Raw genomic sequence first — 72,089 nt, forward strand, 5'->3', positions numbered from 1 at the left:
TCTTATCGGGTCTGTTTTCGGCTTAACCTTAGAGCACTTTAACCCTCCGAAATCCACCATATGTGCGCAATCCCGGAGAGGTCTTATCAACCACTCGAAACATAACCCCTGAAGTGGACCCACCAACTTGCACGCAAAATCCTGGCCGTAGATTATCCTTGCTTGATCCAATGGTTACCGATCATATCGCGCAGGCTAAGAGTACCGATAGTTAGCCCGCGATGAAGGTAGTAATTCCACCCCACCCCTACCCATGTGTCGTCCATGGAGCAAGAAAAACCGCTTCCTGCTTGATGAGCTTGTGAAATACCAGAAACCACGACAAGGGTAGTAATGCTGTTCACCAGAATAAAAGTTGGGGTTCTACGGTGATCGAGAAAATCTAGGTTACGGCTCATGGGCCACAGGGAGATGAAGATCCCTGAGACGTCTCAATTGCCATTACCTGCGTTAATGGGGCTTCCATAGACCTACCACCTAAAAGGGATCACACTTATGTCAAAATATTTCATGATGAAACCAGAATAACTGTACCCCTTTACTATGGCTCTATGTCAGCAAAAACGGTCTCTTGATTTTCCTAATGCTGCTGTCGGTCACTCAGGGCTCTAGATGAACATCCCTCCTTCAACCTGTCATCTGTTATCTCCTCCCACTAGCAACAAAGATCAATATGCTTGTTTCTTACCCCCTCATTGGCAAGCCAGTCTGCCACTTTGTTGGCTTCCCTACGAACATGCACCAACCTGAGGGTTCTCAGCATTCTTAGGTGCACTTGGATTCTTTGGTAGACTTGTAGAAGCCGCAAATGTTCTAAGATTTTCTCAGGAGCAGCTCCAGCATTTATCCTTTTTACTGAGTTAATGACGAGTTCTGAATCAGCCTCAATGATGACATTTTGAATGTTGTACTTGAGCAGTATTTCTAGGCATGATTCCAACACCATGAGCTCAACCATATTGTTAGTAGCTTTGCTAAGATAACTATGGAAGATGACCTATATGTTTCCTTCCTCATCCCTCAGGACCCCTCCATAACCTGCTTCTCTCGGATTCCCTTTTGGAGCTCCGTCTATGTTGAATTTTAAAAAACCACGAGAAGGGGGTTGCCAAGAAGACTTTTCTGTTGAGGTTTTCTTGATAGTCTGCATAGAACCCTGAGGGGGATTAAACTTGAGCTCTAATTTCTCTAATATTCTTGCCTCTCTTTGTTCAATAGGTTTACCTCTAGCTTCTCCTCCCAGGATATGTACAATTTCTTTGAGTTGTTTAAGGACAAGTTTAAGGATGTTACTCACCCGACTCACTTTCTCCTTGAAAATCCTATTGTTACGCTCCTTCCAGAAATTCCAGATTAAGAATCCTGGGGTCAACATCCAGGCAGAGTTTATGATCCCATTATCCGAGAAATTTTTCCTCCATTTCTTCAAAGTGGTGATGATATCATTAGCATCTCTGTCTGTTTGCTCAAAGACTTCTCCAACCCAATTCCAAAGAGTTGTAGTGAAAGTGCATCTATTCAGGAGATGATTTGTAGTTTCTTATGTTGGCATTATGATGCATGTGTTGTACTTGATGGCAAAAAACTCATAGAAGATCAACTCACTTATATATATCTAGATGAATCTACGGAAGAGATATCAGATGAAAATTCTCAGTATGACAAGTCCAAAGGTGGAGATTGTTGGCATTATGAGACAAGTGTTGTCCTTGATGGAAAATCACACAAATGATAAATTATAGTGCAGCAAATTTATTTGATAAATTATAGTGCAACAAAGTTTCCTTCATGTAGAGAAAAGTTCACGCACTTTTATGCAGATAAAAGTTTATTCCATGTAGAGAAAAGTTCACGCACTTTTATGCAGAGAAAAGTTTATTCCATGTAGAGAAAAGTTCACGCACTTTTATGCAGAGAAAAGTTTAGTCCATGTAGAGAAAAGTTCACGCACTTTTATGCAGAGAAAAGTTTATTCTATGTAGAGAAAAGTTCACGCACTTTTATGCAGAGAAGAGTTTATTTCATGTAGAGAAATGTTCACGCACTTTTATGCAGAGAAGAGTTTATTTCATGTAGAGAAAAGTTTACGCACTTTCATGCAGAGAAAATTTCCCTTCATGCAAGAGAAAAGTTCACACACTTTCATGGTTGGTTCATGGTATTAGTCCGACAGTTTTTGATCCTATGGTTTTGGTCCGTGGTATTGCATCCAAAAGTGTTGATCTCACGCACTTTCATGGTTGGTTCATGGTATTAGTCCGACAGTTTTTGATCCTATGGTTTTGGTCCGTGGTATTGCATCCAAAGTGTTGATCTCACGCACTTTCATGGTTGGTTCATGGTATTAGTCCAACAGTTTTTTGATCCTATGGTTTTTGACCGTGGTATTGAGAAAGTACTAAGGCTATAAAAGAGGAAGGAGATCATTTGGCAAAGCATCTTCTGAATGATTGAATATCTGATAAAGTGCTAGATCTGGAATATGGTGATTGGGTTATGGTACAAATCTGGATCTGAATGAAGAAGGAACCTGAGCGTAAGGAGAAGGATAAGTTCTATTGATGGGTCAAAATCTTAAGGCTGGAATAGTGGTATCTCTATATGATTTTGATCTGTGATATGTGGCAAACGCTTGATCTCTAAATCTAATAATCTAGGTTAACTAATATCTAAATATTTGAAAGAATGAATTTATAGATCTGAATTATTGATGCATGTTTTATTGTACACATGTTATGATCTGGGTATGTCTGATGTATGGAACAACTGCAAAGTTATAAGGAAATATTTGCAGATCTATATGCGGGTTGGCTTTGGTTCAGTATTGGATAAATCAGAGATTGATGATGAAAGTGTAGTTGATGGGTTTTTGATGTTCTTGGATCCAGTCTGAAAATTAATGAAAAGTGGTCCTTGAAAGAAAAGAAGTAGGGGGTTGTAGCTCCCTTCCAGGAGAGACTGGAAAACGAGAGAGAGAGAGTTGTAGCTCTCTACAGGTTGTAGCCTGCGTACTGGTAAAGGACTGCACCAGTACAAAATCATTGTAAAAGGAGTTTCTTATTAAAAGAAGATAGAGACATATTGCAGTAGGTGGTTTTCACCCACATTGAGTTTCCACCTTACATCTGGTGTTCTTTTGTGTGACTATTTGCTTTTCTTGTTCCTGCTCATTATTTTATGATACTGACATACAAAGTAATGATCAATATTTGAAGAATTATTCAAAGTATAAATAAGGAAGATATATTGAAAAGAATTTGACAATACTGATTCACCCCCCCTCTCAGTATTATTTCCAACATCTTCCTGTTGTCTGCATAAGTGACATCTTGATGGGCCAACAAAACCTCTTTTTCTTAGGTTATCCCATGTCAGAATCTTGCCATATTGAACCAGCCACTTAAACAATTTTACTTTCATCCAATGAGGATTTTCCCAGATTTCTTTCCATGTCTTATCAGTGTTGGGATGGTTTAGCCCTGCCTCTATTCTTTTGGCTTCCCTAAGGTTGAAGAGACATGTTTTGTTCTTTCCCCATCTTAGTTGATCATTCAAGTTTGAGTTCAAGATTTGTCTCTTGTCTAAAAGACCTTGAAGGACTGTGGCTTGAGTATGCAACATGCCCATTCCACTATACTCTGGAAGTTTCCAAGTTCTCCATTTCTTATCATTCCTTGCTTGGTCCCAATAGTCACTTACCCACTTTAGTCCTTTGATGATGGTATCAATGTGAACGTTTGCTAATTCTTCGCTTCGGATATTGTCCTCCTGCTGCCAATTGTCCTTGTAGAACCAAGTCAGGTTCCAACAATGTAAACTTTGAAACGGGAACTATAAACTCAAAACAGGAACTCTGGCAAAAAAACCCCAAAAAACATCAAAAACAGTGCTCAAAATGAAAAGTGTGTATACTGGAACGATGTTTTTATTTTCTAGGCGTCAATTTTGAACATGTTTTAAAATTGGCAGTGACTACAAAATTTACTATGAAATTTTCGTGCAAAATATAGCTTCAAAATGAAGCTGATGACACTGGAACAATGATTTTTTTTTTAGGGTCGATTTTCAGTGTTTAAAAAAAATGCTAATAAAACCAAATTTCTATGTGTCAAAGAAAGTTGTTTATGCGGGAAAAAACACACTAATGTTTTTGGTAGAATATCATTTTTCTTTCCTAAGTATAAATTTAACATGTTTTCAACCATAACATGCTAGATACAAAAAAAATTGAAATTTTTTCAACTATAAAATAAAAAAAAACCATGACATTATGAACAAATTACATCACTAAATGCATTCAAAAGTCATTATTTGTATATTGAATAAAACATATTTTATATCTCTAATTTAATATTGCATTGTAGATATTTTAAACAATAAAATTTATCATAACTAAGACATATAATCCAACAACATAAAAATGCCTCATAACTTCTCATTTAACACCATATGGAAAACATTAATTTTATTTGAAGATACGATGCATACATCAGTTATATAAACTGTCTTAAACAACTATTCAGAATCACTCATGTTTTCTGGCACACCATCAGAATTCACATCTTCAGATGAGTGACTAGATGCTGACGAAGATGTTCCGTATTCTTCTCTTTCATCAACTAGTGCCCCATCTGAGTCCACATGCATGCCCAACATTTCAGGTTTCAAAATTCTTCTAAATCTACGATTGGTTTCAGGTGACTCCGATGTCAACACTGTTCCTTCTGGTAAAAACCTTTTCAGAATCTCTATCATCTTGAAGCGAATAGTTCCTCTCTTTGTTAAATTGAAGTCATAAACAAGTATGTCTACATCCTCCAATTTTAATATGTCTGTGCGGCGGCGATTTACATTTGTACCCTTTCTTTTTCTTTTTCCGCCATTATTTTTGTCAACTACCATCTCTGGCTTATACACACCATTGAATGGGTGTGTATTTGTGGCATACCAATGTACTTCAACACTTGTAACATCCTCATTTTCTGTAAAGACCTTTATAACTTTAGCAACCCAAAATGGATAGCCATTGGGATCTCCATCTGCTAGCACTGCAATCATGCAACCCTCCTTAATATCCTGTACTGAACCCCTATAAAGGTCTTCCATGGCTTCACGTTGTGCACGAGATCTTCTGGAACCAATATACATCTCTCTTTCCTTTGCCTGTGAAGAATTAATAATACCTTGAGATTGTTGCTGTTCAACAATGCTTACTTCCTCATGTTCATTCGACACATTATGTGGCCAAATAAATGGATTTTTCAAAGGTATATCTTCATTTATTGTTGTCGAAATGATATCACTTTGATTATTGAAAAACGACTCCCACCAAACTGAATCAGCAATGTCAAAGTACTCATATGTATATCTAATACATTTTTTAATTTCTTCCAGGCAATCAGAATAATTTATAGCCCTGTTCTGTCTACGTGCATTCTGAACTTCACCAAATGATTGTAATAACAATATTTTTGATGCAAATATTGGATGATCTGGAATGAACTTCAAAAATTGCAATCCTGATGACGGTGCCCATTCTGTAGTAGCTGAATACTTCTTGCCCCATATTAGTATTTTCCCATCAATTTTTTTGATACGAAATTGATGTTGGAAGCTAATGTCATTAAGTTGTTCAATGCATCTCCCCTCACCATATGATCCCAGAATAAACCTTCGCATGTCAATAGTTTCTTCCAACACATCAAAAGTAGGTTCTGGCATGTATGATTTCTTAATACATTCAATTAGTGATGGCAAGCTACCAACTTCCTTCCTCCTCAATGTGACTGAAAAACGGCTGAACATTTGATCAATATGGTCATGAGTGTGCCCAACAAGAAGGAAACCAACCTTTACCTTCTGAAAAATTCCCAATTCAACAAGCATGTTTAGATATCCAAAAACAACCTGATTTTTGTTTTCACGGCAAGTGTTGTCCAATTGTAGATACAAAACTTCAGGAAGATTACCAGACCAATGAGAAATCACATCATGAATTATAGTTATGGTCAGATTTGCATCATTGTGAATATTTGGAGCTGTGAAGTACACCCTTGGCAACATTTTCCCATTGAAGACCATACAACCGACCAAGTGAAATTGAATAAAGTTTTCCTCCTGTAAATTTTTGGGTGTGCGAACAAAATGTGGTAAAAGTGTTTTCTTCTAGTCCATACCATCAATTATCAAGCCCAAATATTTATTCGGATTATCATAGCACTTTCTTCGATGCTTGTACAACTTCTTCCTTTCATTTGTTTGTTGTTCGCGATGCTCCTGAAGTTGTTTGACAATTAAATCTACACAACATAAAAGAGATTCATTAAGAAATATGTTTTCATAGTTGATGAATATACAATTTTAAAAGTTAAAGTTATAAACGCTTACCTCTTTCTGAGCCTTCACTTTTGTCCCTTTTTTATTTAAGAGAAGCACATGTACTGCAAATCCCCATCCTTGTCTTCTTAGGAATACGGACATTGTTGAATTCTTTCTTCCATACCTTCACAAAATATTGATATGTAATAAACTGGCCATGTCCCTCAGCACCTTCTGCATATGTCTTGAAAAATTATCTGGAATATGTATTGTCTCTCCATTTGGCATACACTCTCCATGCTTTGAAAATAAATCTTTCATCCATGACATTGCAGTATTTGATAATGGACCAAACTGTCTTTTATGACGTACTTCTGAATAAAATGTTGGATCCTTTTCCAAATTTTCTTGAATTCTCGAGAGACGAAAATTCCCAATCGAATGAAACATTTTGAAACCTTTTCTACAGATAAAAAAAGTCCCAATATGATAATCATAACCTGACAATGTAGATTGCATGCACCCAACTAAATATGAATTTTGCATGCTTTTATTCATTGACAAATATCTCTTCCTGCTTTCTAATGCAAATTTGAAATCCATATGTTTCAAGCAATCTTTTTAGCAACATTCACTTGAAATGAGAGCACTGATAGAACTTCTTCTCGTCAGATATTCTGCTCTACCCCTTGTATAACTAGAACAACTTGTATTGATACGAAAAGGTCTACTCCTACTCCTTGATACAATGTTTCTTAGCAACATCTCCATCATTTGATCATCATTTGTATAAGGCTTTTCATCATCATTAAGAGGAATGTTATCCACACTATGATCATCCTTGCTTTTCAAATATTGACTTGGAGGATATTCTTCATCTTCTGCTTCTTCAGTGCTACTGTCGTAGTCCTTAGAATTCAGACTGAATGGAAAATCTGACTCGATGTTTAATGGATATTCTTCCTCATATGCATTGCCAGTGCTACTCTCATAGTCCATAGAATTAGGACTACGTTGAAAATATGACTTACTTATTCAAGATGCTACATCCCGTCCTTTGTCACTGCTACCTTTATACTCATTAGAATTAGGACTAAGTGCATCATCCTGTCCTTCATCACTGCTGCTCTCATAGTCCGCAGAATTAGGACTAAGAGGACACAGTGACACTCTATTATTTTGAAATTCATCATCACACTCTTCATAACTATTGCTCTCATAGTCCGCAGAATTAGGACTAAGTGGACACTGTGGTACTCCAATCTTTTGAATTTCATCATCCCACTCTTCATCACTGCTGCTATCATAGTCCTTAGAATTTGGACTAACTGGACACCGTGACACTCCATGCTTTTGAAAATCAACATCATGCTTTTCATCACTACTGCTCTCATAGTCCTTAGAATTAGGACTAAGTGGAAACTTTGACACTCCATACTTTTGAAAATCAACATCATGCTTTTCATCACTGCTGCTCTCATAGTCTTCAGAATTAGGACTAAGTGGAAACTTTGACACTCCATACTTTTGAAAATCAACATCATGCTTTTCATCACTGCTGCTCTCATAGTCTTCAGAATTAGGACTAAGTGGACACCGTGACACTCCATTCTTTTGAAATTTGCCATCATGCGCTTCAAAACTGTTGCTCTCATAGTCCTCAGAATTAGGACTAAGTGGACACCGTGACACTCCCTTCTTTTGAACTTCACCATTATGCTTTTCAAAACTGCTGCTCTCATAATCCTCAGAATTAGGACTAAGTGGACACCGTGACACTCCCTTCTTTTGAACTTCACCATTATGCTCTTCAAAACTCCTGCTCTCATAGTCCTCGAAATTAGGACTAAGTGGACACCGTGACACTCCCTTCTTTTGAACTTCACCATTATGCTCTTCAAAACTGCTGCTCTCATAGTCCTCGGAATTAGGACTAAGTGGACACCGTGACACTCCATTCTTTTGAACTTCACCATCATGCTCGTCAAAACTGCTGCTCTCATAGTCCTCAGAATTAGGACTAAGTGGACACCGTGACCCTCCATTCTTTTGAACTTCACCATCATGCTCTCAAAACTGCTGCTCTCATAGTCCTCAGAATTAGGACTAAGTGGACATCGTGACACTCTGTTCTTTTGAACTTCACCATCATGCTCTTCATCACTGCGGCTTTCATAGTCCTTAGAAGTAGGACTAAGTGGAATATGTGACTCTTTATTTATTTGAAATTCTCCATCCCCTCTTTCATCAGTGCTGCTCTCATAGTCCTTAGAATCATGACTAAGTGGAAGAAGTGACTTTCTATTCATAGTGGAAGAATTCCCGCTATGTTCATCAATATGAATAGAGTTGTTACGCGATGCAGAAGTTGATGGTGTATAAATCGAAACTTCACTATCAGAACAATACATCCCTTTCAAATAGAAGATGTTGAATGATACAAATGGAGAGTCTCCTAAAGATATTATATAGCTTAAAGAATGGAATTTTCCCTCCAAAAAATTTCGCGAAAATATTTCCCTCCAAAAAGTTTCGCGAAAATATTTCCCTCCAAAAAATCTGTTAAATTTATTTACCTTTATTACTTTGTTCTACAATTTATTGGAAAATGTAAACTAATTTTTTTTGTGAAATCATAATTAAAATTGTACACTACAACTTCTACAATTATTATAATAGTTAAACCATATAATATTTGCTTTCCAATACTACAATATTCACTTTAAAATATTTTAAAACAAATTATCCCACATTCAACCTGTTGTAAAACAAATCAATAATATTCACTTTATAATATTGTAAAACAAATTATCCCATATTAACTGTACAGTAAAACATCCTTGTAACTTCACTTACATATTAAAATTTCATTATCACTACTACTAACATCACATCCAGGTTTTCTGAAAATCGTTGAAAGAGGTCGTGAATTTGTGGAGCAGCTAAATCACTATCAACAACATAATCAACGAAGAATTCCCGCAATTAAAAGGTAAGTTAAATTTTTTTCTTGAAAACTTTCATATTAAATTAGTTTCATGAAAAATCGTGAGCATGGTCGGCCCGGTCAACCTCATTTTCTTAACACCAGTGGGTGCTCCACACCCCCCCTCGCCCGCCCGCCCGCTGGCCCCTCCAGGCGCCTTAATAGTGCCCCCCCTCACCCGCCTTCCCGGCCCCTCTGGGCACCCTGACAGCCCCCCCTCACCTGCCCGGCCCACACACACCGTCCCCCCTCACCCGCCTGCCCGGCTCGGCCCAGGCGCCCTAACCCGCCAGCCCCACCCCTCCGGTCGAACCACCCACGCCCCCCTCACCCGCTCGCCTGGCCCGGGCACCCTCACCTGCCCGCCCAACCCCTCCCGGCACCCTCACCCTGGCACCTCACCCCTTCGGGTGGGCCACCCACCCCCGAGCGCCCTCACCCGCACGCCCTACCCACCCCCGGGTGCCCTGACCCGCCCGCCCGCACGGCACGGGCGCCCTGACCCGCTCTCACGCCCGCCCGCCCTCACCCGCACGGCACGGGCGCCCTGACCCACCCACCCCCGCCCGCCCCGACCCGCCACGACCCGCCCGCCCGTTCGGCCCACCCGCCCGCCCGCCCACCACACCCGCCCGCGGGCGCCCTCACCCACCCGCCCGCCCGCCCCACCCACCCGCGGGCGCCCTCACCCGCCCGCCCGAACCACACCTGGGTGCCCTCAACCGCCCGCCCGACCCACCCCCAGGCGCCCTCACCCGCCCACCCGCCCGCCTCACCCGCCTGACGCCCGCCCGCCTCACTCACCCTCCGCCCTCCGCCTCACCCGCCCTCCGCCCGTCTGCCTCACCGGCCTCCGCCCTCGGCTACACCCGCCCTCCGCCCGCCCGCCTCACCCACCCTCCGCCCTCAACCGCCTGCCTAACCCACCCCTAGGCGCCCTCACCCGCCCGCCCACCCGCCCCACCCACCCGCGGGCACCCTCACCCGCCCGCCCAACCCACACCCGGGTGCCCTCAACCGCCCGCCCGACCCACCACCGGGCGCCCTCACCCACCCACCCGCCCGCCTCCCGCCCGCCTCACCCACCCTCCGCCATCGGCCTCACCCACCCTCTGCCCGCCCGCCTCACCCGCCCTCCGCCCGCCCGCCTCACCCGCCCTCCGCCCTCGGCCTCACCCGCCCGCCTCACCCACCCTCCGCCCTCAACCGCCCGCCCGACCCACGCCCGGGAGCCCTCACCCACCCGCCTCACCCGCCCTCCGCCCGCCTGCCTCACCCACCCTCCGCCCTCGGCCTCACCCACCCTCCCTCAGCCCCATGAGCGGGGCTCGTGCAGGCGCCCTGCCTGCCGGGCGAGGGATGCCCTCGTGCAGGCGCCACCCGGGCCGCCCGTGCCCTCACCCGGCAGGCAGGGCTCCCCTCGTGCAGGCGCCACCCGGGCCGCCCTCGTGCAGGCGCCACCCGGGCCGCCCGCGCCCTCGCCTGGCAGGCAGGGCGATTCCGAGAATCGCCCTACCTGCCGGGCGAGGGCGCGGGCGGCCCGGGTGGCGCCTGCACAAGGTTGGGCGCCCTCTTGCAGGCGCCACCTGGGCCGCCCGCGCCCTCGCCCGACAGGCATGGCGATTCCCGGAATCGCCCTGCCTGCCGGGAGAGGGCGCGGGCGGCCCGGGTGGCGCCTGCACGAGGTTGGGCGCCCTCGTGTAGGCGCCACTCGGGCCGCCCGCGCCCTCGCCCGGCAGGAAGGGCGATTCCCGGAATCGCCCTGCCTGCCGGGCGAGGGCGCGGGCGGCCCGGGTGGCGCCTGCACGAGGGCGCCTGTCACGCCCCTAAGTCTACGGTAGTCTTTAAACCGTTATCTGGCAGGGTGCGACACTACCATGTATTTTCTTTTTCGTAATACTCATACATGTAGACTACGTCTTACACGTTAATATGCTTAATTCATCTTCTTTAATTAAGACAAGTCATAAATCTTCACATATAACCATAACCGATATGCAATGTAAAACCGAACATGTAACAATTGCACACAATGATAATGGGAGGGGCAACTCCCGAACGAGTTCGCCCAAATATATATTATGAACTTCTTTCAATAATACAATTACATAAGCGTGCCGGGCATATCCACGACCAACACTTAAGACAATTACAACAAGGCTAGAACGCCTTTACAATCCGATACCAATTACCGTCGGTAAGTGTGAGCTCACCCGAGCCTCTAACAACTCCACCGAATCAACTCTGCACCGAATTGCCTTATGCCGTGAACCGTCTACCTCTGCTTCAATTCCCGGTTTGAACTGCGCACTTATTCGCCTTATGCGCATGAGAGATGCGCACTTCTGCGTCTTCTTATCTCTAGATCGAAGACCAAGAGGAATGCGAAGTGCTTGATGATCCAAATGAGCTTTCTGTTCGATGTATATATATCCATCTCACTTTGTAACGAAGGGGTGTCAGCTCTTTAAGACAACCCCCAAATACATGTGTTGAAGCCCCTTGTTTTACTCATGGGCAGGTCGGCCCTTGCCTAAGGGCAAGGCCGCCCTACGCCCTTATAAAGCCTTGTGACTCCATCGCATTATTCCAATTTTTATCTAAGTGTTCCAACGTCGCAGTCGGCTCGTGGTAACGTCGCACGCTGCCCTTGTCGCACTGCTGTCTCGCTATCGCACGCCGGTTGTTGTTCGTTGTCGCACGCCCGGTTGCTGCTCGCGTTTCTGCCCGCCCGCTGTATGGAGGGGCGCCCGCCCGGGTCGCCCTCCCTTTGCCCGCATCTCCACGCTCAACCGTGCCACGCCGTGTCCACCAACTCGCGCCCACGCTGCCGTTCGTCATGCCGCTGTCTGCCGACTCGCGCCCACGCTGTTTTCATGTTCGCTGTTTGGTGGTCGGGTGTGGACCGCCCATGGGTCGCCCGCCCGTCGGGCGCGGGTCGCCCTTGGGTCGGCTCGCCGTTTCGGCTCGCCCGAGCCTCAACCATAACTCGTCTTGCCGGTTCGGGTAGCTGTGCCCGCGTCCAAGTCCACTGCAGCTCGTCCGCAGCTCGCCTTCCGTTCGCCGAAACCGCAGCTCGCCCAAACCTGTAACTGTTCGCCGTGCACGGGTCGCGCGCCCGGGGCGCCCGCCCGTCGTGCACGGGTCGCCCGCGGGTCGCCCACCCGGGTCGCCCGCCCGTCGTGCACGGGTCGCCCACCCGGGTCGCCCGTCGGGTGAAGGCGCGCCTCTGCCCGAATCGCCAGGGCGTTACACTCTCCTCCACCTGAAGACGTTGTCGTCCTGACAACATGCCATCTTAGTGAATTTCACCAAGACTCATATCGATCATGATGTAGGCTTCCCCCATATGAAGCAACACCTCTGCAACCTATATAAGGTCCCCGACTCCACCAAGTCATCTCCATGTGCCAACTACCCATGTATAACAAGTGTTACACATCCTAGCCATGTGCCAACACTTACTTCCACGATCCCATGCTCAGGTCCATGGAAACCCCATCTTTCTGCAGCACGTTGTGTTCACCATACCTGCTCAACCAAGTTTGAGGGCTCACTGTCATGAGCAGCTTAACAATGAGCCCCATCTTCTATGTCATCTAAGAAGATAGGAGGGCCAGGAAGCTCCCTCCCTGGCTTTCATCCACCCATGTGTCGGATTGATACTGCGTCCTTAAGTACTTGTGTACAGCTTCAACCTCTTCACATGTGCACCCAAGCTCACCTAACTTGTCCTTTGTTAGTTGGAAGTCGTATATGCCCATAGCATATCTGCAAAAGTCCACTATTCCGGTGGGATCTCTACCCTCATAATCTTCATTAATTCCTGCTTCTGAAGTAGCACTCGGGCTCACTTCATTCGCAGCTTCTTTGTGAAGATCTTCATTAGAATATGTTCCCAACAAGTGTTTCCACGTTCGTGAGGTCCTTTCCTCACTTCCTTTGTTCTCCTTTCCGGCCTTTGCAACAAAGTCGATAAGCTTCCTTTCCTTCGTTGTTTGGACCATACTCCCAAATCCTCTTAGTTCCGCATCTTCATGCCTCACATTCGGATCTTTGGGATACAATGTCATAGAGGCCATCCTTGGTCTATATCCCAAGCAACTTCTTCTATTCATCGGCACCATCACATTCTTCCCTTCAGCTGTGATCAAGAGAAGGTCTCGGGTCATCATTGGTATGGCTTGGGCAAGCCTCATAAAGTCCAACCCCAACACCATAGAATGATCGTCCATATCTACGACCCTCAAATCCAGCTTTCCGAACCATGATCCAACCTTTACCGGAGTGTTTTTCAACACACCATCAACAGCCTTGATGGAAGAGTTAACTGCTTTGAAGGCACTGCATTCCCCTTCCATCTTCGCTTTCCTTCCAAAAGACCTCGCTGCCTTCCTGCTTACGAAGCTGTGAGTGGCTCCTGTATCAATCAAAGCTGCAAGTCTTTTACCTTTTACGGTTGCCTGCACAAAACTTAACTTCAAGGAACCATCTTCCTTTGTTGGCTTCGTTTTGCGCCTTATCTCAGCAACCTGCTTCAAAAATTCAGCCTCAGAAATGTTAATAGACTCATGTTCCTTTTCGAAATTTCTTTTGAGATACCTTACTCCTTCGCTTGGTCCTTCTGGGGAACTCGGCCCTGGTCTAGCTTGACTTGCCTCAAGCTTTTCCTCCACCGTGTTCTGTTCAAGTGCACCAACCATCTGTTCATCGACCAAGTCCATGGAGCTAAACTTCCGGATGTCTTCTGGATGTTCACGGTAGTGAGTTTCCAATTTGTCAACATAGTCGAGCTCCTCTTGTTCGATCACAACCAGCTTCTTACCAAGAAGTTTCTTCCTTATTTCTTCCTCAATTCGCTTGACCTCGGCCTCCACTTTGGCACTCTCTTTCCTCAATCGGGCTCTTTCCTCAAAGAGCTCCTGAAGACCAAGTTTGCCTTGATGGATTTCTTCGTCAAACTCATTGAGTTCAACACTTGCCGTACTTCCGCATTGACTTCTGAGTTCTTCGAGTTCCCTTCGTAGTTCCGAACAACTTTCCTGAATCTTCATATTCTCCGTTCGCATTGCAACCCAGTTGGAACTCCACCGACTCATGTGTTCCAATATTTCATATCGGAGAGCCTTAACTGTGCTATGGCCATCATCCACCATTATCACCTTGTCGGCCTTCTCCATATTTGATTAATCACCTGCTATAGATCTAGCAGATTCACCTTCAATTTCAACCGAGACAACCTTGTCCAAGTTTCCACGAGTAACCTGTCCACCAGCTCTGACCGAGCTCTGATACCACATGTCACGCCCCTAAGTCTACGGTAGTCTTTCAACCGTTATCTGGCGGGGTGCGGCACTACCATGTATTTTCTTTTTCGTAATACTCATACATGTAGACTACGCCTTACACGTTAATATGCTTAATTCATCTTCTTTAATTAAGACAAGTCATAAATCTTCACATATAACCATAACCAATATGCAATGTAAAACCGAACATGTAACAATTGCACACAATGATAATGGGAGGGGCAACTCCCGAACGAGTTCGCCCAAATATATATTATGAACTTCTTTCAATAATACAATTACATAAGCGTGCAGGGCATATCCACGGCCAACACTTAAGACAATTACAACAAGGCTAGAACGCCTTTACAATCCGATACCAATTACCGTCGGTAAGTGTGAGCTCACCCGAGCCTCTAACAACTCCACCGAATCAACTCTACACCGAATTGCCTTATGCCGTGAACCGTCGACCTCTGCTTCAATTCCCGGTTTGAACTGCGCACTTATTCGCCTTATGCGCATGAGAGATGCGCACTTCTGCGTCCTCTTATCTCTAGATCGAAGACCAAGAGGAATGCGAAGTGCTTGATGATCCAAATGAGCTTTCTGTTCGATGTATATATAGCCATCTCACTTTGTAACGAAGGGGTGTCAGCTCTTTAAGCCGACCCCCAAAATACATGTGTTGAAGCCCCTTGTTTTACTTATGGGCAGGTCGGCCCTTGCCTAAGGGCAAGGCCGCCCTACGCCCTTATAAAGCCTTGTGACTCCATCGCATTATTCCAATTTTTATCTAAGTGTTCCAATGTCGCAGTCGGCTCGTGGTAACGTCGCACGCTGCCCTTGTCGCACTGCTGTCCCGCTGTCGCACGTCGGTTGTTGTTCGTTGTCGCATGCCGGTTGCTGCTCACGTTTCTGCCCGTCCGCTGTATGGAGGGGTGCCCGCCCGGGTCGCCCTCCCTTTGCCCGCAGCTCCGCGCTCAACCATGCCACGCCGTGTCCACCAACTCGCGCCCACGCTGCTGTTCGTTGTGCCGCTGTCCGCCAACTCGCGCCCACGCTGCTGTCATGTTCGCTGTTTGGTGGTCGGGTGTGGACCGCCCATGGGTCGCCCGCCCATCGGGCGCGGGTCGCCCTTGGGTCGGCTCGCCGTTTCGGCTCACCCGAGCCTCAACCATAACTCGTCTTGCCGGTTCGGGTCGCTGTGCCCGCATCCATCCCCACTGCAGTTCGTTCGCAGCTCGCCTTCCGTTCAGCGAAATCGCAGCTCGCCCAAACCTGTAATTGTTCGCCGTGCACGGGTCGCGCGCCCGGGGCGCCCGCCCGTCGTGCACAGGTCGCCCACCCGGGTCGTCCGCCCGTCGTGCACGGGTCGCCCACCTGGGTCGCCCGTCGAGTGAAGGCGCACCTCTGCCCGAATCGCCAGGGCGTTACAGCGCCCCTCGTGCAGGCGCTACCCGGGCCGCCCGCACCCTCGCTCGCCCGGCAGGCAGGGCGATTCCGGGAATTGCCCTGCCTACCGGGCGAGGGCGCGGGCGGCCTGGGTGGCGCCTGCACGAGGGCGCCCAACCTCGTGCAGGCACCACCCGGGCCGCCCGCGCCCTCGCCCGGCAAGCAGGGCGATTCCCTGGAATCGCCCGCACCCTCGCCCGGCATGCAGGGCGATTCCCCGGAATCGCCCTACCTGCCGGGCGAGGGCGCGGGCGGCCAGGGTGGCGCCTGCACGAGGTTGGTCGCCCTCGTGCAGGCGCCACCCGGGCCCCCCGCGCCCTCGCCGGGAGGCAGGGCGATTCCCGGAATCGCCCTACCTGACGGGCAAGGGCGCGGGCGGCCCGGGTGGCGCCTGCACGAGGTTGGCCGCCCTCGTGCAGGCGCCACCCGGGCCGCCCGCGCCCTCGCCCAGCAGGCAGGGCGATTCTCGGAATCGCCCTGCCTGTCGGGCGAGGGCGCGGGCGGCCCGGGTGGCGCCTGCACGAGGGGCCCCTCCCCTCGTCCGGGCCGCCCGCGCCCTCGCTCGGCAGGTAGGGCGATTCCGAGAATCGCCCTCGCTCGGCAGGCAGGGTGATTCCCGGAATCGCCCTGCCTCTCGGGCGAGGGCGCGGGTGGCCCGGGTGGCGCCTGCACGAGGGGGCGCCCACCCTCGTGCAGGCGCCACCTGGGCCGCCCGCGGCAACGCCTGGCAGGCAGGGCGATTCCCGGAATCGCCCTGCCTGCCGGGCGAGGGCGCGGGCGGCCCGGGTGGCACATGCACGAGGGGGGGCGCCCTCGTGCAGGCGCCACTCGGGCCGCCCGTGCCCTCGCCCGGCAGGCAGGGCGATTCCCGGAATCGCCCTGCCTGCCAGGCGTTGCCGTGGGCGGCCCAGGTGGCGCCTGCACGAGGGTGGGCGCCCCCTCGTGCAGGCGCCACCCGGGCCGCCCGCGGCCTCGCCCGGCAGGCACGACGACCCTGCCTGTGACGACCTGCGGCTCTGCACGGGCGTGCGGTATGGCGACCCGCGGCTCTGTCCGGGCGCGCGCCCCTCCAGCACTTGAAACAACAAGAATATAAGGACGAGCGAACCACGAAAGGCGATGGTAAAAATGCGCAAGTAGTGGGGAGCTCGCCCACCTTATAAGGCGACTTGCCTTATGATTCGGGCCGACCTTTGGAATAAAACATTAGTGGGCGGGCCGACGATGAATTAAGACGAACGGTGGCGAGTTGTCATAATTTATAGCGTCGGCCGAGGGGAGATACGCTCACCTTGGAAGCATATAAGTTAGGCGACCTGCGATTCATTTGGGCCATCGCTCAATCGGTCTTACATCGCTCTCAAGCACAAGGAGCAGTGCGAGAAAGGCGCAGTTCGATCGAAGAGATTGTGGATGAGCCCGCCGAGCCGGGCAAAGGCAACAGGTTCAGGTATCGGTCACGGTGGTGCGCCCGGGGCGTAGCGGTAGTGTTGGTAACCGGGTTGGAGTCGGGTCCGGGTTGTACACGGTGTGCCCGCCCGCTCAACGCCGGGTCGGTGTAACCGCGGGGTGGACTCCGGAAAGGTTAACGGTGGGCTGTGGTGCGCTCGCATGTTATAACACAGTCACGTGATATCGGTTCGCTGTATATTCTATATTGGGTCTTAGGGGAGTCTCGGCGGACCGCCGTGCAGGTGTGCACGGGCGGTCGCCCTCCCGATTGCATATTGTATATTGAATTTTCAGAGGAGTCTCGGCGGACCGCCGTGCGGGTGTGCACGGGCGGTCGCCCTCCCGATTGTATATTGTGTATTGAAATTTTCAGAGGAGTCTCGGCGGACCGCCGTGCGGGTGTGCACGGGCGGTCGCCCTCCCGATTGTAAAAACATTACGATATAATAAAAAGAAGTTCATTACTATATTGCTGTTGGTTCTTATTATGTTGGAATTATTGTTGTTATAATTATCGCATATTGTGAATGACTCTTCATATGTTAATGTTATAAGTTCATAATGGTTATGAATTGAAGGCGTAGTCCGTAAGGTTCAAGCATCTTGTTTGCCTAGGCGGTGCCGCACCCGCCCAATAGAAAAAAAAAAGAATTGGGGGCGTGACACTGCCTGTCGGGCGAGGGCGCGGGCGACCCGGGTGGCGCCTGCACGAGGGTTGGGCGCCCTCGTGCAGGCGCCACCCTGGTCGCCCACGCCCTCGCTCGGCAGGCAGGGTCGCCCTGCCTGCCGGGCGAGGGCGCGAGCGGCCCGGGTGGCGCCTGCACAAGGTTGGGCGCCCTCGTGCAAGCGCCACCCGGGCCGCCCGCGCCCTCGCCTGGCAGGCAGGGCGACGCCCTCGTGCAATCGCCACCCAGGCTGCCCGCGCCCTCGCATGGCAGGCAGGGTCGCCCTGCCTGCCGGGCGACCCATCCTGCCGGGCAAGGGCGCGGGCAGCCCGGGTGGCGCCTGCACGAGGTTGGGCGCCCTCGTGCAGGCGCCACCCAGGCCGCCTGTGCCCTCGCCTACCGGGCGAGGGCGCGGGCGGCCCGGGTGGCCCCTGCACGAGGGCGCCCGGGCGGAGGGCGATTCGAGTGAAGCGGCCGGGTGGGTGAGGGCGCCGGGCAGGGGGGTGGGTGAGGGCGTCGGGTGAAGGCGCCCAAAGGTGTGGGGCGGGCGAGGGCGCCTAAAGGGGCGGGGCGGGCGGGTTGGAGCGGGCGGGTGAGGGGGTGCGGGGTGTGCATGTGAAGGGGTGCGGGGTGAGGGGGTGCGGTAGGGAGCCCGGGCGGAGGGGGGTTCGGGTGAGGCAGGTGGGTGGGTGAGGGCGCCGGGCGGGGGGGCGGGCGAGGGCACCGGGAGGGGTTGAGCGGGTGGGTGAGGGGTGCATGATGGGGTGCGGGGTGGGCGGGTTGGGGGAGAGGTAGGGAGCCCGAGCGGAGGGGGCTTCGGTTGAGGCAGGTGGGTGGGTGAGGGCGCCGGGCAGACGGGCGGGCGAGGGCGCCCGAAGGGGTGAGGGCACCGGGAGGGTTGGAGCGGGCGGGTGAGGTGGTGCGGGGTGGGCGGGTGTGGGAAGAGGTAGGGAGCCCGGGTGGAGGGGGGTTCGGGTGAGGCGGGCGGGTGGGTGAGGTTGCCGGGCGGGGGGCGATTGTTGATTAAAATTTATGATATGTTTTCGTTGTTACTTTAAGTCAATATGTTTTTATTATTTACTGATTTATGTGTTTCTATTTTTCAGGAAAATGGCATCAAAGAGAATTTCAGTGAATCTTTCTGGACCAAAGATTCATAAAGGTGCATTTAAAAGAAACATTGGTGAACGAACTCCACCTGAGCTCATGACTATAAATCTATCAAGTGCCTCAAGTGATAAGAAGATGATTTCAGACTGGAAGAATTCGAAAGAGGTGAAATTTCCATCAAGAATGTGGTATGTGAAAGAAAGAGAAAGCGCAAATGTGAATATATATCTATATATCGATATACCGAATGATAGTGGAATTTTTGAGGTGATGGGAAGAGTCGTAGATATGTGTTCGGTACCGAACACTGAAGTTGTTTACGTAGTTACAAAAGCTCCCAAGTCACATGAAAGGGTTAAATACCAACTATCATATTCATTGTATGACACAAGCGAGGTATCTACAAAGTTGTGTAGTCAAATCGTAAATGAGATGACAGATAACATCGTAAGTATTATTATTTATATTTGTATTTTGCGTTTTTTAAAGTGTCTCACTATATTTTTTAACTTTGTTTCTTATTGACATATGATATTTTGTTTGGCAGAATTTCGTTGAAAGTTGTTCAATTAGGTTGGGAGGCATTCATTTCATTGAGAATGATATCATGAAAGTTGTCAGCAGTTTTTACTTAGTGTCAGAAGAAAATATGGAAAAAAGGCAAAATGAAGTAATTGATAATGCTACAAAACTACATCCAAAGAATCAGAAAAAAAGGTCTCTGGTGGATAAATCTAGCAAGGGTAAACAAGTTACTTTTGAGAACGATGAAGTTGAAATTGACGATGAAACATATGTTGTCATTACTGAAGATGACATTGGAACTGAGAAGAGCCATAAAAATCCAAAAGTAACGATGCCCAAGAATAACTCTGGTGGGAATGTTATGACCAAGAAAAGTAGAGTTGATGATTTTGAAGCAGTCATTACCAGCAGTCAAGAACCTAGTGAAACTTCAAAAGAAAGCAGAGAAATCATTACACCAGGAGCTGATTTAGAAGATGGCATTATCAAAACAAAACAAAATGTCATTCGAGAGAATTTGACAAAGAGAAACTTAATTGATGGTGGTCGCACATTTCAGCTTAATGTCAGGCAAACCTATAAAGCAAGTGAAGGACAATGTCAATATCGAGTTAGAAAGCCACATCATCTGCATGTTCACAACTTGAAGACATTGATGAGGTACAATCCATATGCTTATGTGGTTAGTTATGTGATTTTTGTTGATCCACTTCAAGTTCCCAACAAAGAAGCATTTGATAAGTCAAAATGTTTTGAATACAATTATTATGTGCTTGGGGGGAACCATTCTGTAGATGCTCAAAGACAATTGATGGAGGAATATCCTAATAACCCACATTTTGAAACAATTAAATTCATCATTTACGCTGGTTTATCTGATACAGAAGCAAAGTTAGTGGCATGGGATCATAATTCAGATAATGAATATACGATGTCTATGACTTTCATCCAAAGGGTTAGATTTATTCATAGTGAATTTGAATGGTGGGGATAGGACAAAAGTTACTGCAGAGTTCCGAAAGGAATGTTGTATGGAAATAGGATATCAAATTGAAGAGAAAACCAATTCAAAAGGTGGAAAGGGCAACAAACATAGTGATTTATTCAGAGGTGTTGATAACATTTTCCAATTGGCATTTAGAACTGGAGATGTTTGGAGGTTGATTGATGAGATTTTTGGCATGTGGGAAGACATTTCCATTAAAAACCAGAAGGTCAAAAAGTCTAAGCCATTCATATGTGGCAATAGTAAATTAGCTCCTGAAATGAAGTATCTTCCAGACGATATGACTATCACACCTTGGAGGGCGATGTAAGGAGTGAAAGATGAGAAAATTTTCAAAACAATATTATCTCGTGTGAGGTCAGGGGAATTATCATTGGAGGAAATGTCTGAAGAATTTCAAAAGTAAGTTTCTTGAAATATTCTTATTTATTTCTAGATTATAATTATATTTTAAATAAAACATGCTGTTCTTGGTAGTATTTGTTATAAATATCATTATATTAACTTTTTGTTACTTTATCTATGCAGTCACAAAGCTTACATGAAAATTCAAGAACAAATGGTTAGATTGTTGAATGAAGATAGTTGGGATGATGTCGTACGCAACTATCTAGATTCAAGTTCTACATCAACATTAAAATCTTTTTATCTTGCATTTAAAAAGGTATCTTGCTTTATACATTCATTTTTATTCACCTGTGTACTATTTTTAATTTATAACTTACACATATATTTGCTTATTTTATAAAAGATGAGGAAGGATGATAATGGAGTGCCAGATAGTTTCAAAACCTTTATCGAAAAGATAAAGATCGAAAGACTGAGGAAGCAACGTATTAAGGATATTCAACTTGATCCAACTCTTAATCATTTCATTTGGAATGGGCTAGACACTATTCAATATCAAGTAATACAAGGCGACTGTGAAGACATTGCTAAACTCATACCTAAAAGGGATTATGCCCTAGTCATTGCAGATATTCCCCATGGTTTCAATATTCCAAACATTGACTATGATAGTGACCCTTATACTTATCAAGCTTTTAGTAAAGTGGTTGCGGGATTTGTAGAAGTCACGTCATCACCATTATGGAGATTTGTGACATTTCATTCAGACACACAATTGGCAATGATATTGTCAAGCTTCAAGGGGAAAACAAATTCAAGGATGCAACTTGCATGGTAATGCGTTTAAAATGTATATTTGATTAATGTTGAAAAATTTATTTATGTACAAGTTAATTTAACTTTTACTATTTCATGTTACAGGGAAAAGCCAAATCTTCTTCACAATGAAGATCAACAATTTATAAATGATTGTGAGTTCATTCATATTGATAGTTGGGCAAAATATGATAGCCATATGTCTATGATTTTTAATCGGGTAGATAGAAAGAGTCATAGCCAAATACTGAGTTATGATGCTGTTGTGAGAAAACTAACATATGAAGACAAAGAAGCAAAATGAGAGATAGTTAACATTTATCAAAAACCACAGTTATTGATTAACTATCTTATAGACATTTGTTCAAATGAAGGAGATTGGGTTTTGAATTTATTTTCTGGCTCAGGTAAGTTTTATTATATGGAATTGAATTTCAATATGTTATTTTTTTAATTAATATGTCATTGTACTAATTTAGTTCATTATTTCTTTTGTGCTTGAAAATTAGGTACAACAATAGCATGTTGCCTTCAAAAAGGAAGAAATTGCATTGCAATTGAAAAAGATCCAGTACAGTGCAATTTCATTCAACAAAGAAGTAATGCTCTTCAATTTCTTCCAGATGCAATGCAAGAAATTGGGTTGAAGAAAGGGAACTTTAGTGAATCACGTGTGGCAAAAAGGGCAAAGGAACCCCAACCACCATTACATGGAATGTTTGGAAAGACATACATTGGGAGTTTCGCAGACATCAAAGACCCATTAGAAGAGGAAAATGAGCAAAATGAAACATAAAATATTGTGGAAGAGGACAATGATGAAACTCTAGAGGACGAAGAGTTTGGATTACGTGACATTGTTGATTAAATTTAAGTTATGCTTGTAAATCAAGCTTTGCAATGTTTTGACTTTGACATTTTATGAGAAGAATAAACACTCAATTATGGTTGTTATACGTTCAATATTGGTAATATGTGATTTTTGCATTGATTTTTAAGTTAATCATTGTTTTTTGAAAAAAAAAGTGATTTTTATTATTTTTTTTGACATGAAATTCATAGAAAAAACTATTATTTAACCATTTTTAGTTAAAATTATCGTATAAAAATTGTGATTTTGACATGTCAATTCTAACAAAAATTTATCAAAACGTGTAGTTTTTTAGTTATATTTATGTTAAAAATGGTTATTTTTATGTCCATTGTTAAAAAATATTGTTTTTTAGAAACAATTATTTCATGTCGATTGAAAAATTAATTAAGGATGTATAAATATGTAGAATATCGAAAAGTGTAAATATCGACCTTCTAATTTAAAAATGCAAAACAGTAAAAACCTCACGTTTTTTTTTTTTTTAAATTATAATAAAAAACAAGAAAATGTGAAGAAAATGACCACTTCAAAAATTATCAAATTTATTAAATAATTATTTACATTTTATACATTAAAAAATTTAAAGCCAAAAAACAGGGCTTTTAAAAAAGGAGTGTGATGCAGAATGCTCACTTTTTAAAATCAGCATGAAAATCACTACCATTCTAAAACGTGATGTACATAAAAAAAACTAAAGTGCCAAAAACTATGCTCTAGAAAAAACATGTGCGTTCTGCATCACCCATTTTCAAAATCAGGTCACTTTTTAGCTATCTCTATGAAACGGGTAACAGTATCAGTTCCCGTTTCAAAGTTTACATTGTTTTCCCATTTCTGATCTCCCAGAAACTATGGTTTTGTACTAGGGCTCTGTTCTCCCATGCCCTATTCCAAATTGCAGAACCTTTTACCTGTCCTGTCATTATGATTAGATTTTTCTCCTGCCATTCGCTAGCGTATTTGTGCTTCCAAAGTTTTGCCCAAGGGGCTTGAGTTTCTTTCAACCATCTCCACCAGATTTTGGCACCAAGAACTCTATTTAGAATTCCTGGGTCATGAAGACCCAAGCCACCAAGGTACTCTTTGTTTTCTCGTTTCTTTTGGCATTTAAGCATTCGTTAGTTTGGTAGCCCTAAGTCAGGTGCTACTGATTTTAAATATACAGTGCAGGAAGGTTGCAAGCTCCATAAGATGTTTGAGTCCAAGTTGGTTTGATAGTCTGGGAATCCAATAACAAGTCAAACTAGCCCAAATATCTAGCTTAATCCAGTAGTCTCAGCGACTTTACGAATATTATTTTATTTAACGAGACACATGCCGATATTTAAGCTTGCATCTAGATATATTTCTTTCAGCCTCGATATAGCTAGATAGAGATGTGGTCCAGATGTGGATAGTTAATAATATAGGATAAGGGGTTAGGCCCACTCACAACAAGTTTTAAAATGTTAAAATTTCTATATTTTCCGACATTATGCATTCTGTACATTCGATAGACTTACGCTAATTTTGTGACAGGCATTATCTCGGATTTTGTAGTAAATGGTAAAAACTCCTCTATGCAAGAGTATCTATGGTTTAAATATAAAAGAAATGACCACAACTAGATTCAATAGAGTTCTTGTAGCAGATCTTCATCTTGCAAAATATATATAAGTCTGAATTGTAACTTCCCACTAAGAATGATACGCTAAAAAAATCAAATTAATAGGTATCACATAGGTATCGACATAATATGTATTCATGAAATATAAAGAGATGGAAGGGATTAATCTGGTTACACAATCTCTCTCACTATATGACCACACACACAACATAACTTTTTATAACAAAACTCAGTTAATGATAGTACTCTTGTGAATGAAACAATCTTCTTTTCATCAATGTTTTATTTATAAGGGGATGGACTTTTGGCTGAGCTCTTATGAGTGCTCCTCTCATAATGGCTCACTCTACACTACCATTTATACCTGCTTCATCGGAATCAGAATACACATATGACATGTACAGACATAAAACATGCTATATTCTATAATAATATATATTTACAAATAAATTACATAAAATTTTCTCATGCTTCCTCTCTCAAGCTTTGTCTTGCTCTAGTTCTAAGACATTGTCCCCCAACTTCTAATTGTACATAAAGACATAGTTCCTATAGCTAGGAAATATCTTAATGAACTCGACATTGTTTAGACATATATCCAAAAACTATAGACACATAACTCTACACTTGTTACTTTGTTAATGTCTTGTTTGGCAAAAATACTAGCTCACCAAAAAAAACTAACCACCCAAATTTTTCTAGAACCGGGACACTTGTATTTACATAAAATTTCCTAATTTTATTTTATATAATTTACAATTGATGGAATTCCTTCCTCTTTGAAGGACTTCATGACCCTCTTGGTTCTAGACAAAAATGGGTTGGCTAGTGATGATGCTTCTACAATAGAGTCCCCAGGTTGAAAATTTTCATGACCTCTTCATCATGTGTTTTCAGTTCATTCAATCCTCCAAGGTCCCATATATAATGATGTTTTTATCCACATATATAGTTGTATTGTTGTTCCATTATTGATCTCAATCTTCCCGGATCCCAAACTTGATTATGCTTTAACCCATATGACTTGTTGCGGTAAACTTGCACACATAATTGTATTCTTCTATTGGTTGTCCTTCTCTTTAACATCTTTCTTATCGGCATGCACATCCTATTAATCTCATCATCCAACTTTGCCCTCAACTGAAATTGTGGTTGCTTTTTCTCTCAACATTAAGATTTTCTATTAAAAGTTTCCTTTGAATGCTTTAACATTTTTCAACAATTTAACCAGAGCTTTTGAAAACAAAAAATAGTTGTAAGTGAAAGTTTAAAACATTTCGTAAATTATTGGGATTTTGGAAAGAGAATATTTTGAAAGCCTTCATTAAACCATTAAAGATTTTAAAAGAAAAACATATTTTGAATGTACTTGATTAAATAAAATAAGTTTCCAAAATATGTTTTGAATAAAAATAAAATATTTTTCAATAATTTTTTTTTTCAAAAAATTATTTTGAATAAAAAAAAATAAACTTATTAATAATTATAGGTTTAAAGCCAATTTTTTTATTATTAAAAACTCTAAATCTATTTATTCACTCCAAAACACAAACAACTCAACGTCACCCTTCATACTTTAGTGACGATGGTTATATCTCGCCATCAGCGCAGGCATGAGCGCCCACGTACCGACAATATTGATTTAATCAATTTTCATTATAAGAAATTTAAGCCTCTGGGAGTTTCCTTCATGACGAGCGTGGACTTTGACCAGAGAAACGTGATAACTGATAAGGATTTCCTCTATAATTTTAGACCGTTTCACAATGTTCCAGCTCATAGTCAGTTGTATTACATATATAATAATGCACGGTTGTAATCGCGTACACAGGAGTTTGACGGTGCAAGTTTCCTATATCTGATTTGAGTTGAACCACAAGGACTAACACCCCAATTGGAACCACAAGGACGAACAGGCTCCGAACGATACACTCAATTGAATTTATACAGCAGCCTCCGCAGATTGTAAAAATGGCTTGCGTTGTAGCAGGGAATTCTCCATCGGTCTTCGGCTCGTGCAGATCCCCCTTTTTGGCGGACAAGTGCCCTAAGGCTCTGCACAAGAGGCAACGCCCGCCGATGCTAGATGTTCCGCTCCAGTTGCCTGGCCTCAATGCGTCGGGCGTGGCCGTGGAGCAGCCGATGGAGGTTAATGTGGAGGGTTTTCATTATGCCCTTTCGTGCAAAAAGGGTAAGCGAGAAATCATGGAAGATACCCACAAGGCCATTGTGAATGTTCTTGGCGATTCCAAACAGGCCTTCTTTGGCGTCTTTGATGGTCATAGCGGTCGGAACGCTGCAGCTTTCGCTGCCGAAAATATTGGGCAGAATATTCTGGACGCAATGCTCAGAATGGAAAACGAAATAGAGGACATTCTTGAAAAGGCTGTTAGAGATGGGTACTTAACAACAAATGCAGAATTTTTGAAGCAGGAGGTTGGTAGCGGTACAGCTTGTGTAACTGCTCTCATTGTAAATGGTAACTTAGTGGTTTCCAATGCTGGGGATTGCCGGGCAGTTATTAGCAGAGACGGTGCTTCAGAAGCCCTTACTTGCGATCATCGAGCTGGAAGGGAGGACGAGTGGCAACGGATAGAGACTTTGGGTGGAATGGTTGACCTCCGCCACGGAGTTTGGCGAGTTCAGGGATCCCTGGCAGTATCTAGGGCAATAGGCGATTCACACATGAAAGAGTGGATAACCGCTGAACCAGACACCAGAAAGATTGAAATAACATCTGATTGCGAGTTTTTAATTTTGGCATCAGATGGGTTGTGGGATAAAGTTAGTAATCAAGAAGCAGTGGATATCGCCAGGCCTTTCTGTGTTCAGAAGCAACCTAATTTGACACCATTAGGGGGCGGCCCCATCGTTGCCTGTAAAAAGCTTATAGAGTTAGCAGTAACCAGAAAATCCAGGGATGATGTGAGTGTGATGATAGTACAAATCCCACATTTTTGCATAAAAAAGAATTCCAGAATGGAGTGAAGTGAAGTCAAAGGATTCTTGAGTAACAACCATTTAAGCCAACCTGGTTGTTACCCTTTAAAAGGACCACATTATATTGTTGATGATGAAGCAGGGGGAACGGGGCCTTGAGTCTTTCGTCCTTTTCTGTAAAAAATGATACACCGACATTCGCTTCTGTACAGGGCTGCAGATCATCCAATTTTAATTTTTTAAATATCTTTTGCGTAATCCAATAATTATATAATAAGTTGATTGTTATAATGGGGAAAAAAGTTTGATGAACAAAGTCAATAGATGAATTGAATTGATTATATAAAGTTAATTGATATAATGAAATTGATGGTATAATATGTTATTACTTTTTATTGATATAATGAAATAAATGAAATTGATAGACATAACATTTTAGTGATATGTTGGAATTTACTATTTTTTTAATATTTTTAAAATTATAGATTCATTCCAATGAAGGTGATTTTTTTAATTAATTTATTATTTATTAAATAAAAATAAAATTATAAATTATAAAAACTTTTGTAATAATAACATCGTCAAAATGACCGTCATTTAGGAAGGAAATTTCATCTGTAAATTAAAAAAATAAAAAATAAAAATAAAAAAGTTGATATTATACGTCAATGAAAAGCGAAATTACTTATATTAATAACCAAAATTACTTATATTAATAACCACTTGCGGATGACAATTTCATGTCTCAAGTGAAGTCAACGGAGCTCATCATAACCGCGATGTCTCATAATATCATATGAAGATAATATGTTCTTTATGTTAATTATAATCAACTAATAAAGACGTAGCATACACTTAAAATTAACTATTTACTTGACTACTGCCCTATATATGTTAGATAAATTCTACTCTTTACCATTCGTTAAAATATGTGCGCAATGTCATTTTGGAAAACTACAAATTGCTGTTATAATAAATATAAAATATAAATTAATAAAATGCCTTTGGACTTTTAAACCATATATTTAGCGTAATAATATTCTCTTCGAATAGTGTTTAGAGTATATTTTATGGTATATTATTTTATATTAGTATGATTATTAAATTAAAAGTTGTCGAATAGTGTTCAAAGTATATTTTATGGTATATTATTGTAATGACCTTGGTAATTCGTAAATCTGGATATTACTATAGTAAAAACTGTGAAGTGGTTACTCATTGTTTGAATGACATTATTAATGAAAAGTTGATTATTGAATTATGTTACATATGTATGTTCTTGAAAATGCTGGCAACTTCCTGAAGGAGGATTTCTATTTTTAGTGAATCAGTTTTAAAACTGATGCAACTGCTTCTCACCCAAGGAAAAGTCCTGGGAAGGAAAAGTCTCTGGGCTGTTGGGGAACAGGCAGAGAAAAGATTTCCAAGAGAGAGCAGAAGGAAAAGAGGGTTAAGTCTGGTAATGACCAGATAACCTAGCACAGAGAAGTGCAACAGTCTTGTTGAGGGCTGCAGGCCTGCAAGACGGCTCGGGGGGAGAATCCAGCGAAGTGGATCTCAAGGTTGGGAGGATAAGAGCGAAAATATTGCAGGTGATTTCTGAGAACAAGCACATCAGTAGCGGGATTAACCAGGTACGCAATTCCTAATCCGGTTATTAATTAGGAATAAGTCTTAAGGTGTACAAGAGATGCATACTGAACAAGTACAGGTATTAATTGTACAGGTAGAGCAGAATGGTATTATTTCTCTGAGTTATGTGACAGATAACTAGATAATGCTTACGTTTTTTTAAAAGAGAACTATTGTGAATAAATGTGTTTGACGAGGGTCACTCTGCAACAGTATTCTAATAAACATTATGAATGAACTAGGTGTCTGTAACTACCTTTGTAGACTACTAATTAAACAGAATGGAAATATCTTTATAATAAAGACAGTGTAAAGCTAAACGGAAAGACGAGAGCATGAAACTGTGAATATTAACATCAATTATGAGTTAACGCTGCTCGAACGAGAAACATTAAATACAGTTAGCAACTACACAGACTATAGTGTAAAAGTAATACTGCGTAGTGGACTATTATTTCGAAGCAAAGCCGTAACCAGAAACTTCACACATAATATAACAGCGGTGCTCAACAACCGTAGCCTTGACTCAAAAGTGACAGAGCAAAGACCCGAGTATATTGTATATTGAAACCCTTAAGGATGTTGAACTATGACAGCACAGTGCTAATATAATGGAATATTATTTATGTGCTAACCCGGCGGAGGAGGGTTACCATATTAGTTGTTCCGGAAGGGTAGCCTCTGCACTCATAACACGAGTACAGGGCTCACCCAAAATCACATATATATATATATAAAGAAAAGAAAAGAATGACTATGCATGTGAAACCCTTAACAGGTAACCAATGTAATCCATATAGTAACGAACCGTAAGCACTATACAGTCATGGATGGAATAGAACAGAACAAGCAGCAAGGCACGACACAAACCATCCATACGTACTGGCAATGCGAGAATGAAATTGAAATTAACCTCTATTGATAAATATGTGAGTCGAAAACTGTATAACTTAAGAAAACTGTGAAACACCCTTGTAGCCGTGAGAGGTCATAACAGACAAATGCGGTAAGCCGCAAGTAATACAACCAATATAATAACAGAGCTCATGTATTATTACATCTTTGTCAAACAGCTCCGAAGAGCATCCGAATATACAAATAATAACAGATGAACCTGAGCTCCTAAAACGTTCAATACATAACATCGAAATGAAGGGTGTAAACGCTAGAACCCTAAGATCTCATGCGGAGATGACAGACAGATAGAGACCGCCTGTAAGTGCACAAGAGGATGGAACATGACGGTTGGACCTGAGACATTAGGCATAAACCTGTCTCAGCCGGGGTCATCTCATATCAACACAGTGAAACCCTCAATAAAGACAGGTATATAATGGTAGGCTTACCTGCAAATGCCGCGGTGTCCAACCCTCCAGCGCGTTGTGTAGACCATCCTTGGACCGCATCAGACCTGTGCACACCTGTCTGTCAATGATAATCTCTGTTAGGGTATGATGAGGGTTCCAAGCTTACAAACAACTGAACAGGAAACCGTGGTAATAAAACATCATAAACGGAGGAATAACCCTTACCTGGCAGGAGGATGCGAACCGGAGGAGCTGCAGAGGAACTTGCCGAAGGAGTGAAGGAGCTCGGCGGCTGCAACCGGAGCAAATGAACCTAGCCCAACGTTTCCGGTGGTTAAATATGGTTTACCAAACCCTAAAACAAGCTGAGTCGTCCGATAACGAGGAGTGATCACCATCGTAGATTTGGGCGGGAGTTCGGTGCGAACCCCAGAGCATGTCAACCCTCCACGAGGCACGTGACAAAACGTGAAGATGAGCCATCTGGCCTCGGTCGGGGTGAGCTGGTTCTTCCGTGTTCTTGTGTGGCACTTCACAATGTTAGAACGGAGGTGTGACATATATGGCCCACGCATAAACGTGTAATACATTAAAACTGTGGTAAACCCAAATCGATTGTAAGGCATTAACTAAAGTCTGAACATAGTTTAACACTTTATGCCGAACCAATGTTAATAGACTGCTATATATGTATACGCCTGTAGGGACAGTGTAATGGTCTGGCGGAAACATGAACATGGGTAAACTTGTATTTAAGGGGTGTGGTCTTAGGTGAGCCCACCTTGTAATTTTTTTTTTATTTTTCATTATGTTAAGGCAGTGAGATCATGACAATGTGGTATCAGAGCAGAGGTTCCAAAACTGTGGCCTCTGGAACAGCAAAGATCATCTTATAATGTATATATAGAAACAATGCAACTAATTGCCTTTCTTGTGTACCACCAGGAGAACCATACAGAGACAGCTACCTGCTAGCAGCTAATAGTAAGATGGAGGAAATGCCGGAAGCTGGCGGCATCCCTCAAGAAAATGCTGAGCTGTGGGTACAGCTTGGTGCTGAGACGCGCAGTACCAATCTGGCGATACTGCAAACTGTCCAGGAGCTGAAAGGTGAGATGGCGCGTCTGCGTGAGGACAATGCGCGATTAACAATGGAACAAGAAAGAATACTGAAAAGCTTGTCAGATAAACAAAATCCACCCTTAGCCAGCCCTAGTGCAGAACAGCAAAGGGGCACTGAGGAACGGGATTACGCACCTGAGCTTTCAGAAGAACAGGAAGACCATTCTGATAATGTGCAAGAGCAGCAAACCTCCAAGAGACAGAAAGTGGAATTACAAGGAGAATTCCGAAAAATCAAACCTCCACTTTTCGATGGAGAGCAGGAAGAAGCAGCAGAAGCCTGGTTGATTAATATTAATAAATATTTTCAACTTTATGAATATGACCAAAATCTGAAGGCACGGCTGGCTATTTTCCAGTTGCAGGGCAAAGCCACCTTGTGGTGGGAAGAGATTAAAATTGTGAAGGGAGTAAGTGAGCAAAGCATAACCTGGGAAAAATTTCAGAAATACTTTAAGGAGAGGTATTTAACTAAGCGCTTTTATGATGAGAAGGCGCGAGAATTCCATGACTTACGTCTAGGACATCAGTCCATGGATGAATTCATAAATCGCTTCACTTCTCTGCTTCGTTATGTGCCATACATAAAAGAGGAGAAGGCCAAGGTGCAGAGGTTCGTGAGTAGCCTACCAGCTTATATAAGGGAACGGATTGAGTTTGACAATCCCCGAACTATGGATGAGGCAATTCGGAAGGCTAGAATTTGTTACCAGCAGAACAAACAAAAAGGAGACATTCCAAGCAAGAGATGGAATGAAAGAAAAGGCAGCAGAGTTGCTGGAAATAACAAAGGCAGCCGTGGAAATGGTAGTAAAGGAGCTGGAAAGGGGCAGTTTAACAGAAGCACAAATAAGGGCACCTTCCGGGCTAAGCCAAGCGAGAGCAGAATCAGCGAACCACCTGCTAGATCGGAGATTGAGGGAACCAGACCTCTAGTTCAGTGCTGGGTATGTGAAGGACCGCACTACGCTAGAAATTGTCCACAGCGTAAAAGAGCTGATCAAATATCTCAAATCCATGAAGCCTCAACTGTTGGGGATGTGGCGTGCAGCGTACCAAGAATCAATGCAGCCTTAGAGGACCGACAAGCGGAATACCAACCTTCCATGGTGGAATTCGAAGGTAAGATTTCAAACCTTTCTGTAGCTGTACTTATTGATCCAGGAGCTACTTTAAGTTATGTTAGTCCAAAAGTAGTGGAACATTGTAAACTACCACCAGAAAAGTTCAAAAACCCATGGTTGGTCCAGTTAGCTACGGGAGCCAAAAGGCGGGTTTTAGCTAAAGTTAATAACTGTTCTTTCAGTATAGCTGGACAGCCCGTAACGGCAGACCTGAATGTACTTCCATTAGGCTCTTATGACATTCTTATTGGTATGGATTGGCTGGAAAAGCACTGGTCATTGGTGAATTGCAAAAACAAGACCATATACTACAAAGATGATTTGGGGCAGCAGCAGGAATTGCAGGGAATTAAACATCCTGTTCAGATTCGACCTATCACTGCAACTCAGTTAGCTAAATGTATTAGAAAGAAATGCCAGATCTATGCCATACAAGTTGGCTATGCAAACCAGAAAGATAAGATGTCTGCATTAGACGATATTCCAGTGGTACAGGAATTTACAGATGTTTTTCCTGAAGAGGTACCGGGGCTGCCTCCAAAGAGGGACATAGACTTCACTATAGAGCTGATACCGGGGACAGCACCCGTATCGCGGGCACCCTACCGAATGAGTGTGCCAGAGTTAACAGAGTTGAAAATGCAGCTTCAAGAATTGTTGGATAAACAGTACATACGTCCCAGTGTATCACCCTGGGGAGCTCCGGTATTATTTGTGAAGAAGAAGGATGGGACCCTTCGCATGTGCATAGATTACCGGCAGCTGAATAAGCTCACGGTAAAAAACAAGTACCCCTTACCCAGGATAGATGAACTCTTTGATCAAGTGAAAGGGGCAAAAGTGTTTTCCAAGATTGATCTACGATCTGGTTATCATCAGATCAGGATTAAAGATGAGGACATTGCCAAAACAGCTTTCCGTACACGCTATGGACACTACGAATTTGTAGTGCTACCTTTTGGTTTGACCAATGCACCTGCCACCTTCATGTGTATGATGAACAGCGTGTTCCATCGGTTTTTGGACAAATTTGTGCTGATATTTATTGACGATATTCTGATATACTCTCGCTCCCAGCAAGAGCATGAAGAGCATCTTAGGCTGGTGTTGCAGACTCTTCGAGAACATCAGCTATACGCTAAATTCAGCAAATGCGATTTCTTCAAGGAGGAAATTCAGTATTTGGGACACGTAATTACTAAAGAAGGAATTGCTGTGGACCCGGAGAAGATAAAAACCATTATGGAATGGCCCATACCCAAGGATGTTGCTGATATCAGATCCTTTATGGGATTAGCTGGATATTACCGGAGGTTTGTGGAAGGTTTCTCTAGGATAGCCTATCCTATTACCTCCTTACAGAAAAAGGGGAAGGTATTTAGGTGGACATCAGAATGTCAGCAGAGTTTTGACCGCCTGAAGCACCTACTTACCACGGCACCCATTTTGAGTATAGCTGATCCTAACAAGGATTATGTGGTATGCACCGATGCAAGCAAGGAGGGTGTGGGAGGGGTTCTAACGCAGGAAGGAAAGGTAATAGCGTATGAGTCAAGGAAACTAAAGGAACATGAACAGAAATATTCTGCTTATGATTTGGAATTAACAACTGTTATTCATGCGCTGAAAATGTGGCGGCATTACCTCCTAGGGAGGAAATTTCTGCTGTTAACAGATCACCACAGCTTGACACATTATTTCAGCCAACCTACACTGAATGCAAGGCAAGGCCGATGGGCAGATTTCCTAAGTGGGTTTGATTTCGAAATAAAACATTTAAAGGGCAAGGAAAACAGAGTGGCTGATGCATTAAGTCGGAAGACTCATTGTTTATGTGAACTTTCAGCCAGCAAATGGCAGAGTTCACTAATTGAGCAAATAAAAACAGCAGCTGATCTTGACTCAGAATACCAGCATTTAAAACAGCAAGTACAGCAATCTGATAAGGAAAAATTACAGCTAGGATATACGCTAAATAGTGCTGGAATGTTGTGTTTTAATAAGAAAATGTATGTACCTAATGTAAAAGATCTTAGAAGGCTGGTTCTGGATGAGTTTCATATCAGCCATTACTCTGGTCATCCTGGATACCAGAAGATGATCACTGCGCTTAAGAAGGAGTACTATTGGCCAGGAATGAAGAAACAAGTGGTGGAGTACTTGGCACGATGTTTGGAATGCCAGCAAATAAAGGCAGAACATCAGCACCCCGCTGAACTGCTACAGCCGTTGCCCATTCCGGAGTGGAAATGGGAAATCATTTCCATGGATTTCATAACAGGGTTGCCCCGAACAAAGAAAGGCAACGAATCTATTATGGTAGTGGTTGATAAGTTAAGTAAAGCAACGCACTTTATTCCTGTGAAGTCCACCTACAAGGCGGTGCAGATTGCTCATCTCTTCATGAAAAATGTGTTCCGATTGCATGGGTTACCAAAGGTAATTATATCAGATCGCGATGTGAAATTCACCTCTACCTTTTGGAGGACATTGTTTGCCGAGTTAGGTACTCAGCTGAACTTCAGCACAGCTTATCACCCGCAGACTGATGGTCAGACCGAGCGAGTGAATCAGGTGCTGGAAGATATGTTGAGAGCATATGTAATGCTGAAACCAGGTCAATGGGAAGAATATTTACATCTGGTCGAATTTGCGTATAATAATGGATATCACACTTCGACTCAGTTAAGTCCCCTTGAGGTCCTGTATGGACAAAAGTGTCGTACACCCTCAAGTTGGGGTGGACCGGAAGACAAGCTGAATTTGGGTCCGGAAATGCTTAAAGACATGGAAGACATGGTAAGAAAGGTGCGTGCAAACTTAAAAGCTGCACAAGATAGATAGAAAAGCTTTGCGGACAGGAAAAGAAGATTCACGGAATACAAAGTTGGCGACCATGTGTTTGTGAGGATACAAACCAGAAGGAGCGCCCTGCAGTGGAGCGGATGCGCCAAGCTGGCTCCACGATACTTTGGACCTTTCCAGATCTTGGCTAGAGTGGGGACAGTGGCCTACCAACTTGCCATGCCAAGTCACATTAAGATTCACAATGTATTCCATGTGTCTGTCCTAAAGAAATATGTATATGACTCTAAACATGTTATTCGATGGCAAGATGTGCGGGTAAGAATCAATCAGGGTGTTTGATTAAACATCTATATTTTGAAAGAAACTGATTAATGGTATTGGTGGTTTGCAGGTCGAACCGGAAGGCGAGGTCCTGGTCGAACCGCAGAGCATTCTCGACCGGAGAGAAGTGCGGCTGCGGAAACGGGTTATTACCCAAGTTAGAGTGCTGTGGCAGCACTATGGACCTGAGGAAGCCACATGGGAAGACGAGGAACTCATTAGAAAAAATTACCCACATTTATTTAATGAGAGAAGACATCGGGATGATGTCCAATCTCAGGGGGGGAAGATGTAATGACCCTGGTAATTCGTAAATCTGGATATTACTATAGTAAAAACTGTGAAGTGGTTACTCATTGTTTGAATGACATTATTAATGAAAAGTTGATTATTGAATTATGTTACATATGTATGTTCTTGAAAATGCTGGCAACTTCTTGAAGGAGGATTTCTATTTTTAGTGAATCAGTTTTAAAACTGATGCAACTGCTTCTCACCCAAGGAAAAGTCCTGGGAAGGAAAAGTCTCTGGGCTGTTGGGGAACAGGCAGAGAAAAGATTTCCAAGAGAGAGCAGAAGGAAAAGAGGGTTAAGTCTGGTAATGACCTGATAACCTAGCACAGAGAAGTGCAACAGTCTTGTTGAGGGCTGCAGGCCTGCAAGACGGCTCGGGGGGAGAATCCAACGAAGTGGATCTCAAGGTTGGGAGGATAAGAGCGAAAATATTGCAGGTGATTTCTGAGAACAAGCACATCAGTAGCGGGATTAACCAGGTACGCAATTCCTAATCCGGTTATTAATTAGGAATAAGTCTTAAGGTGTACAAGAGATGCATACTGAACAAGTACAGGTATTAATTGTACAGGTAGAGCAGAATGGTATTATTTCTCTGAGTTATGTGACGGATAACTAGATAATGCTTACGTTTTTTTAAAAGAGAACTATTGTGAATAAATGTGTTTGACGAGGGTCACTCTGCAACTGTATTCTAATAAACATTATGAATGAACTAGGTGTCTGTAACTACCTTTGTAGACTACTAATTAAACAGAATGGAAATATCTTTATAATAAAGACAGTGTAAAGCTAAACGGAAAGACGAGAGCATGAAACTGTGAATATTAACATCAATTATGAGTTAACGCTGCTCGAACGAGAAACATTAAATACAGTTAGCAACTACACAGACTATAGTGTAAAAGTAATAACTGCGTAGTGGACTATTATTTCGAAACAAAGCCGTAACCAGAAACTTCACACATAATATAACAACGGTGCTCAACAACCGTAGCCTTGACTCAAAAGTGACAGAGCAAAGACCCGAGTATATTGTATATTGAAACCCTTAAGGATGTTGAACTATGACAGCACAGTGCTAATATAATGGAATATTATTTATGTGCTAACCCGGCGGAGGAGGGTTACCATATTAGTTGTTGCAGAAGGGTAGCCTCTGCACTCATAACACGAGTACAGGGCTCACCCAAAATCGCATATATATATATATAAAGAAAAGAAAAGAATGACTATGCATGTGAAACCCTTAACAGGTAACCAATGTAATCCATATAGTAACGAACCGTAAGCACTATACAGTCATGGATGGAATAGAACAGAACAAGCAGCAAGGCACGACACAAACCATCCATACGTACTGGCAATGCGAGAATGAAATTGAAATTAACCTCTATTGATAAATATGTGAGTCGAAAACTGTATAACTTAAGAAAACTGTGAAACACCCTTGTAGCCGTGAGAGGTCATAACAGACAAATGCGGTAAGCCGCAAGTAATACAACCAATATAATAACAGAGCTCATGTATTATTACATCTTTGTCAAACAGCTCCGAAGAGCATCCGAATATACAAATAATAACAGATGAACCTGAGCTCCTAAAACGTTCAATACATAACATCGAAATGAAGGGCGTAAACGCCAGAACCCTAAGATCTCATGCGGAGATGACAGACAGATAGAGACCGCCTGTAAGTGCACAAGAGGATGGAACATGACGGTTGGACCTGAGACATTAGGCATAAACCTGTCTCAGCCGGGGTCATCTCATATCAACACAGTGAAACCCTCAATAAAGACAGGTATATAATGGTAGGCTTACCTGCAAATGCCGCGGTGTCCAACCCTCCAGCGCGTTGTGTAGACCATCCTTGGACCGCGTCAGACCTGTGCACACCTATCTGTCAATGATAATCTTTGTTAGGGTATGATGAGGGTTCCAAGCTTACAAACAACTGAACAGGAAACCGTGGTAATAAAACATCATAAACGGAGGAATAACCCTTACCTGGCAGGAGGATGCGAACCGGAGGAGCTGCAGAGGAACTTGCCGAAGGAGTGAAGGAGCTCAGCGGCTGCAACCGGAGCAAATGAACCTAGCCCGACGTTTCCGGTGGTTAAATATGGTTTACCAAACCCTAAAACAAGCTGAGTCGTCCGATAACGAGGAGTGATCACCATCGTAGATTTGGGCGGGAGTTCGGTGCGAACCCCAGAGCAGGTCAACCCTCCACGAGGCACGTGACAGCACGTGAAGATGAGCCATCTGGCCTCGGTCGGGGTGAGCTGGTTCTTCCGTGTTCTTGTGTGGCACTTCACAATGTTAGAACGGAGGTGTGACAGATATGGCCCACGCATAAACGTGTAATACATTAAAACTGTGGTAAACCCAAATCGATTGTAAGGCATTAACTAAAGTCTGAACATAGTTTAACACTTTATGCCAAACCAATGTTAATAGAATGCTATATATGTATACGCCTGTAGGGACAGTGTAATGGTCTGGCGGAAACATGAACATGGGTAAACTTGTATTTAAGGGGTGTGGTCTTAGGTGAGCCCACCTTGTAATTTTTTTTTTATTTTTCATTATGTTAAGGCAGTGAGATCGTGACAATTATTTTATATGAGTATGATTATTAAATTAAAAAGTTGTTGATAAACATATATGAATACCATTAATTTAAAAAAAGTGGAGAATGACGTGGTTAATGTATATTAATTATAGTTAAGTTTAATTTGAACATCTCCATGAACTTTTAGGCTTAGACAAATAATTCTAATCCAAGAGATTAAAACCATGAATTATTTTGAAAGAATGAGAAATCTAGAATATTATTGTTATTATTTTCTCTTCTCTAAATACACAATTATTGAAAATTGCAAAAGTGAGAGGGATTAGTTGTTTTTTTTTAAATTTCAAAATGTGTAACTTAGTAAATTTTCCTCTGTTCAAATAAAAATATACATTGATATATATGAAAAAATCATATATATATATATATATATATATATATATATAGATATATATATAGTCACGACGAAAAAGCATAATTGTATTTATATAAGAAATATAAACATAGCATATATGGACAATGACATGGGAATATATATGTCTCATATAGATCTATCTAAGCAAAATCAAAGAGAGATATTGTCGCAAAACCAACACAAAAGAGCCATACAATCAACCATCATCAAAGTCTTCCAGAAAAACCATACTGACAACCATCATCAAAATCTTCAAAATATATAGGAGACTGGAGAATCCTGCGGCCACGGAAATGAAGAAATAGCATCATATAGGAAACGATGAACATCATCATATAGGAACCTAAGACCAGCATCATCTGGAGAGACAACAGAACTGATAGGAAAAAAGACCAAAAGGGAAATGGGGAGACCAGAATAGCTGCAAAAGAAGAGTTAAAAGTCGAGAGGAAAAAAATCCTGTATGGAGAAGATTTTCCCTTCATGAACAACCTGTAAAAACCATAAACCTGGAACTGCCTGAAGGCCCTTTTTTGATAAAACATCTGCCTGCTGATTGAGTGCCCTGTTGATGTGATGAATAGAGACTCCCTCTGATCTATTCCATAAGAATTTGATCCTGTCTAACCACCCTACAAGCTGAGGCTTGAGAATGTTATTCTTCTAAAGAACATAATCCACCATACCCTTCGAATCTCCAAAAATGGAGACATCCTGAAGATTAAGAAAGAGATAGAAGTTTAGAAGGCTAGCAAGGGCCATCGCCTCGGCTTTACTGTTGGATCCCCTCCCCCCATTCCAGTGAATGAGAAAATGACTATTTTCATTTGCCCAAATGAGAACCCCACAGCCATAAGACCTGACCCATTCTGTTCAGCTCCGTCGAAAAAAGCCCTTGGCATAGATGAAAGCTTATGTGGGAGCTCATTACAATTCTGATTCAACTGCTTGGAAGGTCTCTGCGGGATTCTTTCATAGATAGAAATAATGATGGAGTAAATTTCTAGAAAAGGGGATGAATTGTCACTGAAAATAAAACTGTTGCGCCACTTCCAGATACTCCAAAAAGTCATAATGAAAACTGATCTCCATGACTGCTTTTGATTACTGCACCATAGGAACGCTTCCATAATAGAAGCGTGGGACATATGCTAGATTCCATAGTAGTCCTCCAATGATTTCCAAAGTTGTTGAGATTTCTTGCAATTTAGAAAAAGGTGATAGTTGTTTTCCTCTGCTGACCTGCAGATAGGACAAAAGCCAGGACCCTGCCATCCTCGCTTCCTTAAGTTTTCCCAAGAAAGATTTCTATTGTGGAAAGACAACCATGAGAATAAAATCATTTTTGTAGGGCAGCCAGATTTCCAAAAGATGGGTGGGAATGAAGGGCTGAGCTGAGACTGCTTTAGGCCACTCAAATCTTGGTAAACATCTTTTACACGAATGGAGGACATCCCTTTCGAGTTTCTCCACATGAGGCAGTCCTGTTCCGCCGAGCGAAAAATGCCACAATTTCTGAGTCGAGTTCTGATATGGTCCCATTGAATAGCAATATCAACCGGCATCCCCAGACTTCCTGCTTCCTTCCAGAGAGGGATCGGACCCTGCCAACCTGCGATTAGGCTGTCCCAATAGAAAAAACCTTTCCTGTGAAGAAAAATCAATAAAGGATCAGGTACATCGATCACCTCAGCGCCACTCATAAATTGATCTCTCCCAATGAGGATCCTTTTGCCGGATTGGAATCGCCAAATTAAATTTTTCAGGAAATAGCTTTCGATCTTTCGGAGGCTTAACCATATTGGAGAGCCTAATGAAGATCCGATCCTTTCTTTTCTGAACCAGAATGATAGGTCCTTCATGCCCAAGTATTTCTTTCGTATTATGTTGCTCCAAGGACCATCTTCATAAATCCCTCTCCACAGGGTTTTACAAAGCAGTGCCTTTCCGAAATTCCTCAAGTCTAAAAGACCCCAGCCTCCCCTGCTCTTCGGCATAGAGATATTGGACAATTTTGAGAGGTGATATTTCTTTTTTCCCGCTTGTCCGCCCCAAATAAAATTTGCAGAAAGCTTATTCATTGACTGTATTATGCTTGCTGGAAGGAAATATAAATGAGCCCAATAAACTGCAAGTTGGTTTAACACCGATTGAGCGAGGATCACTCTTCCTGCTAGAGTAAGACATCTATACTCCCAAGCCGATATCCTCTTGTAGTATCTATCTATGATCCACTGCCAGTCCGCCTTTGTGTAACCAGATGCTTTTAACTGAAAGCCCAAATATTTAATTCTGAGACTGATAGTTTGTGCCTTAATTCCAAAGAGAGCTGATAACCAATCAACCTCATCCTGGCAGATATCATTGTGATAGATGACTGACTTAGCATTGTTTATCTGAAGACCTGTTGCCCTTTGAAAATTTTAAGAATTTCATAGAAACATAACCATGTGAGTCTGCATAGAATTCCAAACATTATAATATCATCAACAAATAGATTATGAGAGATCGAAATGCTCCTGCAAATTTTTAGCGGATGACACCTATTTTCCTTTACGGCCTTGTTGATATGGAGACTGAGAGAATTCATAGCCAGTATGAATAAGAGCGGGGATAAGGGACAGCCTTGACGAAGTCCTCTGGAGGCAAGGAAAAAGGAAGATGGGATCCCGTTTATGATCACCGCATAATTCACCTTCTTTACGCATGCCATGATCCAGTTTGTCATGCTAGCTCTTAAGCCAACCTTTGCAAGTAAACACCTTATGAATCCCTAGTCGAGGCAGTCGTACGCCTTGCGAAGGTCGATCTTGAGAATGATTGAATCCCTTTTTTTGGAATGAATAGAAAAAAGACCTTCCTGTGTACTTGCCACCGCATCCAGAATGTTTCTTTCTGCAATAATTTTGTAAGAAATATTACACAGAGAGATCGGTCGGAAGTCCATGAATGACTCTGCCTTTTCTTTCTTCGGAATGAGCGCTACATTAGTGGAGGCGGTCTTCTGGTTGATACTGCTTGAAATCCTGGAACCTTCTACCATTCTTAATAGATCAGCTTTGATGAGGTTGAAGAAGTGAATGGAGAATTCTATTGTACAGCCATCCGGCCTTGGACATTTATCTCTTTTAAAAGATTTCATAGTTCTTAGCAATTCCTCCTCAGAGACTGGCTGGAAAATTTTATCATTTGTATCCTCATCAAACATCTGAGGAAACACTTCAATGCCCCATAGAATGTCGTGGAACCTGCATTCTTCAGATCTTTGGAACTGTTTTTCAAAAACGTTTATTGCCTCATTTGATATTTCCTGTTGAGAATATAGGAAACCACCTCTTCCATCTCTTATCTTCCATATGGAATTCTTTTCACGCCTGGCATTTGCAAAATTATGGAAAAATTTTGTGTTCTTATCCCCTTCTTTTAACCATATCGCCCTACTTTTCAACCTCCAAAAAGATTCCTCTTGTTCTAATATTTTTATTTTCTTCTTTTGTAACTCCTTTATGAGACACCTCATTTTGAAGGATAGATGATGAGCAGTCATAGCTTCCGAAGCACTGTCCAATGCCTTCTGAATTTTCTTGAGATCATTTCTGTTGGATTGCCTTTTCTCATATTGCCACTCTTTTACCACCTTACCCATATAAGCCATTTTGTCTCTGAATGTCATCAAAAGCGAAGAAGGATTAGAGGACACCATCTCATTCCATGTTTTTTTTATAAGGTCATTAAAAGCCGAATCCTCCAAGAATGATCTGTTGAATTTGAATGAATATCCTTTTCTGAAACCCTTTTCCTTCCAGCCTAATAAGATCGGTCTATGATCTGAAATGAAGACATTATCAATTGATGAGAATGACATGCCCATACTGTCAATCAAGCTAGCATGGAGAATAAACCTATCCAGTCTCTTTGCAATATAAGCTTTCTTGGTTCTGCCATTTTCACATGTGGGGAGCATTTGGAGAGGGAGAATGTCGACAAAATTCCTCCTCAACAGTTCATTTTTAATTCTTTTAGAAAGAGGGTCCTTCTTCTTGTTACTGCCCCAGATTTCATCCATATTTAAAGTGACATTTAAATCCCCTGCAGTCAATAAATTTTCAACATCAAGAATTTCAGAGTCAAAGAGATTCTCCCAGAATAGCAGTCTATTCTTGTAGGGAGCATATACATTCAAGATATTTATTGGAAACTTATGTCCTCTCATTTGCGCCGAGATGAGGATCCCTGCCAAACAACTATATGTTTTTTCCTTGATCTAGATTGGATCCCATAAGACCACTAACCCCCCCAAAAGACCAATAGCTTCCAGAGCAAAGATGTGCCAGGAAGGAAACATCTTCCTAAAGTAAGAGATTGCAACAAAAGAGGCATGCATAGTTTCCTGTACTAAAATAATTTTGGGGCTTGCTGAGTAAAAGAGGTTCTTTAAGGCCAAAAATTTTGGACCTGCCCCCAGACCCCTTATGTTCATGGAAATAATGAAATTCATTTTGGAGACTTTTCGGCCATGCTTGCTCTAAGAGGCCTATCTTCTGTCATGTCAATGATGGGAACATCTATGAGAGATAAATTACGAACCCCTCTGCCCACGCCATCCCCTCTCCCCTAAAATGCTTGCTTCCCCCTTTTGTTTTTCTCCTCACCGTAGTATTACGAGTGAACTTTGGACTAATTTGAGGGGGGTTTTGGACTGCAGGTTTATGAATTGTGAGAGCCCTGAGCTGTAAAGTTTTTTTACTTAATATGAAATCCAAGTCGCTGTCTATTGAATTTGTGGGCGAGGATATAGGAGAGTTAGCTGGGGTAGTAGTTATCAAAATATCTTTCCCTCTTTCGAGTGAAGAACTGATTTTATTTGGCGATGGTGTTGAGGAGTAGATGGTTTGGATTTCCTTATTGAGATTTTTAAAGTGGTGCAGAGTTGGAAGAGGATTTGGAACCTCATGATCTGAGGCCGGCTCCAGAGGGGGCATGGATGGAGATATGGGCGGAATAGGAACCTCGCGGTCCCGAGGTAGGCTCTAGAGGGGGCATAGAGGGGGATATAGGCTCCACGGGGATATGGGTATCAAGTAGCTGTGGAGAATGCTAATGGTCTTCAGAAAAAAAATTTCGCTGTACTTTTGACCCTAAGGGAGACTTACTGTTTGAGGATGTGGACCGCACCGAATCCTGGCATGATGATTTTACTTTGAAGGGCTTTGCTGCAAAACAATGATAACCATGATGCTTTCGGTTATTAATAAGCCATCTTGAACAGTTCTTTATTAAATGCCCAATGCAGTGACATGCTGAGCATCTAAAGGGAATCCCCCAGAAGTCAAGCCTTTGCCGGATTTTTAATTCCCTCCAGTGAATGTCAATATGGTCCGGGAATCCTCCTTTGAAGGCTTTGTCTATCAAAATCCACGCTACTCATTTGTCTTTCTCTCCTAAAACCCATGGATCCACGTAAATGCATCTTCCAATGGCGTTCCCGATTTCATCTAAAGTTTCCTTTGACCATAACTCTAATGGCAGACCGGGAAGTTTGACCCAAATCAAATTATTAGATGGAATATTATTTAATGGATTGTAGCCCATATACCATCTATGCAATGCCAGAAAACTTCTTTTATAAACCCACTGTTGTTTCAAAATGATTTCAAGGTCACTGGAACTAAGAAAATGAAAGCAGTACCATTCTTTCAGTAATCTGGTGACAATTGGAACATATCCAATTAACGACTTCCATTGCTGCTCGAGCGAGCACCTCATCTTTGAGTCATCCAATTCTAGGAAATGCCACCTCCCGACCAAGGCATTAGCTTGGAGATTTTCTATGCGTTCTTCCAGATGAATATTATCTATTGTAATAGCTGCGGGAGGGGGGATAGTCTTTACAGGTTTTTGGTTTTTCTAAGAAAAACCTTCCTGCCAGGCCTTATGAATGTGATCTTTTTCAGATTGATTGATAGTGCGCAAAGGTTTTTCTTTTGATCAGACAAAGCCTTCCTCCTCATTCTATGGGACTGAGGGGTGAATCAACATTTCCTCCAAAGTGGACTGTCATTAACTTGACAACTTGGCATTTTCGTGGATAGATTCTACCTGGATGGCCACTTTTATCATAGCCTCCAAGTTAGATGTGTCAGTCATTCTTAAAGCGGCCACCTAACTCTATGCTCATAGGGATCATAAAAATCCAGGAAAGATATGAGTCAGACACTACGGTAAAAAGAAACATATGATTTCTGAACAAGATGCCCGGAGAAGGAAGGTTTAAAATTCAATTTTCCTGACCGCAGTACCGTCAGGGGAAGCCTTGGCAAGGAGTTTACCCTTATTCCAAGAGGAAAGGTATTAATTATGAGACCATCTGTCCATCTGCCTTTAAATGGGATGACTATATCATTAGCTCGACTCTGACAGACACACAGAAATTTGAAAAAATGATGGCTTTGCTTAATTCGGAAGTCTTGTTCCCATCCTAAAGGTAACTTAAATATTTAGGGAATTACCTTACTTGACTCTGCCCGAGGATTTCCTGGCCAGAGATAGAAATTAAGGCTTGTACTTTTGATTAAAATCCGGCTCCCGGGAGAGAAAACCAGCCTGGAAAAACTAGGAGGATTCAGGAAGGTGGCAACGATGAGCCAAGAGTTCCAGAGATCAAGAGACTTCACCAGGCTAAACCTTCATGACGATTCCTCAGGACAAACTATACAACAACAGAAAAACTGACAGACACACCACCAAGGGCCTAGCTTAAATCGGAAATCCGAGCATGGGTTGGAAATGACAAAATATTTCTGAATCTTGAGAAATGATATCCATGACCAACTTAAAAACGATTTCGCAGACATGTGAAAAAACACAAGAATTCTACAGAAATCCTTGAAGATATAACGAAGACATCTATGCTTATATCAATATAACTTCCAGATCATTCCATCAAAACTAGAAATAGCTTCGTGCTATCATAAGAATTGCAATGTCTAATTAAAATTCAAACGTCTGAAAACTGCTTGAACCTTTCCTTTTAACAGACATCCTTTTATCAAAAAAACTCACATAAAATTTTAGGCTGAAAGATACTAACCTGGAGACGCAGGCAAGCTGAGGGTAGAGTGAAAGAGTGAAAAGCGAATTCGAGCCACGATCAAAGAAGAAACAAAACCCAAAGCATAGTAAGGAAGAACCAAAGTGGTCCTCTTATGAAGAAGATAGAACCCTCAACGCAGAACAATCGTAGAAATTCAGGGCGTGGAAAAGCTTACCAGTAAGCCAGCCAGTGTAATATGAAGCAAGATTATGAGCCGACATGAGTCATGGCTAATGTTAGACGGAGGCCAAGTGTCATTAATAAGATAGTGCAACGGGTCTTGGCTTGGAATCAGGGAAAAGCAAGCGTAGCTGCAAGGAGCCAACATGCATTGGTTGTTGTTACACCTGTGCCAAGCTTATAGGTCCTACCTCCCTCGCGTTCTCTGGTTGGGCGCCTTTCCCTGCACTCCTCCACTTAGCTGCCGCACTCCTTGCCTCTAGAAGATCCATTTCTTACCAAGAAAGGAGGAGGGCAACTCCTCATGAAAGATCACAATAATGCTATGAATCGACTAACTATATATATATATATATATGAAAATACTAACTATCAATTTATTTAAATTTTTACTTCAATTATACTTTGTCGTTGTCTTTTTTATCACTTTAACATTGATATAAAAATATTTTTCATTTGTAATTAGTTCAAAGCTCTTGTCATAATTATAGCTTATGTTATTGGTAACTCTTACTTATAAATTGGTAAAAGAGTAATTAACAGTTGGGATTTGAAATGTTGGCATAAAAATGTTCATACTGTGGATTCTCCGGTAACTGAGTCAAAAGATACAAACCACAGATCTCTTAAATCCAGTAATTAACATTTAGAGTAAGAGAGAAAGCGATAAAAATGATGTATGTTATATAAGCATATTATGATAACAAAATGAGCTAGTGTGATAGGGTGATATATAAATAATGAAAAAAGATATGATTTATGTTCTTAGCATTACATTAAATTCCATTCACTATACTATCTAATTTATGATCAATCCAAGCAATATTTTGAGAAGCTTCTAAACTACACAATTCAAAAAGGAAAATATAATTTGTATATAATTATCGAGGTTAGGTTTAGAAGGTATGGTTTTCAACACTCATCATCTTTATTTTTACATTAAATTTTAAATTCTGATCGCCTTTGGATAACTTATAAGTTCTTTTTTTATTAATAAGATATATTATAATGCCTTATAAGTTCAACATGATCATTAATTAATCATGTCATAAGTTCAACATGCTTATTAATTAATCACATTTCATTATAAATCACAGCTATAGAGTGACTTGATAAAGTAATTGAGGTAATTTGAAATAAAAATAATAAATTTAAAATCAACTTGTTATTTATTTGTTATCACAACATTGTTGCAGTTTCAGTCCAAAGCACTTCATTGGACATTAACATTTTGCAAAGTTAAAGCAACATTTTTTTCTATGTCACCCATATAATTATATCCCTACGTTTTAAATATATGATGCAATATGTAAAGAAATGGAGAAACATTCTTTCAAAAGCATGATGACAATGTATTATAATAATAATAATAATTTATTATTATTCCATTTTTTATTTAATTTATATGGTGCAATATGTCTTTAAGGAAATGGAGAAACATTCCTTCAAAAGCATGATGACAATGTATTATCATAATAATAATAATAATAATTTATTGTTATTATTTTATTTTTTCTTTATCAAATTAAAGTTAATTTATTATATTTATTTTTTTACATAAAAGGTGATATTGAAATTAGAAAATTTTACTAAAAAAATGCATATATGTAAAGAAAATATTATTGGTTTTATTATTTAATTTTAAGGTAGCAATTTCACTGCCAAATTTTAGGAAGACATACATTGTCTATCCCTTCTGGTTTTAAACTTGTGATTTCTTAGGAGGAAACACATGCTCTTAACCATTAGGCCCACTCAAACTATATAGCCTTAATGAGCACATACATTCATCAGCTCAAAACTAATTACAATAATCATGACAAGATTTCCATGGTAGAAGTGAGAAAGTTTTTTCAAAGCATGGGTTTATAATTTACCCTAGGAATATAATTTATATTTATGCTTCATTGTAGAAAAGCTGATGTTTAATCATGGGACGCTTTGATGCTGTGTTGAATTTATAACAAAATGATTTATTCAACTAAAGAACTAATTTATAACAAAATGATTTATTTAACTTAAGAACTAAATAAAGGGTGTGATATTTGGATCCAGATATGTGTTATGGCTTTGATGACATAGTAAGGAGGGCTTAAACATCATAAATTAAAGTTTTTTTTTTTTTTTTTTTTTTTTTTTTTTTTTTTTTTTTTGTATATTTTAGATTATTCTTAAAATAATGGTATTTGTTAGTCTTTTTGTTAATATATTTATGATTTAGGGAATTATTTTGAGGTTAAAAAAATGTGATTTAAAAGTATTATAATTCTCAATATTAGTGGGCATGACATTTGGTTTAGGACACATCAACTTTTAATATGTTTGGATTTTAGTTTTCTCTCATTTACTTTTGAGTTTTGAATATAAATTGTCATACAAAATGACACCGTTTAAAGCCAACCATGTTAACAAGATATGACAAATTTTATTGATTTTAAACTAATGAGAGCATCCAAAATATGCAAGTCCTTTATTATGAGAAATAAAATTAATGTTAAAGTCTAGAAATCAAGAATAATCTACATTTTTAAGATAATAATAATTATACATTCCAACTTTTTCCTTTTTAAATTATTTATTTTTATTTTTATTTTTTTTAATTAAGTTGGTGGGATGTTAGTAGCATAATAATTAAGTTGGTGAGATGTTAGCGATGGTCTCATAATATCATATGAAGATAATATGTTCTTTATGTTAATTATAATCAAGTAATAAAGACGTAGCATACACTCTGTGACTACTCTTATACCTATCAGGTATATATACACTTAAAATTAACTATTAACTATTTACTTGACTACTGCCCTATATGTTTTTTAAAAACGATTTAGATAAATTCTACTCTTTACCATTCGTTAAAAAATGTGCGCAATGTCCTTTATGGAAAACTACAAATTGCTGTTACAATAAATATAAAATATAAATTAATAAAATTCCTTTGGACTTTTAAACAATATATTTAGTGTAATAATATTCTCGTCCAGTACTGTTTAGAGTATATTTTGTGGTATATTATTTTATATTAGTATGATTAAAAAATTAAAAGTTGTCGAATAATGTTCAAAGTATATTTTATGGTATATTATTTTATATGAGTATGATTATTAAATTAAAAAGTTGTTAATAAACCTGTATGAATACCATTAATTTAAAAAAAGTGGAGAATGACCTGGTTAATGTATATTAATTATAGTTAAGTTTAATTTGATCGACTCCATGAATTTTTAGGGTTAGACAAATAATTCTAATCCAAGAGATTAAAATCATGAATTATTTTGAAAGAATGAAAAATCTAAAATATTATTGTTATTATTTTCTCTTCTCTAAATACACAATTATTGAAAATTGGAGGGATTAGTTGTTTTTTTAAATTTCAAAATGTGTAACTTAGGAATTTCTCGATTTAAATAAAAATATAAAATCCTATATATATATATAGATAAATAAAGAAAAGAGTTTAATTATCTATTTATTTAAATTTTTATTTCAATTATCACTTTATTGTTGCCTTTTCTTTCACTTTTACATTGATATAAAAATATTTTTTATTTATAATTAATTCAAAGCTCTTGTCATAATTATAGCTTATGCTATTGGTAACTCTTATTTACAAATTGGTAAGAGTAATTAACATTTAGAGTAAAAGATAAAATAATAAAAATATGTTCTATAAGCATATTATGATAACAAAATGAGCTAGGGTGACATAGAAATAATGAAAAAATATATGATTTGTGTTCTTAGCATTACATTAAATTTTATTCACTGTCTAATTTATGATCCATCCATGCAATGATTTTGAGAAGTTTCTAAACTACACAATTCAAAAAGGAAAATATAATTTGTATATAATTATCAAGGTTAGGTTTAGAAAGTATGGTTTTTAACACTCATCATCTCTCTTTTTACATTAAATTTTAAATTCTCATCGCCTATGAATAACTTATAAGTTCTTTTTTATTAATAAGATATATTATAATGGCTTATAAGTTCAACATGATTATTAATTAATCATGTCATAAGTTCAACATGCTTATTAATTAATCACATTTCATTATAAATCAAAGCTTTAGAGTGACTTGATAAAGTAATTAAGGTAATTTGAATTAAAAATAATAATTTTAAAATCAACTTGTTATTTATTTGTTTATCACAACATTGTTGCAATTTCATTCCAAAGCACTTCATTTGACATTAACATTTTGCAAAGTTAAAGTAACAACCTACCTCTTTTTCTTATTTTTTTCTACGTCATGCATATAATTATATCCCTATGTTACTGGAGTTAAATATATGATGCAAGATGTCTTTAAAGAAATGGAGAAACATGCTTTCAAAAGCATGATGACAATGTATTATAATAATAATAATTTATTATTATTATTATTATTTCATTTTTTATTTAATTTATATGGTGCAATATGTCTTCAAGGAAATGGAGAAACATTCTTTCAAAAGCATGATGACAATGTACCATAATAATAATAATAATTTATTATTATTTCTTTTTGTGTAAATCAGCATTTTATATTAAGATAGAAATACATATTTACAAAAGATCTGCTCGTGCAAACAGAAGACTACTTTCCTGATACGCATACATATCATCTTGACCAAAAAAACCTCCTGCAGAACCTCAGGGCACACCACGCAGGGTGGCAAAGACAGTCAGGCGTTGACCAAAAAACAGACAGTGAGCAAACAGAGACCCACATGGAGCCACGGACATTAAAAGCAGAAAACAAAAAAAGCGTATAATATGGATAAATTCCCAGGCCAATGATCGCATATGCAGATCCATGTCCCAAGAACTCATCCAAAGCTTGCAGCAGAGACTAGTTACATCTCGAGAACCACATAATTCTTGGGGGAATCCTACCCAGTCGGAGCTTTGGCTCTACCCACCTGAGGAGGTGCTAAAAGTGTACTCTTACTGTTGCTCGTGATCCCCTCTACCCTTTCCCCAGCATTGGAAGCTTCCTGACATATGGAGTGTCGTAGAAGACTGATTAAGACATTTGGTTTTTTAGAGATGCTGTCGAATTGTTGCTCCAGGCGGCTAATTTTGAAATCCAAGCCTTCCAGGATAGCCGCATGCTCAGCAGAAGTAACAGCAATAGCATGTTGGGCCTGTCGAGCTTGGATGATGTAGTCACCCTACATACTTATGGCCATTTCCAGTAGCGTTTTCATTCTCCACATTTCTGCTTGTGTGCGGACATATTGGGTGGCTCGGGTTGTAGACCTTCCAGGGTCGTGGACCCATTCCATGTCTTTTTCCAGATCCTGCTCCTCCAAATTTTCCTCTTCCTCAGTAACAATGGCCTCCAGCTCCTCGATCTTACGTTTCTCCCTCTGCAATGTCCTTGTTTCATAGGCCTCCCGTGCGTGCCTGAGATCCCAGTTTGCAGATGCATTTCTACTACTTTCACTCGCCATTATCTTGAACTCACGCACCCGACTACCCTGTATTCTAAGGATCGAGGAAAAGAATTTCTGTAGACTAAATGAGTGCACAGTGGCGCTGCCGACACTGGGTGTTGAAGTTATATAGGAGAGATCGGGTGAGCCACTTGCAGCTTTCCATATTTTCACCTGCTGGCTGCAAATTCCTTCATGATTATTTCTATATTGTGGTATATCCTTTCGATGATGTCTCGGATTTTTACTCTTAAGTTTGCCTCTCTTGGGCTTCCCCAAAGCGTGCCAAGTGTCCTTATTTCTATATGGGCACTGGCGTCGCTCATACTTTCTGCTTATGGAGTTGATGGGCATGACTCTCACCTGCTTGTGCATTGAATGCCCATTTCCTGCCTGTCCTTCATTCCTCTGCCGACCTTTAATTCTCCCCGCAGTATAATTGATCTTAATCATATCCCAATGCTTGTAAGAGTGCTATCCCATTGTCCTTATCTTTCATTTACCATATCCTACCTCGAGAGCAGGGTACATTTGTTTCTAACTTCCAGGCAGGTGACGTCCTGCCAACAGCTATCCATGATGTTGTTTGGGTTCTCTATACCATAATTTGCCAGATGCTCCACAACTGTATTGGCTTTGCGGCAAACAGGTTGAAATATTAACCCTTTCAAATGCCCAAGATGATCGGCAATACTCTCTGTTACTTTGGCTAGTCACCAATGTTGTGCAACTTTGTTTGCTTTAGCTCCCGCAAACATCCTTCTCGTTGCTGTGATTGCGAGTTGGGAGTCCCCTTCTACCACCGCTGCGCCCGCTTGTAATTTCCCGAGAATTCTCAGTCCCTGTTCCATTGTTGCGAACTCCATCTCATTGTTGGTTCTTTCCCCTAAGGCTATGTTGTAGATGTACTAAATTTCTCCTTCGCTATTCCTAATAATGCCTCCGATGTCGGCCAGACCCGGATTTCCCCGAGAGGCACCATCAAAATTTAGCTTGAGGAAGCGTGAAGGTGGTAATTTCCAAATGCTTAAAGTGGAACTTATCTCTTGTTGGCGATATACGGTAGCTGCAAAGGTTCCTTTATCCAGGTTAAAGGCTTTCAAGATTTGTAAGTCCCCAGTTGATGTTTTAGTATCTTTGTCAGGTTTGCCTTTGACAAGAATCAATTGCCTGGTATTTTGAATGATTATTTCTATAGAGTGATTTATGTTTCTGGTTTCGTTTAAAAATACTCTCCTATTCCTTTCCCTCCAAATTGTCCATGTGATAAACCCTGGCATAGTTTTCCAAATTAGGTTGAACAATTGATTGCTGGAGAAATTGCCTCGCCAATTTAAGATAGTTGCTTGAATGGACTCTCTTATTCTGTCTGTTTGCTGCAAAATGGTTTCCACCCAATTCCACAGGCGGTTTGCAACCTCACAAGTGTTGAAGAGATGATTCATTGTTTCTTCTTCCTTTTCGCACATTGGGCATCTAGAAGGACCACAAAACCCTTTCTTTTGGAGATTCTCCCAAGTGAGAGTTTTCCTGTGCATTAGGAGCCAGAGGAATGTTTTAATTTTCGGCCAGAATTGAGAATCCCAAACCTTATTGCTCCATTTAACCTTTTCTTCTTGCTCAAAATCTTCGATACAATTTCTGTATTCTTTGAGCGTGAAATTGCCCCCTCCTCGCTTACCCCATCTTAGTTGGTCGTTGTCTTCTGCCATTCTAATTCTTCTTTTTTTTAGCAGTGTTTGCAGATCTCTGATGTCATTGTTTGCTTCGGCCAAGTTCTCTGTTTCATTGAATGCCCAATATCTCCATTCCAGGTCCCTATTGTTAGGATTCCAATAGTGATTCACCATTATTTTCCCAAGCTCCTGGTAATTTCGTTGCAACCCTACAAATTCAGGCCTTTCTAGCTTGGGGAGTTGTTGTCAGGCATCCTCCCAAAAAAGGGTCATTTCTCCATTGTGAATTTCCCAGAAGCTATTCTCCTGTATAATGTGTCGATTATTCCTTGCATGGTTCCAGATCGGAGAGCCTTCTGGATTCTCTTGCATTCTGATCAGGTGCTAAATACTATGCATTGGAGCATATTTTTCCTTCCAATGTCTAGCCCACGGAAGATTGAGTTCCTTCAGCCATTTCCACCACAACTTGGCACCGCAGGCCCTATTGATGGTAGAGGGGTCTAGCAGATTTAACCCTCCCAGTTGTTTGGGTTTACATAATTTGTTCCATGCCACTAGTGCCCACTTTTTCTTCTCTGTGTTTCCCGACCATAAGAAAGTTCTCTGAATTACCCTCATTTGCTGCAGGACTCCTTTGGGAGCAAGAATTATGGAGAGCAAGTATTGTGGAATAGCTTGCAAGACTACTTTGGTTAAGACTAGTCTACCAGCAAAATTGAGGGCACTGTGGGTCCAATGTTGGCATCTTTTCTCCATGCTAACTAAGATCTTCTCCCAATGAATTTTTTGCCAGGGTTTATCCAATAGAGGAGCTCCTAGGTACCTAGAGGGCAGGTTACTTCTCCGGAAGCCCAGAATGGTAGAGAGATTTTTTTGCACTGCTAAATGAGTATTGAAAAAAAAGATGGTGGATTTAGATAGGTTAACTTCCATACCTGAAGCTTTGTTGAAAAGATTGAGGATACTTTTATAGCCCAAGGCTTCTTTGACTGTTGGGGTGCCATGTAACATTTTGTCATCAACAAATTGTTGGTGAGTGGTCGCTGGGATGGAAGGCAGGGGCTGCAATCCTTTGATGCTTCCTTTCTCTTTGGCGTTGTGAATGAGTCTACTTAATCCTTCCATCAGGATGACAAAAAGGAAGGGTGATAATGGGTCACCTTTCGTGAGTCCTCGTGAGGGAGAAAATTGATCGGTCGGGGCACCATTTACCAGAATGGAAAATTTAGTAGATTTGATCAGGGCTAGAATCCACATTATCCATTGACTGGCAAAACCGAAAGCCTTTAAAATTGCTTCAAGGTAATTCCAGTTGACTTTATCATAAGCCTTTGATAAGTCAAGTTGCATCATCATACCTGCAATTTTCCTGGAGTGAAGTGTATGAATCATTTCTTGAGCTAGTAAAATGTTGTCCAGAATTTGTCTCCCCTCAACATATCCCAATTGTTCTTCAGAGATGAGGCCCCGAAGAATAGGTTTCATCCTATTAGCTATGAATTTAGAGATAATTTTATATATAACATTGCACAAAGCAATAGGCCGAAATTTTTCCGGGGTATTGGCCTCCTCTTCTTTTGGTATCAGGGTGAGGAAAGTAGAATTTAGGGACTTGAGGATTGAGGCAGAATGCCAAGAGTCTTCCACCACTTCCCAGACCTGTGTTTTAACAATGTCCCAACAAGCCTTGTAGAAGTTGATGGTAAACCCATCAGGCCCAGGAGCTTTATCATTTGGCATGCCCTTCACCGCTTCTTCCACCTCTTCCAAAGAAATTTCTCGAGTTAGTGCTAGGTTTTTCTCATTGGTGATTGTCTTGGGAATGGATTGGATAAGTTCCTCAATTGCTTCTGTCCTGTCCACCTCTGGCTCTTTAGCTATGCTGCTGAAATGTGAAGTAAGCAGGGTTGAAACTTCTTGATGTGTCTGAAGAATGGCTCCCTGTTCATTTTTGAGATTGAGGATTTTGTTCGCTCCCCTGTGGTCCATTGCTGATCTATGGAAGAATTTTGTATTCTGTTCCCCTTCCTTGAGCCACTGAATCCGAGACTTTTGTTTCCAAAGGGTCTCCTCTTGTTGGAAACGAAGCTGCCATTGCTGCATTAGAATTTTTTCTTTGTTTGTTGTTTCTGGGTTAATGTCTCCAGCGATCCAACCTTTGTGTATTTGCTCCAATTGCTCCTCTAATTTGGCTTTTTCTTTGAATATGTTCCCAAAAACTGTTTCATTCCATATTTTGATTTTGTTCTTGATATATCTCAATTTGCCTTGTAATCTGTACATTTTGGTGCCTCTGATGTCCACCGGTTCATGCCACAAATTTTCAATAAGTTGAATGAAATCTGGATGAGTGAGCCAGAATTTCTCAAATCTAAATGGCTTGTTTCTTGGAGTTCCCTGGATAGCCGCATTCAGAGAAATGGGCCAATGGTTTGATCCTCCACTTGGGATTATTTTTGATTCTACTATAACTCCCTCCATCAGAATGCTTTCGGAGATTAGAAATCTGTCTAGTCGAGAAGAAATTTGTCTTTCCCCACCCTTCTGTTATTCCAAGTGTAAGTTCCACTCTTGGGGTGAACATCCACAAGTTTAGCAGAATTGATGAACTCTGAGAAGGCTTCAGAATATTTGTTGAGTTTCCTTATCCCTCCTTTTTTTCCATTAATGTAGTTATCATATTGAAATCTCCTCCTATGACTACCTTCGCTCTGGGATATCTTAGCTTCAGATTTAGTAGAGTTCTCAGAAAGAGAAAATTCTCTTCTAGCTTCTGAGGCCCATAGACATTAGTACATAGATAGGTTTCCGAATTTCCTATCATCTGAGATTCTATGGCTATGAAGGATCTGGTAGCTTTAGAGGAGAGGATTTTGATAACTTGTGGATCCCACAGGGTAATTAAACCTCCCTCCCATCCATGGCTGGAGGTTTCCATGTATTCCATATGTTTACTTAGTTTTTTTCTTACATTCTGAATAGTGCTACCTATACATTTGGTTTCTCGCACAAATATAATGTCTGGATTTTCCTTTTGGACCTTCTTCTTTAAAATTCATTGTTTTAATTGGCTATTAAGCCCTCTAGCATTCCAAGAGATAACTTTCATTTCAAAACAATATTTAGAAGTTAAGAGGAAAAGCTTCTAGAGCTTTCATCTTACCAGAGTTTAAGAGCATTTGTCCCAATTCCGTAGTGCCTCATTATTTGTTCTGCGTCCTCTCTTTTTCCTCTGTTTGGAGCTTGTGGAGGTTTGAAGTAGAACTTTTGTTCGGTGTCCCATTTCTTTTGCTACGCCCAGGTTCTTGCTTTGCCTCTCGATTTCTACTCTCTATCTTGCTATTAGTATCTCATTGATTCTCCTCACTTCCTCTTCTGGTATGTGCTCCATCCCCTTCTTTTTCCAGTGTTCCACCATGTCTGGTAGATTAACTCCTTCTTTCTCTAGTATGTCATTAAGCTCCATCTCATCACTTTCGATGTCACTTATGAGAATTTTTGAGTCTTCATCTACCCCTTTTGTTGTCTCTTGATTCTGTAGTGTGATATTTGGAGGATTTTCCTCCATTGTTTTGGTTTCAAGCTCTGTTGTAGTTTTGTTTGCTTCAGTGGTATTTTGTTCCTTGTTATTGTCCCCTGATTCTGTTTCAGTTTCCAATACTTTGAAAGCATTACTAGTATTACCTTGTGATTTTCCTGCTTTGGTTGGACGTTTCCTGTTTGCTCTTTGTCTCGCTCTTGGTCGAGTAAATATATCCCTGTTCTTTTCTGCTCTATCTACGTTAAGGTTTTCTGCTGCTCTATTTAATGAACACTCTCTGATTAAATGTCCATGTTCATGACATTTGCTACAACGGAATGGGATTTTCTCATAATCTATGGCTTGGAAATAGTCCTCATCCCTGTATTCCAGCCACAGTCCCTCATGCAATGCTCCTGACACATCCATTTCCACACAGATTCGGGCACATGAGGTGTATATTCTCTGCAGAGTATCTTCTGAAGCTTTGACGAAGGTTCCTAATTTGTCACCTATCTGTTTCAGAGCAGCATATCCCCAATAGTATATTGGCAGGGAAAAAAGGCGTATCGAGACTGGCACTTGCTTGAAGGTCTCTTTTTCTAGCACAAAATTGGGCTTCCACGGCCTAATGTATAGGCCCGCAGAAGCGAAGAAGTAAGGTCCACCATCAAATATTCTATCCTTATCCTCTAGATTTGAAAAAACAACAGTGAAAAAACCTTTGGCTCCTAAGTGTAGTCTTACATCACCTTTGGGTTTCCATTGTTGCTTTATCCATTGGCACAACGCTCTTTCCGTTGGCCAGATTCCCATGAACTTGCAGATTATTGCATGTTCGGTCATGTGATCCCGGTAGGCTTGAATCTCCGGATCTGTTATTACCACTCTTAGGGTTTCTACCGCCTTATGTTTACACGGGCCTTGAGTCTTTTTGCCATTGCATGCTTCCACTTTATCTTCTTGTTCCTTGTTCTCTTTATTTAGGACCCCTTCTTCTGCTTCTGTTTGCTTCTTTCTTTGTTTGTTTTCCTGGTTAGGATGAGCTTGTGTGGCCTTCACCTTGCCTCTGTTTTCTGTTTGGCCACCGTCCTCCTTTCCTTTCAGCTTTTGATTATGATCTTCCTCCTTACCCTCATATCTCTTCCTTCCCTTGTTGATTCCGTCCTCTTTCCGTGAGCTTTCATATCCAGCTATTTGCACACCTTCCTGTGCTATCTATCTGTGCATCATTACATGCTTATACGATGGGGTCCCTATGGACCCCTCATTTTCCATCTATTGGGTCAGGATCTGTCCTCTTCTGAATAGCTCTGCCACTCTAACCCTGTTCTTTTCCAGTTTCGAACCTTAGATCTGAAAAATTCGTAAGCTGTAAACCCCCGTTTTCACTAGCTCGCGCTCCTCCCATTTTAAAATATTAAATTATTAATAATTTATTATTATTATTCTATTTTTTATTTATTAAATTAAAGTTCATTTATTATATTTATTTTTTTACATAAAAAGTGATATTGAAATTAGAAAATTTTACTAAAAAAATGCATATATGTAAGGAATATATTATTATTATTATTATTTAATTTTAAGGTATCAATTTCACTGCTAAGTTTTAGGAAGGCATACATTCTCTATTCTTTCTGGTTTTAAACTTGTGATTTCTTAGGAGGAAACACATGCTCTTAACCATTAGGCCCATTAGGCCCACTCAAAATATATAGATTTAATGAGAACATACATTCATCCGCTTAAAACTAATTACAACAATCATGACAAGATTTCCATGGTAGAAGTGAGAAAGTTTTTTCAAGGCATAGGTTTATAGTTTACCCTAGGAATATAATTTATGCTTCGTTGTAGAAAGAAAAGATGATGTTTAATCATGGGAAGCTTTGATGCTATGTTGAATTTATAACAAAATTATTTATTCAACCGAAGAACTAATTTATAACAAAATGATTTATTTAAATTAAGAACTAAATAAAGAGGGTGATATTTGGATCTAGATATGTGTTATGGCTTTGATGACATAGTAAGGAGGGCTTAAACATCATAAATTAAAGTATTTTTTTTTTGTTTGTTTTTTGTTTTTGTATATTTTATATTATTCTTAAAATAATGATATTTTTTTAGTCTTTTCGTTAATATATTTATGATTTAGCGAATTATTTTGAGGTTCAAAAAAATGTGATTTAAAATTATTATAATTCTCAATATTACTGGGCATGACATTTGGTCTAGGGCACATAAACTTTTAATATGTTTGGAATTTAGTTTTCTCTCATTTACTTTTGAGTTTTGAATCTAAATTGTCATACAAAATGACACCCTTTAAACCCAACCATGTTAACAGGATATGACAAATTTGATTGATTTTGAACTAATAATAAGCATCCAAAATGTGCAAGTCCCTTTATTATGAGAAATAAAATTATTGCTAAAGTCTAGAAATCAAGGATAATCTATATTTTTAAGATAATAGTAATTATACATTCCAATTTTTTCCTTTTTAATTCTTTTTTTTTTTAATTAAGTTGGTGGGATGTCAGTAGCACAATATGTTGTTCCAGTAGCATAATGCTTGGAGAAAGGGTTTCGTTAGTAAGACAAATTGTGTTCATGAATAAGTTAAAAAGGTGGAAAATGGCATCTAAGGGATATCAACCACCTTGGTTGTGCTACTTGACCATTGACATTTGTGAAATTTGTGGGTAAGGCTAGAAGATTTCCAAATTAAAGTATCAATGCTAATAATATTAAAATATCTATGATATTTGACTATGATTATTGTTTACAATGATTACTCATTGTTGATTATGTTTTACAATGTTTGATTATAATTTACCATGGTTGATCACTGTTTATTGTTTGATCATAGTTCAGTATTTTTACCATGATTGACCATGCTTGACTATAGTTTACTATGTTTTACTAAAGATGAACATGTTGGACTATAGAAAAATATGGTTGATTATAGTTTACCATGTTTAACTATAGAAAAATATGATTGGTTATAGTTGACCATGTTTGAATATGGTTGACTTTGGTTGACCATGGATGACTCTAGTTAACAATTATTTTTCATGTTTAAATGCGTGTAACCATTTCTCATTATTTTTAACGATCTTGGACCACGATTAACTATAATTGAGTATAGTTTGACCATGGGTGACCAAGGTATAGTATGCTTGGACATGGTTGATTATGGTTCACTATGTTTAGCCAAATTTTGTCATGTTTGACTATTATTAAGATTGTTTCACTAAGGTTTCTCATGTTTGACCAAAGTTGGATTTTAGTGACCATGGCTTACTATGGCTAGAAATAGTTGAACATATTTGATTATGGCTAATCAAGGTTGAAGATGGTTGATTTGTTTAACCATGTTTGATTATTGTTGACCATGATTTCTTATTATTGAATTTGATTGACCATGGTTGATAATATAATTATGTCATATTGTGATACTGAGAGGTGGATAATATGGTTCTATTGCATCATGACTTCATCAAGGGTTACGTTGTGTTCTTACATGCTTAAAGGGTTATGTTAGATTTTATCATTCCTTAATACTTATATCATGTTTAGACATTAAACTTAGATGGATTATGTCTATTTCAGATATTCCTAATGGTTATGTTGCATTGTAACATTTATCAATGGTTATGTTGTACTACAACATTCTTCATTGATTATGGCGCACCATGACATCCTCAATGGTTATTTTGCAATGTGAGAATCGTCAACTATTATGTCACATTATATCATTTATTAATGGTTATGTGACATTTTGATGCTCGATAATATTTTTTATATTGTGACACAGTTGTTCTGGCTTCTCTAAATCATTGGTCCCTACTTTTCTTTGATATTTGATTTCACTCTCCAGGATCAATGCTCATATTCATGATTGTGCCCCGAAAGAAAGATCCCTAATGGTGTGTTCACCTTAATGCCTTGGTCTTGCAAGTTACTAAGCACTCTCTTCCCCTTTTTGGTCTTCTAAATTACCATACCTGATTTATGAATATATCAACCATAAGCCCACTCAAGGTTCTCTTTGTTTTCTCGTTTCTTCTGGAATTTAAGCATTCATTAGTTAGGTAACCCTAAGTCAGGTGCTACTGATTTTAAATATACAGTGCAGGAAGGTTGCAAGCTCCATAAGATATTTGAGTCCAAGTTGGTTTGATAGTCTGGGAATCCAATGAGAAGTCAAACGAGCCCAAATAGCTAGCTTAATCTAGTAGTCTCAGTGACTTTACGAATATTATTTTATTTAATGAGACAAATGTCGATTTATAAGCTCGCATATAGATATATTTCTTTTAGCCTAAAGATATAGCTGGATAGAGATGAGGTCCAAATGTGGATAGCTAATAATATAGGATAAGGGGTTAGGCTCACTCACAGCAAGTTTCAAAATGTTAAGACCTCTATATTTTCCCACATTATGCATTATGTACATTCGACAGACTTACACTAATTTGATGATAAGAATTATCTCGGATTTTGTAGTAAATGGTAAAAACTCCTCTATGCAAGAGTATTTATGGTTTAAAGATAAAAGAAATGGCCACAACTAGATTCAATAGAGTTCTTGTAGAAGATCTTCATCTTGCAAAATATAAGTCTGACCTATAACTTCCCACTAAGAAATAAATCAAGAAAGTCAAGCATTCATTTAAGATCTACTCATACGCTAAAAAAATCAAACTAATAGGTATCACATAGGTATCTACATAATATGTATTCATGAAATATCAAGAGATGGATGGGATTAATTTGGCGACACAATCTCTCTCACCATATGACCACACAGACAACAAATTTTTTTATAACAAAACTAAGTCAATGATAGTACTCTTGTGAATGAAACAATCTTCTTTTCATCAATGTTTTATTTAATAAGGGGATGGACTTTCAGTTGAGCTCTTATGAGTGCTTTTGTCGTAATGTCTCACTCTACACCACCATTTATACCCTGCTTCATCGGAATCAGAATACACATATGACATGTAAAAACATAAAACATGTTATATTCTTTAATAATATATATTTACAAATAAATTACACAAAATTTACTCATGCTTCCTCTCTCAAGCTTTGTCTCACTCTACTTCTGAGACATTGAACCCCAACTTCTAATTGTACATAAAGACATAGTTCCTATATCTAGGAAATATCTTAAAAAACTCAACATTGTTTAGACATATATCCAAAAAGTATAGACACATAACTCTACACTTGTTACTTTGTTAAAGTCTTATTTGGCAAAAATACTAGCTCACCAAAAAAATCTAACCACCCAAATTTTTCTAGAACCTGGACACTTGTATTTACATAAAATTTCCTAATTTTATTTTATGTAATTTACAATTGATGGAATTCCTTCCTCTTTGAAGGACTTCATGACCCTCTTGGTTCTAGAGAAAAATGGATTGGCTAGTGTTGATGCTTCTACATCAGACTCCCCAAGTTGAAAATTTTCATGACCTCTTCGTCATGTGTTTTTAGTTCGTTCAATCATCCTCGATCCCATATATAATGATGTTGTTATCCGCATATATAGTTTTATTGTTGTTCCATTATTGATCGTAATCTTGCCGGATCCCAAACTTGATTATGCTTTACCCCATATGACTTGTTGCGATAAACATACACAGATAGTTGTATTCTTCTTTTGGTTGTCCTTCTCTTTAAAATCTTTCTTATCGGCATGCACATCCTATTAATCTCATCATCCATCTTTGCCCTCAATTGAAATTTTGGTTGCTTTCCCTCTCACCATTAGGATTTTCTAATAGAAGATTTCTTTTGAATGCTTTAACATTCTTCAACAACCTAACCGGAGCTTTTGAAAGCAACAAATAGTTGTAAGTGAAAGTTTAAAACATTTGGTAAATTATTGAGATTTTGGAAAGAGAATATTTTGAAAAGCTTTATTAAACCATTAAAGATTTTAAAAGAAAAACATATTTTGAATGTACTTGATGAAATAAAATAAGCTTCCAAAATGTATTTTGAATAAAAAAAAATTATCTTTCAATAAAAAGAGAATTAAAAAAAATGTATTTTGAATAAACAAATATAAAGTTATTAATAATGATAGGTTTAAAGCCTTTTCTTTTAATAATATTTTTATTTTATTTTTTTAAATAATATATTTTTTTTAAATCTGGTTTAAAATGCTATAATTTTTTTTAATGATAAATCTAAATTCTGTAAAATCTAAATGCCATTTTTTTTAAATTGAAAACACTAAATCTATTTATTCACTCCAAAACACAAACAACTTAACGTCACCCTTCATACTTTAGTGCCGGTGGTTATTTCTCGCCATCACGGCAGCCATGCGTGACCACATACAAACAATATTGATTTAATCAATTTTCATTATAAGAAATTTAACCTTTTGGGAGTTTCCTTCATGACGAGCGAGGACCTTGACCAGAGAAACATGATAACTAATAAGGATTTCCTCTATAATTTTAGACCGTTTCACCATCTTGCAGCCCATAGTCGGTTGTATTACATATATAATAATGCAAGGTTGTGATCGCGTACACACGAGTTTGACGGTGCACGTTTCCTATATCTGATTTGAGTTGAAGCATTGAACACCATATAAATGCTTAGCAGACACTGTAATTGGAACCACAAGCACTAACAGGCTCCGAACGACACTCCATCGAATTTATACCGCAGCCTCTGCAGATTGTAAAAATGGCTTGCATTGTAGCAGGGAATTCTCCCTCGGTCTTTGGCTTCTGCATATCCCACTTTTTGGTGGACAAGTTCCCTAAGCCTTGTTGGAAGAATCACCGCACCTCTATAGAATCCATAATTTCCACCCTAGGGATCTTAGTTAATGTTTGTTACGTTTACCAATACCTGCGGGTTTTGGTGTAACGGCAAACCTCGACATGGTATTAGAGCTTGGACCCAGGTTCGATTCCCCCGAGTTGCACTTGAGGGGGGGTGTTGGAAGAATCACCGCACCTCTATAGAATCCGTAATTTCCACTCTAGGGATCCTAGTTACTGGGTTGTAGCGTTTACCAACACCTGTGGGTTTTGGTGTAATGGCAAACCTCCACATGGTATCAGAGCTTGGACCCAGGTTCGATTCCCCCGAGTTGCATTTGAGGGGGGGGTGTTGGAAGAATCACCGCACCTCTATAGAATCCATAATTTACACCCTCGGGATCCTAGTTAATATTTGTTACGTTTACCAATACCTGTGGGTTTTGGTGTAACGACAAACCTCCACAAGCCTCTGCACAAGAGGCAACACTCACTAATGCTAGATGTTCCACTCCATTTGCCGGCCCTCAACGCGCCGAGCGTGGCCGTGGAGCAGCCGATGGAGTTTAATATGGAAGGTTTTCATTATGTGGTTTTGTGCAAAAAGGGTAAGCGAGAATTCATGGAAGATACCCACAAGGCCATTGTCAGTGTTCTTGGCGATTCCAAACAGGGATATTTTGGCGTCTTTGATGGTCATAGCGGTCGGAAAGTTGCAGCTTTCGCTGCCGAAAATATTGGGCAGAATATTCTGAAAGAAATGCTCAGAATAAAAAACGAAACAGAGGACATTATTGAACAGGTTGTTAGAGATGCGTACTTAACAACAGATGGAGAATTTTTGAAGCAAGAGGTTGGTAGCAGTACAACTTGTGTAACTGCTCTAATTATAAATGGCAACTTATTGGTTTCCAATGTTGGGGATTGCCGAGCAGTTATTAGCAGAGATGGTGCTTTAGAAGCCCTTACATGTGATCATCGAGCTGGAAGGGAGGACGAGCGACAACGGATAGAGAATTTGAATGGAATTGTGGACCTCCGCCACGGAGTTTGGCGAGTTTCAGGGATCCAATAGGCGATTCACACATGAAAGAATGGATAACAGCTGAACCAGACACCAGAAAGATTCAAATAACATCTGATTGCGAGTTTTTAATTTTGGCATCAGATGGGTTGTGGGATAAAGTTAGTAATCAAGAAGCAGTGGATATCGTCAGGCCTTTCTGTGTTCAGAATCAACTTAATTTGACAACCATTAGGAGGCGGCCCCATCGCTACCTGTAAAAATCTTGTAGAGTTAGCGATAACTAGAAAATATAGGGATGATGTGAGTGTGATGATAGTACAACTCCCACATTTTTGCATAAAAAGGAATTCTATAGTGAAGTGAAGTGGCAGTATTGTCAAAGGATTCTTGAGTAACAACCATTTAACCCAACCTGGTTGTTGCCCTTTAAAAGGACCACACATTATATTGTTGATTATCAAGCAGTGGGAACGGGGCCTTGAGTCTTTTGTCTTTTTCTGTAAAAAATGATACATCGACATTCACGCTTCAGTACAGCACTGCAGATCATTCCATTTTAATTTTTAAACTAGCATAATCATATCTACCAATATGGTTGATATACGCCGATAGGGATATATAAAACATATATATAATCACATATTTCAATGTCATTGATATACTCGAATAGACTTATATCAACCACATTAATAATTATTATGGATATTTAAGATTATTAATAATTATATAAATAACTATATAGGATTATTAATAACTATATAAATATTAACAACCAGATTATTTATATATATTACTGTATAAATATTATAATAATTATATAAATTCCTAATATATATTAATTAATAATAAGAATATCTCATAATAATATTATATTATCCTTATGTTATTTAAATAATCTAATAATATAAAACTATAAAAAAAAGTAATAACAATTATATTGTTTGCTCAATCTTTCTCCAGAGAATCATGGAGAAAGATTGAGCAAATCCAGAAGCGTTTTATAACTTATAACCTGAAAATTAAAAGTAATACACTATACCCTATTCTCCTTATAGAAGTAGGTCTTTCCCCTATTGAGAGCCTAGCTATGATTAGGTTTCTGCTATACAAGCACAAACTCAATAACATAAACGATCATAGAGAAGTCTAGCTTTAAATTCCAACCAAAACCACCTAAGGCTCAATCGGGGGTGGCATAAAGACACAAGGGCCTGGTTAAACTATTGGGAGATCAACGAGAATGATGCATTGCAAAACATAAATAACATTAAAGATATTGTTACTTCTAAGTTCAAAGAAAAAATGTGGTGTGAAAAAGATTTAGCAGCTAAAAGAAAATTAAGTTATTATAAGAAGGTCATCAACCCCACCCTAGAAGATCAAAAGTATCTCTCTATATTAACTAGCTCACAGCAAAAAAAAAAAAAAAAAAAAAAAAAAATAAAATAAATAAATAAATAAATAAATAAATAAATAAATTAATATAGTAAAGATTAGAACGAATTCTCATGAGCTCCATAGTGAAACAGGTCGTTGGGCAGTTCCTAAAATGCCATAGATGGAAAGGATCTGCCATATATGTGAGAATAGGAACATCGAGGATGAAAACCACTTCCTCTTAGAGTGCCTCGCGTATATCCACATTAGATCTCAGTTTCACAATCTTTGTTACAATACTAACCTTCCTAGCCTTTTACAATGTCAAAATTATAGTGAGCTCGGGAGGCTTCTCTCCAAGCTTTTTGAGCATAGGAATAAAATCTTAAATCAAAATAAATAATTTGTTTCTTTAGGTCTGCTAGACCAATGTTTGGTCTCAGCAGATGTTAACCACCACCACCATCATCATCATCATCATCAATAATAATAATAATATTTGATTATAATATTATATTATTATTATAATATAGAAATATAATTACTATATTATCGCAATAATATAATCACTATTATTATAATATTATTAGGAGTTTATATTATTATTATAATATTTATATAATATTTATATAATAATATATAGAAATAATTTGGTTGTTAATATTTATATAGTTATTAATAATATTCAATTATAATGTTATATTATTATTATAATATACAAATATAATTATTATTATAATAATAATATAATCAATATTATTATAATATAGCCCCAAGGGTTAGCTCAACTGGTCAAGTTAGTGCCTCACCGTTCGAGAGGTCACAAGGTCAATTCTCCCCGAAAAACCTTGGAGTCAGGTCTATGATGGCCGAGGGGCAGGATCCTAAAGATCAGCTCTAGTCTTTACATGGACGTAGCCGACATCCACTGACCACGGGTGTCCGCGAACCACACAGACTAATATATATATCTATATATATATATATATATATATATATATATATATATATATATATATATATATATAAGAACAATAAAGACCAATTATTTATTATTTATGATAATTAATAACTATACAAATAATAGCAACTATATTCTTATATAATTATTATATTAATATTATTATAAACCTAAACTCATAATAATATTAGTATTATTAATTATTATTATTAGGCTTCATTAATTTTAATATTTATCTTAGGGTTTGTATAAATAGGGTTAATTATTAATAGTATCTAGGAGTATTAATAACTATATAAATATTATCAAACAGATTTAGGATTATTAATAACTAATAAAGTTGTATGGCTCTGATTTAATGTAAGTCCCTGGTTGAAAGGCTCAAGGCCTAAAGAAATGCTTTCGATAGGATTAGTGGGCCATAACCACAGGCCTCAAGATCGATATTTTTTTAAGGAAATGGATTTTGGTTAACCCCCAAGATCTCTTTTCATCAAAAACCTAAGATAAACAAAAGGGACTAATATTATAAACTCGAAGAACTAAAAAACCCTATGGTTTAATATTATAAACCCAAGCAATTATTGAACCCAACGGATAAATATTAAAAATCTAAGGGATCAAGAAGTGCAAGGGATTGATATTACAAATACAAGAGATTAATAAAGATGACCATGATTGATATTATAAACCCAAGTTAATAATAAACCCAAAGGATTAATACTAAAACCCCAAGGGCTTATGAACCTAAGGAAATAATATTAAACCCAACAGACTAATATTATAAACCCAACATTGGTAAACCCTAATATAAATATTAGAAAGAATAAAATAAACATGGTTTATTTTCATGGTGAGACAATCATTGTCACGATGTGACATTCAACCATGGTTGACCATGGTTGTCTATGATTAAAAATGGTTGACCATGATCAATATTATAAACCTAAGGGAATAATAAACCGAAGGGATTGATATTATAAACCTGAAGGAATAATAAAACTAAGGGATCAATACTAAAACCCCAAGGGTTTATGAACCCAAGGAAATAATATTAAACCCATGGGACTAATATTATAAACCCAACATTGTTAAACCCAAATATAAACACTACAAACATTAAAATAAACATGGTTTATTTTCATGGCGAGTCAATCTTTGTCAAAATGCAACATTCAACCAAGGGACTAATATTATAAAACCAACATTGGTAAACCCAAATATAAATACTACAAATACTAAAATAAACATGGTTTATTTTGATGCTGAGAAAATTCTTGTCACAATGCGACATTCAACCATAGTTGACGATGTTTGGCTATGATTGACAATGATTTACCATGATTTATATTATCAACCAAAGGGAATAATAAACCCAAGGGATTGATATTATAAACCCAAAAGAATAATAAACCCAAAGGATAATTACTAAAACCCAAGGGATTATGAAGCCAAGGGAATAATATTAAACCCATGGAACTAATATTATATACTTCATATCAAGTAAAGGCAAATATCAATTCTACAAACATTAATTATAAACCCAAATGAATAATAAACCGAAGGGAGTAATACTAAAACCCCAAGGGAATATGAAACCAAGGGAACAATATTAAGCCCAAGGGACTAATATTATAAACTCAATATTCATAAACTCAAATATAAATTGTTGAATTGAGACTTCTGTGATCCATAACAGTTATAAGAAGAGCTTCGGCGTAAATCACATATAGAAAGACCTTTGTCGACGCGTTTCGAACCAACTAGTGTGGTTCATCGTCAGGACAAGTTGAAAGACAAAGGTCTTTCTATATGTGATTTACGCCGAAGCTTTTATTATATCAAATATAAATATTACAAACACTAATATTAAACATGTTTTATTTCCATGGTGAGACAATCTTTGTAAAAATGTGACATTCAAGCATGGGACTAATATTATAAACCCAACATTGGTAAACCCAAATATAAATACTACAAACACTAAAATTAACATGGCTTATTTTGATGGTGAGACAATTCATGTCACAATGCAACATTCAACCATGATTGACCATGTTTGGCTATGATTGACAATGGTTTACAATTATTGATATTATAAATCAAAGGCAATAATGAACCCCAAGGGATTGATATTATAAACCCAAATGAACAATAAACGCAAGGGATTAATACTAAAACCCCAATGGACAATAAACCCAAGGGTTTAATACTAAAAGCCCAAGGGATTGTGAACCCAATGGAATAATATTAAACTGGAGGGCCTAATACTATAGACCCAACAATCGTAAACCCAAATGTAAATACTACAAACATCAAAATAAACATCATTTATTTTCATGGTTAGAAAATCCTTGTGACAATGTGACATTCAAGCATGGTTGACCATGGTTGGCTATGATTGACAATGGTTTACCATGATCGATATTATAAACCTAAGGGAATAATAAACCCAAGGGATTAATATGAGAAACCGAAAGAAATAATAAAACAAAAGGATTAGTACTAAAACCCCAAGGGGTTATGAACCCAAGGGAATAATATTAAACCCATGGGACTAATATTATAAACTTTACATCGAGTAAAGGCAAATATCAATACTACAAACACTAATTATAAACCCAAATGAATAATAAACAGAAGGGAGTAATACTAAAACCCCAAGGGAATATGAACCCAAGGGAACAATATTAAGACCAAGGGACTAATATTATAAACTCAATATTCGTAAACCCAAATATAAATATTAAAAACACTAAATTAAACATGTTTTATTTTCATGGTGAGACAATCTTTGTCAAAATGTGACATTCAAGCATGGGACTAATATTATAAAACCAACATTGGTAAACCAAAATATAAATACTACAAAAACTAAAGTTAACATGGTTTATTTTGATGGTGAGACAATTCTTGTCATAATGCGACATTCAACCATGATTGACCATGTTTGGCTATGATTGAAAATGGTTTACAATGATTGATATTATAAACCAAAGGGAATAATGAACACAGTCCCAAGGGATTGATATTATAAACCCAAATGAACAATAAACCCAAGGGATTAAGACTAAAACCCCAATGAATAATAAACCCAAGGGATTAACACTAAAAGCCCAAGGGATTATGAACCCAATGGAATAATATTAAACCAAAGGGCCTAATACTGATGATGATGATGATGGTTAACATCCACTGAGACCAAATTGGTCTATCGGACCTATAATTTTCTTAGTTTCTAATTCTCTGGCTCCTCGTCTTTCTTGGCGAGATTGGTGCTGTAGCTTTCTTTTTTTTCTCTACGGTCTTCCAACTTTCTTTATCTTGCATCTCTTTCATCTCTTCTGATTCTTGGGACATTGGTGTCTTAGCTTCGTGATCCACTGTGTTCGTCTTTTGAAGATAGTCGGAGAAGAAGTTTGGTCTAGGAGATCTGCATCGCTGTTAAATGAAGATTTATTTTGTGCGGTATTCGAGTCCTCATAACTGTTGATGCTTGAGGGGTTGTCGAGTTCACTCTTTTGTTGTTGGGCGGGGCTTTCCCCCTGTTTGTCTTGAAATATGTTTCTCTCTTGCCTGATTTCTTGTGATTCAGAGTTTTCTCGAAAGTATTCCTCTTTGAGGACAGTGTAGTGCTCTCTCTGTGCTCCTTCCCACCATGTAGATCTGTGGTGATTTTTTTTTCTAGCATAATTTTTTTGGGAGGCTTTTGGGCAATTTTTGGCTAGGTGGCCTGTCTCAAAGCAAGATCGACACCTGAAGAGGACACTTTCATAATCGAGTTTCTGATTCCAAACATAGTCTTTACTTGTTAGATGTATTTTAGCTGGGAATCTGGCACTGAAGTCCATTTCCACATAATGCGTGCATAGGTGGTTCTGGCATATTCCTCTGTTTCTGGGCACCTGCAGTAAAATTGTCCAATTGCATTTCCAATGGCTTTTAGTGAAGAGAAATTCCATAGATGCAAGGGTAAGTTTGGCAGTCTCACCCAAACTGGTGTTGAGGTTATGACTGTTGTTGAGGGATCGAAAGATGGGTTCCATGGCCTCATGAATAGGCCTGATTTTTCCCAAAACCAGGGGCCAGAATCTAGAATACATTTTCTGCTTGCAGGGTTTTCAAAATCTACTATAAAGAAACCCTTAGCACAGGGATAGATATTAATTGCATCAGGGATTAGAGGCTTCCATACCTCTGAGATCCAATTGTGTAGAGCTGTTAGCCGCGGCCAAAAACCATTGAATCGACAAATTAGAGAACTTTCAGAGGACTTCAAAGCCTCATCGAGTGAGGCCTCGACCACCTGGACAGTGGGATCTGGGGCTTCACTCACGATATGGGCTGGAGCTTGCCCCCCAGAGGTGGATGGAATTGAGCTAGCAGCTATTTTTGCGAAGCTGGGAGCCATCTGGAGAATTCTCTCGCGCTGCGTATAAAAGATTGCTGAAGAGAAGGCCACAAGAGCTAACCAAATCTATGGTGATCTAACATATACTGCAGATCTATTCAATAACTAAATTGTACACTGCAGCAAGAGCCGCATATCTGCTCATGCAAAAACAAAAGAAAGAGTAGAAAACACCTCCAATAATTAATAGCTCACAGATCTGGGTTCTTCTTATGCGTATCTAGCCAAATCTACGGTGATCTCCCATAAAAGAAGCTGGCCACCGTTTGGAAGAAACGCAGATATATAGCTCACACCGTAGGTATATAGCCCACACGTTTGAAAGAGGTATAGTTGGCCACCATTTGGAAGAAACCACAGCCCTGGAGCAGATCTGGAAGAAACCGCAGAGCAGATCGGGAAGAAACCGCAATAAAAAGAGAATTTATGAAAAGAAGTTGGCCACCGTTTGGAAGAAACCGCAGCTATCACACTGCAGATATATAGCTCACACCGCAGGTATATAGCCCACGCATTTGGAAGAAACCGCAGACCTGGAGCAGATCTGGAAGAAACCGCAGAGCAGATCGGGAAGAAACCGCAATAGAAAGAGAATTTATGAAAAGAAGCTGGCCACCGTTTGGAA

At 39.9% G+C, this 72,089-nt stretch overlaps 3 protein-coding genes and 2 pseudogenes across 3 annotated transcripts; 2 read left to right on the forward strand and 3 right to left on the reverse strand.

The window, feature by feature from the left end:
• Window positions 1–26,383: 26,383 nt before the first annotated feature.
• On the forward strand, window positions 26,384–27,595 carry LOC149211684 (putative protein phosphatase 2C 2 pseudogene; annotated as a pseudogene).
• Window positions 27,596–29,918: 2,323 nt separating this feature from the next.
• Window positions 29,919–30,954, reverse strand: LOC149211685 (uncharacterized). Its single transcript, XM_089388458.1, has 4 exons — window positions 30,757–30,954; window positions 30,554–30,641; window positions 30,368–30,442; window positions 29,919–30,272 (listed from the first exon to the last, which is right to left on the reverse strand). Exons 1-4 carry the CDS (start codon window positions 30,952–30,954, stop codon window positions 30,187–30,189), a joined length of 447 nt encoding a protein of 148 aa, XP_089244584.1. The 3' UTR covers window positions 29,919–30,186.
• Window positions 30,955–37,371: 6,417 nt separating this feature from the next.
• Window positions 37,372–38,179, reverse strand: LOC149211686 (uncharacterized). The gene is made up of 3 exons (XM_089388459.1): window positions 38,007–38,179; window positions 37,821–37,885; window positions 37,372–37,725 (listed from the first exon to the last, which is right to left on the reverse strand). The coding sequence occupies exons 1-3, from the start codon at window positions 38,177–38,179 to the stop codon at window positions 37,529–37,531; spliced, it is 435 nt and encodes a 144-aa protein (XP_089244585.1). The 3' UTR covers window positions 37,372–37,528.
• A 3,583-nt stretch (window positions 38,180–41,762) lies between these two features.
• LOC149211687 (uncharacterized) lies at window positions 41,763–42,644 on the reverse strand. Its single transcript, XM_089388460.1, has 2 exons — window positions 42,505–42,644; window positions 41,763–42,363 (listed from the first exon to the last, which is right to left on the reverse strand). The coding sequence occupies exons 1-2, from the start codon at window positions 42,642–42,644 to the stop codon at window positions 41,763–41,765; spliced, it is 741 nt and encodes a 246-aa protein (XP_089244586.1).
• A 21,540-nt stretch (window positions 42,645–64,184) lies between these two features.
• LOC149211688 (putative protein phosphatase 2C 25 pseudogene) lies at window positions 64,185–64,972 on the forward strand (annotated as a pseudogene).
• The last annotated feature ends 7,117 nt before the right edge of the window (window positions 64,973–72,089 follow it).

Source organism: Pinus tabuliformis, chromosome 1_1 (assembly GCF_031772625.1).
Source record: "Pinus tabuliformis cultivar Carrire ecotype Pingquan chromosome 1_1, CPIR1, whole genome shotgun sequence".
In the NCBI taxonomy this organism is placed as follows: Eukaryota; Viridiplantae; Streptophyta; class Pinopsida; order Pinales; family Pinaceae; genus Pinus; species Pinus tabuliformis.

Coding starts and splice junctions, on each gene's coding strand:
- LOC149211685 (XM_089388458.1), bottom strand. CDS start 30,954: ATGCCTTACAATCGATTTGGGTTTACCACAGTTTTAATGTATTACACG. Junction 30,642..30,756: donor GAGGGTTGACATGCTCTGGG/GTTCGCACCGAA, acceptor ACGTTGGGCTAG/GTTCATTTGCTCCGGTTGCA. Junction 30,273..30,367: donor GGACACCGCGGCATTTGCAG/GTAAGCCTACCA, acceptor CTAATGTCTCAG/GTCCAACCGTCATGTTCCAT.
- LOC149211686 (XM_089388459.1), bottom strand. CDS start 38,179: ATGGTGATCACTCCTCGTTATCGGACGACTCAGCTTGTTTTAGGGTTT. Junction 37,886..38,006: donor GGTTCGCATCCTCCTGCCAG/GTAAGGGTTATT, acceptor AGGTGTGCACAG/GTCTGACGCGGTCCAAGGAT. Junction 37,726..37,820: donor GGACACCGCGGCATTTGCAG/GTAAGCCTACCA, acceptor CTAATGTCTCAG/GTCCAACCGTCATGTTCCAT.
- LOC149211687 (XM_089388460.1), bottom strand. CDS start 42,644: ATGGCTTATATGGGTAAGGTGGTAAAAGAGTGGCAATATGAGAAAAGG. Junction 42,364..42,504: donor CATCTATCCTTCAAAATGAG/GTGTCTCATAAA, acceptor TGCAAATGCCAG/GCGTGAAAAGAATTCCATAT.